At 43.8% G+C, this 71751-nt stretch overlaps 6 protein-coding genes across 6 annotated transcripts; 5 read left to right on the top strand and 1 right to left on the bottom strand.

Annotated features, from left to right (window-relative positions):
• The first annotated feature begins 20404 nt into the window (after window positions 1–20404).
• On the top strand, window positions 20405–20881 carry LOC107275994 (uncharacterized). The gene has a single exon (XM_015755726.1). It carries the CDS (start codon window positions 20405–20407, stop codon window positions 20879–20881), a length of 477 nt encoding a protein of 158 aa, XP_015611212.1.
• A 5522-nt stretch (window positions 20882–26403) lies between these two features.
• Window positions 26404–27709, top strand: LOC4347195 (uncharacterized). Its single transcript, XM_015755412.3, has one exon. The coding sequence runs from the start codon at window positions 26498–26500 to the stop codon at window positions 27452–27454; it is 957 nt and encodes a 318-aa protein (XP_015610898.1). The 5' UTR covers window positions 26404–26497; the 3' UTR covers window positions 27455–27709.
• Window positions 27710–35191: 7482 nt separating this feature from the next.
• Window positions 35192–36798, top strand: LOC4347194 (uncharacterized). The gene has a single exon (XM_015756961.3). The coding sequence runs from the start codon at window positions 35291–35293 to the stop codon at window positions 36236–36238; it is 948 nt and encodes a 315-aa protein (XP_015612447.1). The 5' UTR covers window positions 35192–35290; the 3' UTR covers window positions 36239–36798.
• A 2726-nt stretch (window positions 36799–39524) lies between these two features.
• Window positions 39525–41136, top strand: LOC4347193 (uncharacterized). Its single transcript, XM_015756962.3, has one exon. It carries the CDS (start codon window positions 40125–40127, stop codon window positions 40860–40862), a length of 738 nt encoding a protein of 245 aa, XP_015612448.1. The 5' UTR covers window positions 39525–40124; the 3' UTR covers window positions 40863–41136.
• A 2055-nt stretch (window positions 41137–43191) lies between these two features.
• On the bottom strand, window positions 43192–48515 carry LOC9266134 (protein Brevis radix-like 1). The gene is made up of 5 exons (XM_015756960.3): window positions 48143–48515; window positions 47370–47839; window positions 44446–44581; window positions 43917–44347; window positions 43192–43694 (listed from the first exon to the last, which is right to left on the bottom strand). Exons 1-5 carry the CDS (start codon window positions 48296–48298, stop codon window positions 43616–43618), a joined length of 1272 nt encoding a protein of 423 aa, XP_015612446.1. The 5' UTR covers window positions 48299–48515; the 3' UTR covers window positions 43192–43615.
• A 3034-nt stretch (window positions 48516–51549) lies between these two features.
• LOC4347190 (phospholipid:diacylglycerol acyltransferase 1) lies at window positions 51550–58228 on the top strand. The gene is made up of 6 exons (XM_015757007.3): window positions 51550–52190; window positions 54268–54490; window positions 54609–54892; window positions 56038–56362; window positions 57002–57267; window positions 57528–58228. The coding sequence occupies exons 1-6, from the start codon at window positions 51697–51699 to the stop codon at window positions 58009–58011; spliced, it is 2076 nt and encodes a 691-aa protein (XP_015612493.1). The 5' UTR covers window positions 51550–51696; the 3' UTR covers window positions 58012–58228.
• Window positions 58229–71751: the final 13523 nt, after the last annotated feature.

Here is a 71751-nt window from a genome sequence, read left to right as displayed (position 1 = left end):
ACGAGTCTTTTCCCCGCTGGGGTCGTGAGCTACCTACTTTGGCGCAATTTCTGCCCAAGGGTTGGGAGCAATCCTCAATAAGCACAAGGGAGGCTAAGGAGGTGGACAATTCTACCCCGACTCCAAACATTGCTCCATGCAATGTCATCCTCACCTACAATGACTCTACGAGTACCGGTTCCGATGAAACGTTTACGGGAAGGGAGCGAGAAATATTCCATGCTGAGTTGGATCCAGAGAAGACGAAGGTAGAAGAGGTCAACATAAGCCTGCGAGGGGGGAAGACCTTGCCGGATCCACACAAGTCCAAAGCTCCAAATGTAGACAAGCCTACCAAGGAGGCCTCTCCTCCTGGAGAAGCTCCAGAAGCTCCAAAAACAAAAACTGGAAGCAAAGAGAAGCCTGCTGTCGACTACAACGTTCTTGCGCATCTCAAACGGATCCCAGCACTATTGAGTGTCTATGATGCTCTTATGAATGTGCCTGATCTGCGTGAAGCTCTTATAAAGGCGTTGCAGGCTCCGGAAGTTTACGAAGTTGATATGGCTAAGCATCGACTCTACGACAACCCCTTGTTTGTGAATGAGATTACCTTCGCTGATGAAGATAACATCATCGAAGGGGGCGATCACAATCGTCCCCTCTACATTGAAGGAAACATTGGTTCTGCTCATCTTCGATGGATTCTCATTGACCCAGGATCTGCTGTGAACATTCTACCTGTTCGAAGTCTAACTCGAGTAGGTTTCACAACAAAAGACTTGGAGCCAACAGACGTGGTGATCTGTGGCTTTGACAACCAGGGCAAGCCAACATTAGGCGCCATTACTATCAAGATCCAAATGTCTACATTCAGCTTCAAGGTGCGGTTCTTTGTTATTGAAGCCAACACATCATACTCTGCTCTCTTGGGACGACCGTGGATTCACAAGTACCGTGTCGTGCCGTCTACTCTCCATCAATGCCTAAAATTCCTTGACGGCAATGGAGTGCAACAGCGCATCATTGGCAACTTCTCACCATACACTATTCAAGAATCATATCATGCCGACGCCAAGTATTACTTCCCTGTTGAAGAAAACAAGCAACAACTTGGGCGAACAGCACCGGCAGCCGACATCATTATTGAACCCGGCACCGAGACAACCCCTGAGGTGAGACGCCTCATTATGCCGTGCTCCCCAATCATTAGCGAATCTTCGTCAAGGAATCGCAAGAATAGTAGGCGGGGAAATTCTTCTTCAGCAACCAACCTCAGCACCAAGCTTCCATCTCCCGCTGAAACCAGCACGTCTGCCCCATCTATTACACCAATATTGCTCAAAGTAAGACGCTCTACCTCAACACCGATCACCTTGGGGGCAACCTCTCGAGGAAGCGAGAAACCGCCCAAAAGCAACGGCGATGTGCCAACTACCATCACCTTACAGGCAAGATGGATTCCAAGCAAGGAAGCCGCGCTTGCACAACAGGGAGTGGTCAAGAAGAGAGTTGCAGAGATAGAGGAGGTAAAAGCGGGTGCTCAGTGCATGCAGCCCCCAGCCCTCTACACTTCAGTTTCTACCCCGTTAGAGGAATGGGCAATTCCAGATCCATCTTCTTCTACATCCCGGACCATTCTCTACAAGGTCCCACAGGTACAAGAGTGTGATTCTATAATCGAATTCCCTAAGCCTCATTCTGATACAGAAGAAGCGTGCACGACCATGAAGGCTGAGCCTAGAATGGCTCGCCTATTGGAGAAGGCGGGCATCAACCTACAGCGAAACAACAGGTTGCCACCACCTCCAGCAGTATGTGAGGACTGGTGGGCATAAGCGGAAGAGTTTATCAAGAGGAGATGTAAAGAACAACCAAAGTACGGTCTCGGCTATATCAACGTGGATGAACCCGATGATGAAGATGAAGTATTTGAAGACGATATATTTCATTGCTGCACCATAAGTACCACTACAATAGGTGATGCTTTACTCCAACAACACCCCTTTGAGGTTGCAGCTGTTGGGGTAGAAGAGGAGCTTGATGTTGCAGGGGCTCTTAAACAACTTGACGACGGTGGCCAACCAACCATTGACGAGTTGGTGGAGATGAATTTAGGAACTAAGGATGATCCACACCCTATTTTCGTTAGTGGCATGCTGACGAAAGAAGAGCGAGAAGACTATCGAAGCTTCTTGATGGAATTCCGAGATTGCTTCGCTTGGACATACAAGGAGATGCCAGGACTTGACCCTCGTGTCGCCACCCATAAGCTGGCGATTGATCCCCAATTTCGGCCAGTGAAGCAACCACCAAGGCGCTTAAGGCCAGAGTTCCAAGACCAAGTCATCGCCGAAGTCGATCGACTCATCAACGTGGGTTTTATCAAGGAGATACAATATCCTCGGTGGTTAGCCAACATCGTCCCTGTGGAAAAGAAGAATGGACAAGTTCGAGTCTGGGGTAGACTTTCGCGACTTGAATCGTGCTTGTCCTAAAGACGACTTTCCCCTACCAATCACGGAGATGGTGGTCGATTCAACAACGGGTTATGGCGCACTGTCCTTCATGGACGGCTCATCAGGTTATAACCAGATCAAGATGGATCCCCTTGATGCCTTCGACACGGCGTTTAGAACCCCTAAAGGGAACTTCTACTACACTGTCATGCTGTTCGGGTTGAAGAACGCCGGTGCCACATACCAGCGTGCCATGCAGTTCGTCCTCGACGATTTAATCCATCATTCAGTGGAATGTTATGTCGATGACATGGTAGTCAAGACCAAAGATCGCGAACATCATCAAAAAGACCTTCGCATTGTCTTTGACCGACTACGTCGACACCAACTTAAGATGAACCCTCTCAAGTGCGCCTTTGCCGTCCAATCCGTTGTCTTCCTCGGCTTCATCATCCGTCATCGAGGGATCGAGATCGAGCCAAAGAAGATCAAGGCGATACTTAACATGCCGCCCCCTCGAGAACTCAAGGATCTGAGGAAACTACAAGGGAAGCTGGCGTACATCCGACGCTTCATTTCCAACCTCTCGGGCCGGATCCAACCCTTCTCAAAGCTCATGAAGAAGGGCACACCCTTTGTGTGGGATGAAGAATGCCAAAATGGCTTCGATAATATCAAGAGCTACTTGCTTAATCCTCCAGTACTGGCAGCTCCTGTTAAAGGGCGCCCCCTTATTCTCTACATTGCAACGCAGCCTGCCTCGATAAGCGCTCTCCTCGCTCAACATAATGATGAAGGGAAGGAGGTGGCTTGCTACTATTTAAGTCGCACCATGGTCGGTGCTGAACAAAACTACTCCCCAATTGAGAAGTTATGTTTAGCCCTCATATTTGCATTGAAGAAACTAAGGAACTACATGTTGGCGCACCAGATCCAGCTCATTGCAAGGGCGGACTCTATAAGGTATGTGCTAAGTCAGCCTGTGCTCACTGGGCGACTAGGTAAATGGGCCCTACTCATGATGGAATATGATATCACTTTTGTGCCGCAGAAAGCAATTAAGGGCCAAGCCTTGGCAGAATTTCTTGCTGTACATCCAGTGCCAGATGACTCCCCACTCATCACCAATCTAACGGATGAAGAGATTTTCACCGCAGAGCTTCAGGAACAGTGGGAGCTTTACTTTGACGGAGCCTCACGTAAGGACGTCAACCCCGACGGCACCCCTCGACGGAGAGCTGGGGCGGGATTGGTGTTCAAAACTCCACAAAGAGGTGTGATCTACCACTCGTTCTCTCTTCTCAAGGAGGAGTGTTCTAACAACGAGGCGGAATATGAGGCTCTCATCTTTGGTCTTCTCTTGGCGCTCTCTATGGAGGTACGTTCCTTAAGAACCCATGGGGATTCTCAGCTCATTATTAGACAAATCAACAATATTTATGAGGTTCGTAAACCAGAACTGGTGCCATATTACACAGTGGCCCGGAGGCTTATGGACAAGTTTGAACACATCGAGGTCATCCATGTGCCACGAAGCAAAAATGCGCCAGCTAACGCTCTGGCAAAACTGGCTGCAGCGTTGGTCTTTCAAGGAGACAATCCTGCGCAAGTTGTTGTTGAAGAAAGGTGGCTCCTTCCAGCTGTCCTAGAGCTCATCCCCGAAGAAGTCAACATCATCACGACTAATTCTGCTAAAGAGGAAGACTGGCGTCAACCCTTCCTCGATTACTTCAAGCACGGCTCTCTACCTGAAGATCCTGTCGAGAGACGCCAACTACAGTGATGACTTCCCTCATACATCTACAAGGCCGGTGTCCTCTACAAGCGGTCTTACGGGCAAGAGGTCTTACTTCGGTGCGTTGATCGGAATGAAGCCAATCAAGTTCTCCAAGAAGTCCACCATGGAGTATGCGGTGGGCATCAAAGCGGACCAAAAATGTACCATAGCATCCGACTGGCAGGGTACTATTGGCCAGGCATTATGGCGGATTGCCTGAAGACAGCTAAAACCTGTCATGGCTGCCAGATCCATGACAATTTCAAGCACCAACCGCCGGCTCTGCTTCACCCGACGGTCCCTTCTTGGCCGTTCGATGCCTGGGGAATCGACGTCATCGGCCTCATCGATCCACCTTCTTCAAGGGGGCATCGCTTCATCCTCGCTGCAACAGACTACTTCTCCAAGTGGGCGGAAGCTGTGCCTCTGCGTGAAGTGAAGAGCAGTGACGTCATCAACTTCCTCGAACGACACAACATCTACCGCTTCGGGGTACCACATCGCATTACCTCCGACAACGCCAAAGCCTTTAAGTCCCAGAAGATCTATAGGTTTATGGAGAAATACAAGATCAAATGGAACTACTCCACCGGTTATTACCCTCAAGCAAATGGGATGGCCGAAGCCTTCAACAAGACCCTCGGCAAGATCTTAAAGAAGACGGTAGACAAGCATCGAAGGGATTGGCATGATCGTCTTTATGAAGCACTATGGGCGTACCGAGTCACAGTTCGTACCCCGACACAAGCCACCCCATACTCTCTCGTCTATGGGAGTGAAGCTGTGTTGCCATTGGAGATTCAGCTACCATCTCTACGAGTAGCAATCCACGATGAACTTACTAAAGACGAACATATTCGCCTCCGATTTCAGGAGCTTGATGCCGTGGAGGAAGAGCGCCTAGGCACCCTTCAAAATTTGGAGTTGTATCGCCAAAACATGGTGAGAGCCTATGATAAGCTCGTCAAGCAACGAGTCTTCAAGAAGGGCGAGCTCGTACTCGTTCTGCGACATCCCATCGTCGTTACACACAAGACGAAGGGAAAGTTCGAGCCAAAATGGGAGGGGCCATACGTCATTGAGCAAGCATATGACGGAGGTGCTTACCAGCTGATTGATCATCAAGGATCACGACCAATGCCGCCAATCAACGGGAGGTTCTTAAAAAAATATTTTGTATAAAACCCTGCGCCTCTTGTTTTCTTGTTTTCTTTAAAAAAAACACTGTGAGCTTGCCAACATGCATTGACCATTGCATTGTCTGGTGCTCCACGTTTTGTTTTACAAAATGGATGCCACATCCCACAAAAAAAAATTAAAATGGCTTTCCACATATCACACTGAGCTGGTAGAAGAAGACAAGGCAACCTTAGAACACCTCTACAGGATTCAATGGATGACCATGACAGACTGTGCTTACAACTAAACATCCTTCACGCCAACACACAAGTACTACGGGTGCATATTTCCGAGGAATAGCAAAAAGACTTGATTGGGTTACTTCCTAGTAACAAGGTCCCCACGCCTTCATGTCCTTCGGTGTGCTTCAGACCTATGGAGATACCAAGCCCCAGGGAAGACTATAGGAGAAGAGTAAGAAAGGGCTACCTACCTCAACACAAGTTGTGGTTCAGTGTGCAGCCACTTGCCATCCCTGTGAGGCATGTCAACAAGGGACTTTACAAAAGAAATGGGCCTGCGAGGATTACATGGCCCACAAAGGGGAATGGTTGTCCTCCAAGTTCTAAGGATGCCAAGATCCCAGATCAATCTCAACAAAGTCGTGATGATCTTAACTCAAGAAAACAATCCAATATCAATCTCAATGAAGCCGTGGTGTCATGAAGCCGCGAAGCAAAAAAAAAAAGAAGAAACAAAAAGATCCAAGCAATCAGTGATCTCCACTGCATTCTGTCAGAAATAGGAGGATAGCCATTCATCATCCTCGGCAAAAGGAAAAGGCCACTCTCACAGCCGTTCCCCTATAACCCTATCTTAATTCAGCCATACCTAATTCTCTCGGTTCGATGAAGCACAATACCAGGGGCATGGGACTCGTGGTGGTACCTAGTGAACTGAAAGGCTAGAGCATGGATTTTCGCTGCCTTCTGAAAGTATCACCATGTATGCTACTCCTATACACAAGCACACTAGGAAGTTAGGTTGACAGGGAGCAATCGTCATGGTCATTCGGTGATTCCCGCGACACGTTCTTCGGCAATCTTATCTGACGCTACCACATAGCCAGTGTTCAGTGGGAAAGCCAATATTTTAAAAGAAAAATCAACAAAATCATTTTCTTGCTGGGTTTCTTTCTATCAACTCACCTGGTTTGCTCGACTCTAGCAACCATACTCTAGTTTTTTTTTCTCTTTTCCTCTCTCGTTTTCCTTTTCGTGATGCAGGGTTTTCGCTTCACGTCATTTGGAGGCAACATAACACTCTGAAGTCGCCATCGGGCTATACACCTTTCAACCTGACGGGTCGGCATCACAACAGTCAAGTGGTCGCGTCCGGATTGATAAGATATTTCTTTCTTGGGAGCGGGGCGGCGTACCAACGCGTCAGCGCCAAGCCGTGAAACCCTTCATGCTGATGAGGCAGGCACCGTGATATATCAACGGTTTCAATCGGTCTGATAAAATGTCTTCAATTGTGGCATGGGTCTTTTTCGCTGCGAGTAGGAGACGATTTCAAGTTATTTTGTTGGCTGGCACCTATACTTGGTCCCGACAAAATTCCTTTAATTATTATTTGAAGGCATGGATCTTCGCCTCGAGACCTCAGGAGGACAGCTTATACCTGAAGTCATTTTTATTCTTCACCTATTCTCAAAGCGCCAGACTTTCTGAACGGTGCTACTACCCCACATGGGTTGATCTATTATATGAAGCAACTTGTACAGAAGGCAAACCAGGAATTGATGGAAGAGATCATGCATGCAGCTGCATGAGTACAGAATTTGTGTATGGCACTGTAGCATGGTGATGATGCGTCGTCCTCTGATTGCTCGGCCACATTGCCACAGGATGGGTTTGTTAAAAAGGAATTATCTTAACAATGCAAACTGCTGGCTGGCCTTGGCTCAATATGTTGCCGCCGTGATAATCAACAGAAGTTCATATGTATTCATGCACTTATAAATTACAGCCATATATTCCCATATATCAGCTCTCGGGTCCCGGCAGGATCTTCAGCGGGTTCTATATGCGACGGTGGCCGCATGCGAGCAGTGCCAAGTATTCGGATACAGAAGGGATAATACATATTAGCAAGTTAAAAAAAACGAAGAGGACAAAACACAAGCACTCCATATATATCGATGAAGACAATAAGACAGACTCAAATAATAAAACAAGTACTCCTAATTAATGGGTGCATGATAATGCCCCAACTTTATTCAAAGATTAAAAACTAGCTAGCTGATCATCTAAATTAAGAGCGCTTCTAATGTGCTTTACATGACTCGAAAATAAAATCCTAATTAAGGTAAACCAAGGAGAAGCATATGGAGGCTATTCTGATTCTTCGACGTACTACCCCAAGGCGCCGATTCTCTACGATATGATAGAATGGCGGCCACCTCTGGCGGCGCGGCCACTGCAAGGCGTTTCCTCTCTTCAGCAAGATGCCCCAAATAGACCTTCGCCTCGTCACGACGCTTTATCAGTTGCATGACGCCGTCGATGGTACTATCATAAACTTGCCGGTTCTTGGCGGCTGCCTCCTCTGATTCCAAACACTGGTGCTCCTTCTCCCTCGCATCTTTGGCTTTCAGCTCGTGTTCCTCCGCCTCTTTCTTCCAGGTAGCCCTTGCTTGCTTGGACTTCTGAAGATCCGCGGCCACGTCTTCACGGCCACTCTTGAGGAGGTCAAGGTCTAGTAGCACGTCTGAACACGCACTCTCTAACTTTGCTAAGGAAGAGCGCGCCTCGCCTTCATGAGCAGCTAAAGTTCTCCCTTCAAAGGTTACTGGGAGCTCTCCCTTAAGATGTTGCACAAGTGCCCCCAAGTAAGACATCAACTTCTCCAAGTCTGCGGGGCGTCCAAGCTCGTAACTATTTTCCCATGCAGCGGTGGCAGCACCAATGTACTCTATGGTGCCCTCCTTGTTCAGGGGTTTCTCCATCAAACAATCTTGGATGCTTAATAGATCCTCCTCCACCATGCGGGCATTGCGACGTTCAATGGGCGTGGACTTTGGAAGCTCCAGCGTCGGCAATTCGTCAGTCGCCGAACTCACAGAGTTAAGTTGGAGATAGCGACCGCCCGTCCCGAACTCAGCAAGGTAACGGGACGTCTTCTCCATCAACTCGTTCATCTGGCAAGCTGTGTCGGATGGATTGCCTGAAGTTTCTACAATGGGTATAGTACACTTTTCTCAGAAAAAGCAAAGAAAGAAGAAAATACATCAAGAGAAAGCAGAGGAGAATATGACCTCTATTAGGAGTCTAATCATCCTTACCTTCCTGATGCTTTTGAGTCGAGGGTCCCGGAGTTGAAGCGGCATCAGCCGTCGGCATCACCCGAGAAGAGCGGACAGGAGCATTAGCAGCCAGCACAACTGAAGGTACATCGTCAATAGGTACCGGAGCAACATCGGAAGAGGCAGTAGCTTTAAGTCCACCCAAAGCAGTTGCCTGCTCTATCGTATCCTGAGTTGCAAGTATGTTCTAAGAGACAGGTTATCAAACCAGTATGACATAGAATTTTAAGAGAAAAAAAAAGAATAGGGGAAACACGGATACCTTGCCAGTGCCATCAGAAGAAGAAGAAGAGGAGGAGGAGTCGCTCAACTGGACAGCATCAAGCTCCATGTCGGGCACCACAGAGCGGCGGCGGCGGCGACGATCATCGCTTGAAGACTCCGTGGATGACACCCTCTCGTAAACTACGGGGTTTTTTCCTCGCTTCTCACGCATGGTGCGGTCCAGCTCGGGGTGTGGAGAATCTTCAATACGCAGACCCTTTTTAGAAGATTTCGGCAATGGAAGTCTGTCAGGACGAGCAGTTCTCTCCTTCTTATGACGCCAGTCACGCAGGAATTCGATTGACTCGCCGTGGCGTTTGTATCCTCCTCGATCATCTCTACGGACCGGGATCTTCGCGATATGCTGGGAAGGGTTGTCACCCTTGGTCTCCTTCTGTTGCTTGCCACCGGATCCTCCCGGGCGCTTATCTTCGACAGTGTGTCTATCTCCTGCCGAGCGCCTATCCCATGTTACTCGCCTGTCCCCCGTTCTCCGCCCGTCTCGCGGGACACGCTCTCCGCTGCCCCGGTCGCTGGCGCCACGCTCGCCTGCACCCCTGGATGCTCCGTCTTCCCTGGCCATCTCAAGATGGTTGCCTGATGAAAAAGTACAGGATGATCAAGAAGCGTCCTAATTCCGACGGCTAAAGAATCGACAATGGATATATACCTGTGATGGAGTTAAACACCTGAGGCGCCGTATTGCATAATCAATGCACAGGCATGACCAGCAATATATAGGCTTCATCCAAATTACTCGTAACTGCAAAGGATTTGGAGTCTTAGCCGATGACGGTCTAGCTTTGTTTTTCTTTCGCCGCACGGCCGGAGATAAGCTTCAGCATGGGAGTCCTTTCGTCGCATGACTAAACTCTACCGGACATGTATCGCATGAGCCAACACGACACCAAGTTAATTTCGCTCGCTCCACGATCAAAATTTACTTGGTGGGGGCATCTGTTTGATGGTATTTTGGTGATTATATGTGTACACAAGACTTACTCATGATGGACAAAGCAAACAAGCAGTTTGTAAGTTGGCTAGCTTATCATTTCTACGCAATGCTCGGCCATGTATATACACGCAAATACATGCATGCACAGGCAGCTGGGAATATATATACTGGGAATATATATACTTGGATTAGTATATGTGCATGTATAATTAACCAATAACTAGCCGTGTGAAGATTGGCTGGTGAGGCAATCACGCGCATGCATGCATGTACTACAGTAGACGGTCGTATGTGTGTGCACGCCTGGGTGATTAAGCAACCTATGCATATCCGAGTGATTAATCATAGGCTCGACCCATGGCCAAAGACGGTAGCTGCCTACGCGCCAAGATTTCAGAAGTTAATATGCGGAAGAGATAAAACCAGATGAATTAAGAGATAACCAACAAACCAATTGATTTTATCTCTATAACAAACTTGATCTAGTTAGTTACTTCGCGCGAGCGCTGGCGAGGCGCTTATCACCGGACTGTGGCCCAGCAGCAGAGAAACAAAGCGAATTACAAATCAGATATTTGACGCCAGGAGAAGCTAAGAGATAAAATCAAATAAGGATATGAACAAATAACAAACTGATCGATCAAACCTTATCTGCAACGAACTTGACGCGGAGGAAACGACGCGCGGACGCGGTGAGCACCGACCCCAGACCCCTATATAAGGCGTCGACCCCTCGGCAGCCAGGGGCATTCACGAACTCATCCACACATTCATTCACCAATGCATCTAGCATCCACAAGCCACCTATCATCAATGCATCTACCCATCCAGCATCAACACATCCATCCATCAACTCTCATCGGCGATCCATCCATCAACTCTCATCGGCGATCCATCCATCGACGACACGCACCGGCGGCGGCGAGCTACTTCGGCCGGAGTCCCGGCGTCCGGCAGGAGAGGGCGCGCACGGTGATCCGATCATCAGCAAGCGCAGGAGAGGAGCTTGATGGCTAGTCCAGGTAAAAGCTAGCAAGATTGTTTTGTTTTCTTTCATATACAGCACGCACACATCCATGCATAGGGATCCATCTGCACGTATCGTCGTCGCCGGGGAAGTCGCGGTGGCCGATTCATCTACGCATCACAGAAGCCTCATCGATGCCGGTGTCTGTTCAAGCCGACGTAGTGCTACTTGTCCCTGGACTCGACGCTGCTAATTCAAGCCGCTGGTGATGCATCTACCCGAAGCTGCGACCTGGCCGAGATACCAGACATCCTTGATTTGCAAGCTTCACCGCACTGGAGCGGGCTAACCATGGAGGAGGTCGTCGGGAAGCCGCCCTGCCGGAGCGCGCCGAGGATCGCCGGAGCTGCTGCCGACTGCCAAGACTTCTATCAGTTCTCATGCCGGAGGTCAAGCATCACGCATGGCGTCGAAACCAGCGGATGACGATGGAGGCAAGTATGGCTGCAGTACAGAGGAAGGACGACGGGAGGACGGCGAGCCAGTGCTGTTGGATGGCAACAAGCTAGCTAATGCATGTTGATTAAGTTAATTATTGTGGCAACGTGGCCAACCAATCGGAGGATGACATGTCATCGCTGCTACAGTTCCATGCACAAACCAATGCGTGGGCTAAAGAAGTCCTGTTGGTTTTTCTTATTTGTCCCAAATGAGATGCCGAGCTTTGATTAAATCCGGCCGCCATCTACATCAACCATCTTCAATAATTCCTCCCTAATTCTTCTCTAATCGAATCTCGATGCAACTGCTGTGACGTCAAGTCGTTCAAGCTACGTAACTCCATGCATGTCTTCACCAACAATCTACATCGACACGTTATTCAAGACCGACGAGGCTAGACGACGGAGGGTGGGCGACCAACACCGGCGCACGGACCGACGAGGCCATGGATCGCTGTCGGCGCTCACACACACACACACATCTACATCATCATCACAACCATGCATGGAGAACGCGAAGCGAAGACGACGAGACGACCACAAGCAGCTTAATCGGAGGTTCTCTTGCAGGCCTAGACCTGCGGAGGTAATTAACTGGGAGCTTCTTGAGGCCCCAGGAACCAGAAGACCACATCGCACAAGTCAGATCTGTCCAATGTCAGATTATGGAGCGCGCATACATATATATTACATTGGGAATTTGTATTTATGATCTTTTAAGATTAATAAAGAGCATGTTCCCTATGTTTTGTTTACACTGTGTATTTAGGTACACTGGCACGCCCGCATATATATGTATCTCTAAACAAACGAGATCTCAGATGTTATTTTCCACCCTAAACATAAACTTTAACAAGATAAATTAATATATGATAGACTACTTTACAAATATACAAGATCAAATTTCTACAAGCTGTAACGAAAAAAAAATTAACCATGAATATACGTTAACTATATATATTTAAATTTGTTTTTTTATAACTTGTAGAAGTTGAATTTTAACTTGCATATTTGTAGAGTGATATATTACATATTAATATATTAATATATGTTCTTAAGTTTTTAAAATTTCTTTAGCTAGCTCAGTTTGTTTGTATCGATGGGCTTAGTAATTAGCCGGATATTGCTCCTGCGAGATGGGGCAAAGTATCGACCTGGGATCCGCCCAAAGTGGGTGCACGCCGCCGTCAGCGGGTCCAAGTCGATCGGGTCGGCGTCGAGGAGGCCAACTCGTGGGGTGTCTTCGCCATCGCAGTGGATACCGGCGATCCTGGCCGAAGTTGACGGCACTGCACGGCACCACGCCCAGGCGCTCACTCATCGATCGGCAGGTAACTGTCAAAAACTCCAACCTGCAGCTTCTCCTGCTGCTTACTGATCGATGCATGGGCCGATGTGTAAGAGTACGCGCCACATCGAGATAGCTAGCTAACTAGAGCTTGGGCCCTGAATTTTCAGGTGGTTGAATGAATCGGTTGGCGAAGACGACGATGGCATCAAAGGCAGAACTACCTCTGTCTTGAAAAGTATATGTTCCCGGTTTAGATATGGTACTTCATCTGTCCCAATATAAATGCATCTAGGAGAGGAGGTGGTATATTTTATAACTACGAATCTAGACTGGATAAGCAGCTATCTAGCTAAATTTGTAGTTCTTGGATATGTTACATCTATACTTTGACGGAAGGAATAGTAACTACTACACCGGCCGGCCAGCCGCAGGAGAAGATCGACCTCGTCGCTGCAGAATCCTCCTGAGATTCTGATGGAATAATTTCGTACACAGTTCAAGATTGTTCATATATACAGTACGTGCAAACGGTTCAAGCTAGCTGCTGCCTTTGATGGAAGTGAACATACAAATGTGGTTGGTCGTTGGTAATTAAGCTGTTGCCTTCTTCTACTACTACTCCAGCTGCCGTCAGTCTCACTCAGTCCTGTACATTCATCTGGCGGGCAGCACAGGCTGTAACAACATAAATAGTCAAGCACGGAAGTAATTGAACCGGCGAAAATATTGCGACCGATGTTGAAAGATTGTGTCCATTAACAAACCGGCTAAGTACATACTATACCGTATGAGATAATGAAAGTCCTGACCTATTTGTAGTAGGAAAGTAACATGAGCTGCAAGCTTTGAAGGGAAGTGGGAGTACACATACCTTAAACTTCTTCTTTTATTATCCTACAGTATAAAACACTGCACAAAGCCGACCAGAGTGCTAGCTTTTGCATATTGCAGGTAGTACGAACCAATGGTTTTCAGATGAAAACAACCACTCAATATACATCTCTACAGTGTTTTGCAGCGTTTGCCACATCTCAATCGCTTTGATTGGGACACCACTCCAACTGGCCTGTAGGCATAGTAGCATACACCTGAAAGTTTTACATTTTAACCCTCTTTAAAAACATAATTTTGTTATAAACCTCAATTAAGGATACAGACCCCTCTGGAGGCTCATCTGTGCCGAGGTTAAATGTCTTTGCGCCAAATAAGTTGGTGCCAAAATCCAGCCCTCGAAGCTAGTGGGTTTAGGTCACCTGCGAAACAACTTTCCTTTCTCTTCCCATCTCTCTTTGAATTGTTTGCTGTCCAATTTTGAGAAAACTGACAAATCAATGTGTCCTATTCATTTTTGCTATTTTTTTTATAATTACACAGTATAACGCAGATACTCACAATACACGCACACTCATCCCTCTGAATGCACGCACGCAAACCCTACCCCTATGAGTATCTTCGAAAACTGGACTGGCAAATCCATCTTGGAGATCAGGTACGTCGCCTACCATTGAAAGCACAAGGCCGTTCAATTCTAGAAAATTTGCTTCTATGGGAGTCGAATCTAGTACCTAAGGTGCTACCGAGGCTCTTGTAACCACTAGGCTGTATGCTCTTTCGCCTAGTTTGATTTTATTGATAGAAAACTTAATCTAAGAGGAGGATGTGGTTCCCTCCCTCCTCCACGCCCTTGTTCCAATTATCCGCGGCTAAATTTTGAAAAAGAGTTGACAAATCAATGTATTATAATTCATTTATGATAATTTATTTTTATTTATAGGGGTAAGACTTGAATTTGGGATAATATAGTAAGAAGTCAGTGAAAGAGGCTGGCACCATGGAACTGGTGCCAAGGCTCAATCCCAGAGACTGAGAGTTTTGCATTGAGATGTCTAACATCAGCGACAATCGCCGAGAGTTAGGTCCATTTCTGTAATAAGTTTTTTAATACGTCTGCATATGAAATATGTTTTTGAAAAAAAAGTCCAGTATAGAGCACAGCAACAAAGAATCAAATGTGTACTACTACTCTATACCGTCATATCGTACTACTCCCTCCGTCCCAAAATAAGCGCAGCCATGAGTTTCCGTGTCTAACTTTGATCGTCTGTCTTATTTGAATTTTTTTTATAATTAGTATTTTATTGTTATTAGATTATAAAATATAAATAGTACTTTATGTGACCGATGCTTTTTAGATTTCTCAAAAGAAAATTAAATAAGACGAACGGTTAAGTTGGACACGGAAACTCATGGCTGCGTTTATTTTGGGACGGAGGGAGTACTTGAGATTCAGTGGCACTGTTTCCTCTCCTTTTTGCGACACAGCCATTCATATCCTTGGCGTGAACGAGCAAAGCATGGCTTCTGAATTTGTCAGTAGTTTATAGTGCAACAACGTCGTCCTTCATCTGGATCTGATCCCTGAACCCATCAATCATACTCTCACGCCCCCGTAGTACATGCCACCACTGTGGTCTAGGAGTACTGTTCATCCTTTACTACTCCAGCTTATAATTATCATGCAGTTCATGATCAGTTCATAGACAGGACGTGTGTACAGGTACAGCAACAGTGGCGAGATTTTAGCCGGAGAAAAGCTCTATATCGAGAGAGGCAAACTGTGGCCATCGACCATGGATGGATCGTCGACGTGACGACAGTAACGAGAGAACACACACACGAGCTGCTGCTGCTGCTAGGATCGATCGAATGGTAGGGATCGGGCACTAACTGAGGTAGGTGAATCAGGTTTAAGGATTCACATGAGCGTTGCTGCCGCCATAACTGTCCATTCTCCTTTGTAGATGCACGGTCCCGTTCGTCGTCCTGTGGCCGTCAGCGACACCGGCATGGCGCATTCAAGGCCTAAAGCATGGCGCTAGCTGAGGGAGCTAGCTACCACAGCTAGAATTCGATCGCATAAATGTTCAGGAAATGATCCAGTGGTTGGGGACAAAAGCATGCATATACTAGCCGCTGCATTTGTCTAGCTCTACCTGCCCTCATCTTAGTTTCGTTCCCATTAGTTAATTATTAGATTCGTTTATCAATATTCAGATTAGTTCGGGTAGCAATGGGCCCTGGTGTTTTTCTGGGACCATATATATTCCAAACCCCAATCAACTGAATGCTGAAACTGGCTTAATGGCGCCAAGCCGATTCTAATTTGTGAACACAGTAGTATGCACATATCACATGCTAAAATTTTGGCATGCAATTGGGTAAATTAGCCTTCAAACATAGCAGTGCTAACTGGGATGGATTTTACATTCAAGAGGGTGTTCTCTCGTTTTTTTTACATGTCATTTAAATAGTTATATATATATTTTAAAAAAGACAAATAGATTAATATGTAATATATCACTTGATAAACATGTAATTTAAAATTTCACATCTGCAAGTTGCAATAAATAAACAAATTAAACTATTGCAACTTGTAGAAGTTAAATTTGACTTTTTTTTTTGTGAAGTGATCGGTCACTATTAATCTATTTCATCGATTTTTTTTATAACTATTTTAATGATATGTAAACAATGAGGGACTGGTTGCTTGAAAGTTTAAAATAGTTTCTCCTATGCTAGCTCATCCAAGGTGGTTGGAGAATGTTTTGTCTTTCTTGTCTTAAAAAAATATTAGGTAGTTGAATTCAACGTGGATCCTATTTAGCACAGCTGTGTCTTCGGCACACACTTTGTTTATGAAAAAAAAACCTTTTATTGAAAAGTTAATTTTCATCTGAAAATTTCCATCTTAGACTTTAATTTGGCATGGGTTTTATAGGCCAAAAGTGTAGTATGCAGCGAGGCACGACTGTGATAATTAGCCATCTAAAATTGATTGTTCTAGTCAAATTCTGCATACCCATGATTGCAATTCCTATACATCAACGAATACCAGAAGTAGTAGTTCCAAGAAAGACAATCTGAGATCTACTAGCTAAGCTCGATCACGTGCAGCGGTTGCCCAAAAAGCCTAGCAGTTGAGACAGCCACAACTGCAAGGACCTTATCGTCCTAGCTACTGCATATGCAAAGCTGATGGCTACGTAAGCGCGACCTGCATATACGTTGGCGCCTGCCTCATCATCATCAGCAATTAATCAGCTCGCCTATTTGTGGCAAGCTCGGATGGTCAGAGATCGGTCGAGTGGTACAAGCGCGCACGCGGCACGCATGTACGAACGGCCCCTCCTTGCCTTCAAAGCGATGGCTCCATGGCACCCGTCCACGACACGAGCTCGATCAGCTCGCCCCCATGCAGGTCGCGGATGGCGACCTTGATATCACCTGTGCTCGGAATTAATCGTTCAACATCCCGCTATAATGTTACTACCATTACCATTACTTATATGTGATCAATCCCACCATTCTAATTCTAACATGTATATATAATAGTAGTATTATGGTAGAGGATATGAACCCCTCTCCTGTGACCCTGCCTCCGGTTGCCTCCTCCATCTATCTCTCCCTTCATGCACGCACGGCACGATCGATCGATGAACTCGAGATCTTAAGATCTCACTGGTGAAATGCCTGGTCCCGGCGAAGAAAAATCTCGAGCTTTTGAGATTGTGTTAATCTCCCTCGATCGCACTGTATCCTCTCATCGGATCTCTGAGCAGCCAATCGGAAGCGTGGGGGCATCGGGACGCATATATATATATATATATAGACGAATAATATGATCGATGTACCGGCACTCTTTGAATTGAATTTTGGCTCTGCTAATTTAACTGAAGTCGTAGATTCGAGGGATATATATATGCACATACACGTACGAATATACGATCGAGCGTGCATGTGATCGTAATTGTAACCTGGTCCTCCCGTTTTTATGGCAATGGCCAGGTTTGCATTTTTTGTGCCATTCATTGCGCTGGTGGCTGCCATCGATCGATCGGATCGAACGAATGCGAGTTCATCATGTGTACGGTTGAGCTTTTGCTTCCCCTCTGTCCGGTCTCTCTCTAGCGATTTTTTTTTCGCGAAAATACAAAATAATTGCACGTTAATATATTAGAAGAAAATTAAAAAATTTTGTTGCATGACGCAATCAACCAGATTAGCCTATGCTAAGAAAAGAGAAAAAAAAAACACAACCAAGAAAAATGGAAGAGACTACTACAATGACTAAACGCAACTCCAATCAGCTAGGAGGGGGGCAGAGCCACGCTACGCTCCCAAGAAATCCAAAAAAAGCTTCTCTCTCGCGATGGTTCAGCCCCGACCGCGCCATTCAAATCAACGGATCGATGCGCGTACGGACGTGTCCGTCCATCCATCGGTTGGTCAGGGCAGGAGCACGTCCTCGTCTCGTCGTCGGATCAACGGCGATCGATCGATCGATCGAGCGCCCGGGCGAGGGAGGAATGGCGGAGGATGTGGTGAGCCAGGTGGACTTAATTCGGTTTTTTGCTGTATAGCTAGCGTTAATGGAAGACGTGTGACCTGTAACTCTAACTCGCGGTGTATTTGGTTGATTGATGGGATTGAAAGCTAGCTAGCTAGCGAAGCGATCGATCGATTGCAATGTTGCTCGCTAGGTAACCAGACAAATATGGGGCCTGCTTTGTTAGCTTGTCCGGTTTACAGTCGTACGGTGTACACGACGATTTTAATAGTGTTTCGATCAACAATATTATACTAGTACTATCTCCGTCCCATATTACTTATCTTTTTGAGTTTTTGTTTGTCAATGTTTGATCATTCGTCTTATTCAAAAAAAATCTAGAATTATTATTTATTTTGTTTATCATTTGCTTTATTATCAAAAGTACTTTACATATGACTTATCTTTTTTTATATTTGCACTAATTTTTCAAATAAAACGAATGGTCAAACGTTGCAAATAAAAAGTCAAAAACGTCACCTATTATGAGACGGAGGGAGTAGCTAGCAACCCCGTATTGAACACATACTAGTGCTATGACCTTAGATACATGATATGCATGTTCAGATTCGTAGTACTAGTATGTGTCTTATATTTTGGGATGGATGAATAATTAAATTACTTGCTTTTGTATTTAAATATATGATGCTGTTAGCTTTATTCAGTCAAATTTGTCGAACTTTAATTTTGCACTTAGAACCATCAATAATTCTAACAATAATTGGTCTGAAAATATAATCCAAGTAAATTTACAGTAATTTTATTATTTATTACCGTTGTTCTAAACTTCTAATCGAAAAATGATGATCAGAGAATCAGAGTTACACAACAAAGAACGAATAAAGGTAACCGTGCCATCTCGTTCCTAGTAGTAATAATGCACAGTAATTAAATCCATCATGCCACAGGCCTAGCAGCCTAGCTATATGATCGATCAGATTAAGGATCACTGGTGTCTCTTGTGTTAAAGTTACTGTTTTATCTCTGGGGGGAGCTAGGTATAGGGAGATAATATCGCTAGTTAGATCGAGGACCACGTACGAGTATACGTAAATAGACTGCATGCATCGATCATTCAAAGATGGGCACGAATGCATGCCAATGGCGTGGTGCGCGGCTTCTGAAATCTGAATACATAGTAAGTCTGAGCTCTGACCAAGACATGCGCAAGAGTCAGCGTGCTCAGCGCGGGGGGGGGGGGGGGGGGGGGGGGGACTGCTCATCTCTGCCTGCAGCTGTGCAGCCTGCCTGGTTGCATGCATGCATCCGGCCCCTGACTATATTATTACGTCCGCATACTTGGCATGCTGCGCTGGCTGCGCTGAGCTGAGCTGAGCCATTCGGCCGGCATGATGCAGCAGCAGCAGAAGGCAGAGCAGGAGAGAAGCCCATCTAGCAGCAGACGTGGGGATGGATGGATGGATGGATGGATGGACGCAGCTGGCAGCTGTGTGGCTAGCTTGATCTGATCACGGAGCCTGGCCGTGCAGCGCAGTGCAGTGTGCGTGCCCGGGCGGCTGCTGCTGCGAGTGACTGAGCTGAGCTAGCCAGCTAATTCCGCCGGGACGGACGGAGACGGCGCGGGACCATGCGGCGTGCGTGCGTACGCGTTGGACCGCGTGGTGTGCGCGCGTGCTGCGTCCGTCGATGGATGCAAACCATGGCTGACTCCACCGCCGGTATCGTTGGTTAGTTGCAGTTCAGCAGCTGGGCGCTTTTTACATGGCACACATGCGCACGCGTGCCCTGCGACGACGCTACACGGGCCGTGTAACACGGCACCCACGCACGCACGCACGCAGCAGGCCAGGGCACGGCCTCGTCGGGCCCGGGCGTCAGCTAGCGGTTGGGTGGGCTGAAATCCAGCGCGTCCACGCATATGGATTTCATATGGGCTTCGGTGTTAGCGGGTTGGTTTTCCCCCCGGAGGCCGTGAAGTGTGTTGACTGACTTGAACTTGAGAGGGGAAAATGTACACCGAAGGTCCCTCAACTTGTCATTGGGATAAAAAACGTCCTCAAACCGCAAAACCATATACGCGAGGCCCCTTAACTATACAAAACCGATCACCCGATGTCCTTAGGTGGTTTCGACCCCGGTTTTGTCCTACGTGACTGCTGAGTCAGTGCGGGACTCACGTGGGCCCCACCTGTCAGCCTGTCCAGGTCAGCCACTCTCTCTTCTCTCCCATTTCTCTCTCTCTCTCTCTCACTTCTCTCCTCTTGGGCAAGCCAGGGCAGGTGGGGAGGAGGTCGCCGGGGCGCAGCGGCGGGAGCACAAGGCGACGCGGCGGCGGGCTGAGGCGGCTCGTCGGCGGCGGCAGAGGAGGAGGAGGCAACAATGGGGAAGACGAAGGGGAAGCAGCGACAGGATAAGTTCTACCACCTCGCCAAGAAGCAGAGCTACCAGAGTCGCGCGGCCTTCAAGCTGCTCCAGCTCGACGCGTGGTTCCGCTTCCTGCCGACGGCGCGCACGGTGCTCGACCTCTGCGCGGCGCCCGGGGGATGGGTCCAGGTGGCCGTCAACCACGTGCCTGTGGGGGCCTTCGTCGTCGGCGTCGACCTCGTCCCCATCCGCGGCGCGCACTCTCTGACGGAGGACATCACCACCACCAAGTGTCGCGCCGCAGTGCGGAGGCTCATGGACTCCAACGGCGTCGTCGTGTTCGACGTCGTGCTCCACGACGGGTCACCCAACGTTGGTGGCGCGTGGGTGCAGGAGGCCACCGTGCAATCGTCGCTCATCCACAACAGCCTACCGCCGTGTCGCCTCGTGCTCCCGCCGTCGCATCGGTGCAGCCCACCTCCGCAGCGCTAGGGGGCTGCCACCTCCACGTCGCTAGCCTCTGCCACCACCACGTACTGTTCGCCGCGCGCTCGCCAAGCCTGCCGCCACCGCCGCTCCCATCCGCTAGAGGGAGAGATGAACAGAGAAAGAGAAAGGGGAAAGAGATAGGGTGAGGTGGACACCCGACATGTGGGGCCTATGTGGCTCCCATGCTGACTCAGCCGCCACGTAGACCAAAACCGGGTCAAAACCACCGAAGGACCTCGGGTGACCGGTTTTGTATAGTCAAGGGACCTCGTATGTCTGGTATTGTAGTTCGAGGATGTTTTTTATCCCGATGACAAGTTAAGGGACCTTCGGCGTACTTTTTCCAACTTGAGGGCCTCTGTTACTACAAGTGGAGCAGTTGATTTGGAGTAGTTTTGACTGAATATTACTCCCTCCATCTACTTTTGATAGTCATATTTCATCTTGACATACATACCAAGAATAAGTGATTCTACTTATCATCTATTTAAATATGCTACTAGTCATTTCTCGTAAACAAGCGATTAATTAATATTTACATTTCTCAATGCCCATGTAGCCAATCTTGTATAAAAGAATGGAGAGACGTGCATTAAATCTAAGAAAGTCATTAAGATGATAAGTTGTTGGATTGAAATATGCTTATCAAAAATAAATTTTTTAGATCTAGAAATATAACTATCAAAAGTAGATGGAGGGAGTAGTAAATAAAAGTCCTTAGTTGAACTGAAATTTCAATCCGGATACATGTAAAAAAATCAAAAAATGTTTAATAGGCCTATAATTACCAGATTATTGAGCGGATTTTTTTTTTCAGATTATATACATGATATAAACAAACCTTAAAAGTAACTCGAAACAAATGGTCTAAGCAAATATAATAATAAGAAAAATTGAGAAAAAATATTTTTATTGTGTGAAGCAAATAATCCATTACAACGGTACGATAGATAATCTGAAAATAACCGGATCACTGGTTTCTCCTGTGTGCCCTCTGCATGCAGAGTCAAATTGAATTGTTCTCGTTGAGTATTTAAATTAATTAATTTAGTTAGTATCCAGGCGAGCCAATTAAGCTAAGCTATCAGCAAAAAATTAATTAAACGAGACACACACATGATGAGTCCATGCATGACGCACAAGCTACCTTAGCCGCTGCGTACTAGCTCCCTCCTACTAATCGTCAACATTTCTAGAACAAAATAAACCCCGGACGCAATCCTGAATTGACACGACTCATGAAGACTCCCAGCCTCTCACGTGTGACGATCAGAGAATGATACATAAGGGCATAAGGCGATGCGACACATCTAGGCCAACCAGCTCTGGCTAAGCACAAAGCTGATTCCCGGCCGTTTCAACGACGAAGTTTACAGGCTGACCGCGAAAATCCGTCTGAATTCACCGAATTGCAGTGGAAATTTCCACGGCGGGTTCACGGGAAGGCGGAAGACTACTGTGCGTGTTTTAATTCTGGATTCTGGAAGCCCCTGTTCTGGATATATTGTAGCAGTACCGTGTATCCGTGTCTCCATGACTCGATTTTACATTGGTACATGAATTGATTTGGCTAGCCGATCACTTGATTTGTGCGACATGTCTCTTTTAGGTTTGAGAAAGTGAAGCGTCTATTCAGGTGCATTCAGTTGTTTGTATACTATTACTATCGGCAAAAAAAAAATACCCCTACATATCATATCAGATATATATTTAAAGTATTAAATTTAGTCTAATAATAAAATAAATTACAGATTCCGCCAGGAAACTACAAGACGGATTTATTAAGCATAATTAATCCATCATTAGCAAATATTTATTGTAGCACCACATTGTTAAATTATGGCGTAATTAGGCTTAAAAGATTCGTCTCGCAATTTCCTGACGAACTATATAATTGGTTTTTTTATCTAAATTTAATAATCCATTCATATATCCAAATATTCGATGTGATAGCGTGAAAAATTTTGTTTAGGAATTAAACAGGCCCTAATACTAGTGTATGTGTCATGTATATGATAGGAAGATGTTCTGACTGCTCTGCTATTATAGCTTTAAGATGCAATAGTCTATCTTAGGGCGGTTTACATTGCACCCAAAATAAATCTTACCAAATTATAACAATGCCAAAATTTTGGTAAGGTTGTAATATTACCAAAATTTTTACCAAATTATGACAATGCCAAAATTTTGGTAATATTATTTTGGTAAGTTTATAATATTATCAAAATTTTGGCAGGATTTCTTATGTATTTATCAAAGTTTGACAATAAATATAGACACTTTTTAGCAACTTTGATAAAAAATGATATGGTTGAAAATGACATCAATCTGAATAGCCTCTTATTGAAAAGGTAGTCTTGCAACGTTGATATCACAGGGATACTGTTCTTGTTGGGAATTTTTCAAACATTTACCAGTGTAAACGCCTCCATAAAGAGGCATTTCTCGACGTTTCTATCTCGATCAGCAAGAACAAAGCAAAAGCAAAAAAAAAAAAAAAAGTCGATTCGAGAATAGACCACGGAAAGAACGAACAGTTGGGGAAAAAAGAAACCGTGGTCTTTTGTATCTCAGCTTTTGCAGAGCCTGGACGCACAGGAGCGAGCTAGCTACGCAGCCGCCCTCTGGGAGCAGCAGGTACAATATCATACTATTATCTAACAATAAATATAGTTTAATGAGATAAAAGATACGAGAGAAAAGCAGCGGCCTACAGCAGCACAGATTCCAAGACGCAGTATGTTTATGACATGTGGGATCATATACTAATAGTGTAGTAAGCAACTATTGTATGAATTAGCTATTAGATTGGCTATAGGTGAATTGGAGTTAGTAGTGGGCTATACTATTGAACTTGCTCTGAGATTAATTAACACCCAGTGATGACGAGTGATGCTTGCTTTATCTACCGGCCGCTGTCGCTAAGGGCACCCGCAATAGTTATCTATAGGCTCTCTATAAGATATCCATGTCAGCATATTTTACTACTTGAAAGAGATTAAATGAAGAGAGAGAGTAAAGCTATCTACTAACCCGTAGATAGTCTATAGAGAAAAGCGAGGCAATGGATGAGAGAGTTATAGATACCCATGTAGACATACTATTAATGTGGTTTACTATTAATCTAGTCTATTGCTGAGATGTATATGTTTTATAGAGAACATCTTACTTTACCATTGCGGGTGCTCTTAAGTGCGCTGTCACCAACTTCACCTGGCCTTTTCTAGATCGAGTTGTACAGGCCAGGCCAGTTTCGATCGCTGTATATGCCCCAGTCTCGTCGATTTCCTGTCACTGTTTCCCCGACCAAATTAACGACCGGTTTAGTCCCTTCTTTTATTCTTTCCCGGCGGCTTGAGAAAACCGTGAATAATCTAGCTAGGGTGCATGCATGCATGCGCTAAATTACCTCGCTGAGGTGTGGCTATGCGTGAGCCTCTTATTGTCAGTTCTAGTACCTCCGGTTTAGTCAGAGCAAAGTAATCTAAACTGATTGATTAGCTGGGAGATGATGCCACTTAACATATATTCCTCCATCGTGCTGACTTCTGACCGATCGGCTGAGTTGCCTGTCGTTGCAAGTTAACTAGCATTCTTGCATAACAAGGAAGTAAAATTAACTCGCGTTTCATCTTATCAGCTCCATCCTTAGCTCCATATAAGATGGGCAAAATTATTCTTGTTCTTTTTTTCTAAAATAGTATATTAATTGGCAGATTACGTTCCGGAAGCTCTGGCAGGGGCTGGGCAGTGGCGGCCACAAGGTCAGCGCTAAGCTTCGCCACCTCAGCACCAGTTTATTTGGCGCTGACCTTGAAACACCTTCTCCGCGAGAGCCTAAGTCCACGATCTTAGCGCCAAATCACCTAGCGCTTAGGCCGAGCATGTCAGTGCCAGTACGGTCATTATCGAACCTTGCCACGCGTGCCGATGGTTGGAGACGACTGTCAAGGCCTCGGCGGTCGGCGCTAAGGTGTTCAATCTTAGCGCCATCGGGTGTGGCACTGAGCACAGGTCCATTTTATAAGATAGTTTTTAGTAAGAAACTAATTTGAAATAAGTTTTGAAAAAGGACAAAAAAAAATGTGAAATTTTCGCCGATATCGATGGCCCCTCCTAGAAACATGTGTCAAATGTCAATATATCCACTGTACAACTTCCGTTATATACCCGTCAATCCCCGACCACAGGCACACCCGCCAGTTTGCGGGTCAGAATATATTCGGAAATGTCCCGGCCTGGCGGCGCGGAACGACCAGACAGGTCACAGGTCAGAATTGAGAAGCCACGGCGCGGGCCGCGGGACCAAAGGAACGTGATGTGATCCGGTGAACTCCGCGAACCGCGATGATGATGGTGCACGATGATATGTTGTGCCATCTCACTCAGCAGCTTTCGTAGCCGCCGCCCGCCCGGCTGCGCGCGCGTGCGTGCGTGCGCGGTTGCTGCGACACCGCAGGAGGGGAGGAGGAAAGCTAAGCGATCGAGAGAAAAACCACGGGCGCGGGCGCAGTGTGGTGTGGTGCGGAGCGCGCGGTTTGATTGAATCGTCCGTGCTCTCTCTCGCCGGAGTACGTCTACCGCTGCTCGATCGACCACCTGGCTAGCGTTGGATGTAGGCGGCACCGGCAAAATCATCCGTGCAGCCGTGCTCCGCAAGACGGGCCGGGGTGGGGGTAAGCTGAGGCTTCCAGGAGTTCAAGTTGTTCAAAGTCGTAACGGGAACTAAAGTGGGGAGGCGAATATGCCTTTCCTACTGCCTACACTACACAAGCCATGCATGCCACGGTCTCTCGTCATTTTTTTTTTCTCTCTCTAAGGAAAAGATAAACACTTTGACAAAACCAAAACCGCTGAGTGTAGCCGGAGAAAATGGAACTGATTCCGAGGAAACTTCTATAGATCACTGCCTTCTAAACGAAGCCGTGTAAACTTCAATCTAATTATTCGGACGACAATGACATCCACACCGTTTGCTCTTCAGCTTAATTATCGCAGCCAGTATTTAAATTTTATATCCTAATTTTAAAATTGATTTTGATGGTTTTTTTATTCTATCTATTTTATTTTTCGCCAAGAACACAATATAAAAAATACACATAAATTATTATCTAATCGCGAATGAGGGTTACGGAATCAGTTGTAGACAAAACGATAGGACCGAAAATAATCTTATTAAGAGGGTATTATCCTGATGTATACTTGTAGACGCATGAAACAACCATGAAAATGTCCAATTCAGTCATTCAGAAAACAAGCGAATTAGTACGAGCTAACCATGTTCAACGGCGAGAGAAAACATCAAGTAAACAAAACAAAATGAGAAACAAACTACACCCCGAAACTGAGCTTTCAGCAGCAACGTACACACACATCACTGCTGATGAATCAACCCAACCTCGTCCGATCATTTACATTGTGTACAACACAATACGGAAACTTTTCAAACCTTCCAAACCTCAGAACCCTCTAGACTCTCCCCCCCTCCAAACCTTCTTAAAACCCCTCATTCCCATCACCTCAGCACGTACGAACGAGAGTGATCGATCGCTAGCTCGCCGAGATCACCAGCCTCCTCGTCTTCTTCTTCTTCTTCCTCTCGATCTCGAGGAGGGTGCCATGGGTACCATGGTTGGCCATGTCGCGCCGGGCGCCGGCTTCATCCTCATCGGCATGTGGCAGCTGTTCAACCACATCCGGCTGTTCGCGCTGCGGCCGAGCTCGTACGCGGCGCCGGTGTGGTTCCCGGTGCGCGGGGTGCGCCACCTGGAGCTCATACTGGTGATCGTCGGCGCGGCTATCTCCATCCTGATGGAGCTCGTGATCGGGCCGGCGAGGCACCAGCCGTTCGACGACGACGGGACCATCCCCTCCAACCACCTCCACAACTTCGAGCACGCGTCCATCTCGCTCGCGCTGCTGGTCTACGCCGCGGTGACTATCCACATGGACAGGGCCAGGGCGCCCATGCGCGACGCCGTGTCGCAGCTGGTCGCCGCCGCGGCGTTCGCGCAGCAGCTGCTCATCTTCCACCTCCACTCCGCGGACCACATGGGCGTGGAGGGGCAGTTCCACTGGCTGCTGCAGACGGTGATCGCCGTCACGCTCGCCACCACGGTGCTCGGGATCCCCTGCCCCAGGAGCTTCGCCGTCAGCCTCGTCCGGTCGGCGAGCCTCGTGTTCCAGGGCGTCTGGTTCGTCGTCATGGGCGTCATGCTCTGGACCCCGGCGCTCATCCCCAAGGGCTGCTTCCTCAACCTCGAGGAAGGCCACGACGTCGTCCGGTGCCGCACCGATGAGGCGCTCCACCGCGCCAAGTCGCTCGTCAACCTCCAGTTCAGCTGGTACCTCACCGCCACCGTGGTGTTCGTCGTCGTGTTCTACCTCCACCTGACGAAGCTGTACCCGGAGGAGCCGAGGTACTTGCCGCTGGTCAAGGGCGGCGGCGGCGGCGGCGACGGTGACAGCGACGGCGGCAGGTTCAGCATCGGAGACGACGAGGACGACCTCGAGGCCGCGAAAGGTGGCTTCGGACACGTGGCGGGTGGCGGGAACGCCGTTGAAATCGAGCGGTAATTTACTCCGCGATTCCGTGTCAGAGGAAGAAACAAATGTCAGGATGGCTATGTGATTAGATTGAAAAACGAGGGCCTATGTGTAAATAATAGTATTTCTTTTTAAAAAATATTTTTAGTAGTACTATAGGGAATTAGTGATTTGTGTGTGAGTGAACAAGCTGATCGACCCATAAATTTGGGTAAATCTCATGCTTGGATCGCTTCAATTTGTTTAGTCAAGAGTGTCTGATATCACAAGGGTTAAATTGATCCATGGATGTCGCATTTGGTTGGTTATGTCTGTACTCTAGCCATATGAGTGGAGATTTTGCACACAACGGAAAACCTTTTCATCCTCTGAATCTCTTCTGTTCCGTGCAAAGACGATGAACCAATATGCCTTCAGAGTTCAGAGACGTGCCAAGCCAATCAAGACTGCATTTCAGGTCATTTTCTGAATGGGACCGCGACTGCTGTGTTGCAGTCAATTCAGATAGCTTGACCAGCTTGCCTTCTTCCAAACATTTTTGTAAAAAAAGATGGATTGGTTCGAAATACTTAATTAATTATCAGGTGATTACGGGAGATCGATCGCCTGCTAAGCGTAAGCAAATGAATGGACCAAGCCAACAGCAGGATTGGCATGTACTAAACAGGGCGTATCATCTGCTAATGTCAGCCATATCTTAGGGGGGGGGGGGGGGGGCGAAGATGTCAGACAATTCTGATAATCTGCAGAGGAGAAGAACATACTTGTCTCTCGTTTTGATGTTGACGGTAATTAAATTTGGTACGACAGGACGGCAGCAAAAGGCTTGCACGTTGGTTTTTGCTGGGATCTAGTAGAGCTGTTGTGCTCAAAGAAGTTTCTGCGTGTCTTTGTTTCAACTCATATGATGGATTATGGCTAGTAGCTCATTCACTTTCAGGAAATTCTCATGGAAATGAAACCCGATTTCAAGCATTACCCTTTCTAAACATTTAAAGCCCTGTTTTTCGCCAGGCCGGTGGGAGGACGCTAGCCAAATTTATTATGATTCGAAGGAGAACGTTCACTAAAAAAAAATTCAGCCAGCAAGGATTTGTTTCTGCATGCGGGCAGTATGAAAATCCGTTTGTATAAATGACGAGAGGTTTTGTGGTCTAAAATCACATGTTAAAATAACCATATTTTCACGGGACAACCGCTTCTAAAAATCAATTTTTACATATAATTGTGAAATTGCATGTAAAAATTAACAATTTTCACGTACCTTTTGATAGAGGTGGTTGCCCAAAACATATTTATAAATCGATGTTAGGTAGCCTCATGTTAAAACCGCTTCGTAGTAGTGATTGCAGTAACGAACAACAAGGTTGTTGAGCTGAGGAGTGTGGATGTACCCTCATTTCCTTTTCTTTTTTTTACAAGGAGACGTACCCTCATTTCAAATATTCTACTATGTCCTTTTCGAATCATTTGGTTTTACAATTTATGCAAGTGAATATAATGGTGAAATCCATCTTCTTAGCCTCAAAACGCAAATCGAGAACGGGGCACAACGCCCTTGCCCACAACAATTGGATTAGGGACATCGATCTGCTGCGCATCACTGGAGCGGACCACCCGCGCCAATACATCCATCTTTGGACGTTGATCCATCTGGTCAGCCCGCTTTCCGATCAGAGGGACTCCAACATTTGGAAACTGATGGCTAATGGATTCTACTTTACTAGTTCGGCGTACAGACTATAATTCGTTGGTGCGGCTAGAACAATCTACAACTAGACCATTTGGAAATGTTGGGCTCCACCTAAATGCAAAATCTTCTCCTAGATCATCATTCAAAACAGAGTTTGGACGACGGATAGACTACAAAAGTGAGGGTGGGCCAATCAACGCCTCTGTCCACTATGTTGTGCCGTGCCGGAGTCGGCGCTACTTCTACTTGCAGGACAGGGATAGATCTCCAGCTGCAAGAGTGGGGGGATTGTGAAACGATCGAAGTCTGGTGGTACAAAATATGGCGCACGGCGAATCGCTCAAGAAAAGCCCTAAAATCAATTATCATCCTGATTGCCTGGGAACCATGGGGTGAGTGAAATGCTAGAATTTTCAGACAAGTAGCTTCCACGCCCGCCACCATCATCACCAAGATCAAGGAGGAGGCGCGAACTTAGATCACAGCGGGAGCGGAAAAACTAACTGAGATTATACCGGCGGGAGAGTAGACATTTTTGTTTGCAATGGGCACAATGTTCTCGGGCCCTGTAAATAACTTTTTTTACTCCTTCTCTATTAATATAGAGGTGGCAAAGCTTTTGTCCTTCCTTAAGAAAAATACGGGTGAAATTTGTACTGTACTATCTCCATTCAATGATTCAATCATAATAGATTTGGGCCGACGATCAGCCTGGCGAACAAATCTACTGGTGAAATTTAATCGTGACGGTCAATGACCATAAGAGAATTGGAAATGTAGGTACGTGTACATTTCAGTTAGATTTCTCTCATATTTGGAACTCATAATTAAAAAAAAAACAATTCTAGGGATGAATCAAATTGAGTTCATTCACTCGTTCCAAAACAGGCCCATATCACACGTTATGGGCTCCCAATTTCTTCAGTTGCCCAACTGTACTCCATACAGACTTCAATGTGATCGTGCTTACAGACTTCAATGTGATCGTGCTTACGAGAAATGCCAGGTACAGTCCGCCGACGAGTCAATTGACAGCAACCAATTGAAGCGTGCACGTTTCAGCGATCAAATCAAAGGAGAGAACGTTGCGATTGTCCATGTCCATGCCGTTCGTACGTTAATCGTTATAGGCGATTGTGCCCCAATTCTGGGACAGGAATTAATTTTGATCAGTCTGAATTTTGGCGGGGTGCCATCATCAGTCCACACCATCTGCAGGCACTGTAGTGTAGTCTGTAGCTCATTTAGTCAAGTCTATACTGCATTGTAATACAGTATGGTGCAGCACTGCAACATATGTTGATCTGGAGGCAGACGCTACATTTAAGATATTTGTCACATGCCTTGCTTGGCTGCACTTTGCACTGCAAACGAATCGCAGTGGCAGTGTCTGATATTTGTACAGTTCATTCAAGGAGAGATTAAAATTGTTCTGGCCCAGGTTCACGAATAAAATAGGGATAGACGAGGAAATATTCTTTCCTCCGCCTATTTTGGAGGTGAGGTGAAGTTAAAATCTGTTAATGATGGGCTCTTACCGTCAAGCGTCACTGTATCAGTAAAAATGTTGCAGGATCAATATATTTAGATGACTTCAGGGGTCACTAACGCCAGCTTATAGAAGTAGTTGGAGTGATCCCGACATCTATAAGAATACTCTTACCGGGTACCGTAGCTATATCAAGTTTCTTCTTTATCGTTCGTGTACCACTCGTTTTTCTAATGCAAGCTCAAACACTACTTGTCCAATCACATATTTCGTCTAGGACATCTCGATCGATTTCCCCTCAGTAACATGCTGGAAAACCCGAGAAGTATTGATCTTTAGTGAAAACATGATTGTTGAAAGCTCGAAGCTGTGTCGTGGCTGAATAGAAGATGCGGCGCCTGATCCCTGCTATAATAGAAGTCCTGAAATAGAGGGTTGATCGATCTGGCGAAGTAATTCGAGGGGACAAAATGAATTACAATGATACATATACAGCCACATATACACATGTTGTTACTTTTGTATAATTAAATGCCATTTTAGGGGTGATTGACTTTGTGCCGGAGTCTCGGTGCCTGTTTGGATAACTACATCGGATGTTACGGCACTAATTAGAAGTATTAAACACATATTAATAACAAAACTCATTCCATAACTCTAGACTAATTCGTGAGACTAATCTATTAAGTCTAATCAATCCATGATTAGCTCATGTGATCTTACAATAAATATGTGCTAATTATGTATTAATTAGGCTTAGAAAATTTGTCAAACGAATTAGCACTCATTTATGCAAGTAGTTTTGTAAGTGGTCTATATTTAATACTTTAAATTAGTATTCAAATATCCAATGTGATAAGTACTAAAGTTAGTCCGTGGATCCAAATACTCCCTCATAGTCCAATCAGTATAAGCTAGTATAAAGGAGTTAAAGAGATGGATCAAGGAAGCCCACTGAAACGAGCAGAAGACAAGGGCGGGGAATAGTTTGTGTCCAAGTCAGGTCAGCCTGATCAGTCCGGCCCAAAGGCCCAGCAAATGTGCCGCTATGGGTAAAACATTTCAAAATGGCATAGGAACCACATTATATTTCACAGCGATTTTGGTGATTATATTAAGATTAGGGTACTCTAAAGTCTAAACCAAACATTATATATATAGATAGATTGGCTTTGACACATATAGACAAAAATATTCTGCTGAAAAATTTGTACATATTTTTATTTTATAAAATTTAAATTGCTGGGCAAAGTCCTGGCAATAATTTCAGTCAAAAAAATATTCTGCTGAAAAAGCAACTCGAAAAGAAATAGATGTTTCACTCTGCCTTTTTATTCCCCATCTGAATGGCTAGGCTGAATTTATGTTTTTATTTTTATAACTGATAGCATCATAGTATATGATTTTTAGAGTTCTTATGTAACTATTTGCATTTGCACCCAATAGAGATGTCAAACTGCCATTTCTTGCCATCTAAAGCAGACTAGCAAATTAACTAGAAGGTTTGGAGTGGAGTAGCTGGCAGTGAACATGGAAGCTAGGATCTAGCTACTAAGAGCAAGTTTAATAGTATAGCCAACTACTGGTATCAAATCATCTATAGTCAATCTAATAGTCAATTTATACAATAGTTAACTATAAATATATATTACATCACTAATAATTGGTCCCGCATGTCATACACACACAATGTTTTGGAGTTCGTGCTGCAGGTGGCTACAAATCTGTAACCCGCTTGTCTTCTCTCTCCTCTCTTATCTCCTCCACGTAAGCTTGTAGCCGACTTATAGTCTATTATTATATATGCTCTAATATAGGCAACCACGTGCCAAAGTAGGTCGTGAACAAGTGGTGTGTAATTAATTGCCACCACCTATGTTTTTTTATTTATGATATCATTGATTTTCGCATAACGGTTAACCATTCACCTTAACTAAAAATTTAATATAAATATAAGTTGAGATTATAGTTTTCCAATGATAAAACAAGTAAAAATAGATATTTATATTTTAATTAATATGAATGGTTATATGTGACGTCAAGACTCAATTACGTTATACATTAAAAAATTAAAAAATAGAGGGAATACTTATTTTGTTTCGTATTATAAGATGTTTCGGATTTTAAACATATTCATGTATGAATCCATGTATATATGTGTTTCATATATAAATATATGCATAATCATACAGATGTTAATGAGTTAGACTATAAATCAAGAGACCAAAACGTTTATAACGTAAGACATGGGAGTAGTATATTAATGTATTATCAAGAGATCGAATGAATGTTGAGTACTGAGTACAGACTACATGCACAAACAAATTCAGCACGCATGCAACGTTGGAAAATAAAAATATCCCAGATCGAACAATAGAGGAAGAAGGCAAGCAAGCGTATGATCCTGCTTAGCTCAAAAGGATGCGATGAACAGTGCGACAGCGGCTATCAGCAGTAAGCACGCATCAGCAAACGGTCATCTCGCCCCTAGCAAGTTGCAGTTGCCGTAGTGCATTGACTACACAGTGGAGATGTTTTTTTTTTTAGTAAAGACCATCACCGGTCTCTAAACTTGTACCGCTGTATCATCGCGGTCCCTAAACTCGTAAATCGACCGTTCAGGTCCTCAAACTTGTTCAACTGTGTCATCCCGGTCCCTCAAATTGCATATCACTCGTTTAGATTCTCCAACTTGTTCAGTTGTGTCACCTCGGTACCTAAACTTAGATTTGAATATCATCTGGGTCAAATAGGACGGTCTAAAGACTTTATATTTAAAAATAATTCATAACTTTTTCATGTGAACTCTAATAAAAACAAACTTTATATCAAACTTATAGCCTTGACGCGATCTACAACTTTATAGTTGATTTTTTTTATTTTAAGTCATTTTTTGTCCCAAAATGTAATTTTAAAATTAAAATTTCAAAATCTATAAACATACAAGTTGGAGGACCTAAACGAGTGATCTGCAAGTTTAGGGACCGGGATGACACAGTTGAACAAGTTTGAGGACCTGAACGGTCGATTTGTGAGTTTAGGGACCGGGATGACACAGCGGTACAAGTTTAGGGACCGGTGATGGACTTTACTCTTTTTTTTTTTCTCTTGAAAAATTGTCCCTTGTTCGTTACATATCACCTAATTAAATAGAATTTCTTTATAAAAATTCAGCAAAGTAAATCAATTATATCACTTCACAAATATATATAGATTTAAATTCGACGTATACATGTTAAAAAACACTCTCACTAGTATGTGAACTATTCATAGCCATGCGTGTTTGTACGTTTTTTTTCTAATTTGTATTATTTGGACTTGTCTGTTTTATTGAGTTATGGAGTATGTCACATTTATCTATGGCTGTGTTTAGTTCCCTTCAAACTTCTAATTTTTTCATCACATCAAATATGTTTGGACACATACATGGAGCATTAAATGTGGACGAAAAAAATCAATTGCACAGTTTGCATATAAATTGTGAGACGAATCTTTTGAGCCTAATTACAACATGATTTAACAATGTCATGCTACAGTAAATATTTACTAATGACAGATTAATTTGGCTTAATAGATTCGTTTCGCAGTTTACATACAGAATCTGTAATTTATTTTATTATTAGTATATGTTTAATATTTTAAATGTGTGTTTGTGTACGTCAAATTTTTATTGCCACATCAACTAAACACGGTCTGTGTCAACTTATCAATTTTTGGACATAGAAAAACAAAGTGACAACGGAGAAAAATGAAAAACTCTTCCTACGCACTGAACAGTGTGGCAGAGAGATGGAAGAGGTTGTTGATCAAGCAACCGCCGTAGCTTGATGTGAACACGAAGCAATATTGTCAGTTGGCGAGGGATGCACTGATGACTATGCTAGTGCCTACTAGTAACCAGTATACTCAATGATACTTGTGTTATAAAATCCCTAATGCTAAAATTCATTCGAGCACAAATCTTAAAGCAAATCGAATGCTGAAAATTTATATAGTGAAAAAGAAAATGAAATAATAGTTGTAAGTTAGGATTAATCTCACACAAAATCTATATATCGTGCACTGTCGTACAAGCAATTCCACTGCACCTCTTGTGTTAGTAAAACCCCTAATGCTACACTTGTGTTATAAAACCCTGATGCTAGAATTAATTTGTCCGATCACAAATCTTGAAGCAAATCGAATTTTAAAAGTTTATAAACTGGAAAAGGAAATGAAATAATAGTTGTAAGTTAGGATTAATCTCACGCAAAGGGTCTCATCTTTTCGCTTATTCTTATACTTATCAGCTAAAATTTAAATTTTCAACCTTAAATTTGGAGCTAATTTAAGGTTTTTTTCATCGAAGTTTATTTTTTAGTCTTTGCTTTTTTATTGCTAAGTACACGTATATAAAAGTTTTATTTACAAATTACTTTTTTTACAAATATACCGTTTAATGGCTCCGGAAAAATATATATCGTGCACTATCGTACAAGCAACTCCTCTGCACCTCTTTTCTTTAAAAAAAAAAAACAAAACATCATCTGCGTGTTTACTCAACGTGCCCTCGCGCCATCAACACAACCAACGTCCCATTGCCACCTTTTATACTTCTACCTTCTTCAGTAGTTCATCAATGTCGCGAGCACCCCAAGAAACGTAGGATCATCCAAGCAAACCCGCCACCACCTGCCGGCCGGCCATGGGCGGCGGCGGCGGCGGCACGCCGCGCAGCAGCATCGGCCACATCCTTCCCGGCGCCGGCTTCGTCGCCGTCGGCGTGTGGCACCTGTTCAACCACGTCAAGCTCTTCTCCCAGCGCCCGGACACCTACGTCGCGCCGGCGTGGTTCCCCGTGCCGGGCGCGCGCTACCTGGAGCTCGCCCTCATCATCGCCGGCAGCGGCGTGGAGTTCGCCATGGAGATGTTCGTCGGCCACTCGACGCTCCTCCCCTTCGCCGCCGACGGGTCCATCCCTTCCGACCGCCTCCACAACCACGAGCACGCCATCATCTGCCTCTCCCTCGCCGTCTACGCGGCCGCCGCGCTCCACCTCGACCGCGCCCGCGCCCCGGCCCGCGGCACGCTCGGCCTCCTCCTCGTGGCGGCGGTGTTCGCGCAGGAGCTCCTCGTCTTCCACTTCCACTCCACCGACCACGCCGGCGTCGAGGGCCAGTTCCACTGGCTCCTGCAGGTGGTCGTCGCCGCGTGCCTCGCCACGTCGCTGCTCGGCGTCGGCTACCCGCGGAGCTTCGCCGTCGGCCTCGCCAGGTCGGCGTGCGTCGCCTTCCACGGGCTGTGGCTCGCCGTCATAGGCGCCATGGTGTGGGTGCCCAGCCTCGTGCCCAGGGGCTGCGAGCTGGTGCGCGAGGACGGCCGCGACACCGTGCGCTGCCGCAGCAAGGAGAGCCTCCACCGCGCCAAAGCGCTCGCCAACCTGCAGTTCGGGTGGTACCTCTCGTTCATGACGGTGTTCGTCGTCGCACTCTACCTGTACGTGAGCAACAGGTACCCCGCCGCAGAGGAGGCGGCGTACGCGCCACTGCAGAAAGCCGGCGCCGGAGACGGTGACGACGACGGCGATGACGACGCGCACAAGGGTGGCGGCGCCGGCGTGCATGGGTTCGCTGCGTTGGAGATAGAGGTTTGATTGGCAAAATTGTAGGACAGAGGTTTCTGTGTGAAGAGGATTTTGATCGCTCGGGGGATATCCCTTCGTTTTTTACATGTCACTTAAATGGTTATGAAAAAAATTTAAAAAAATTGAGAAGATGTATTAACATGTGATATATCACTCTATAAATATTCAAGTAAAAATTCTTCTACATCTCGCAACGAAAAAAAAAATAAATTTGACTCTGAATATACGTTAAGTAGCTCCGGTTTAATTTGTTTTCTTCGTTACAAGATGTAGAAGTTAAATTTTTACTTGCATGTTTGTGGAGTGTTATATTACATGTTAATACACATTCTCAATTTTTTTTCAAATATTTCATAACCATTTAAGTAACATATAAAGAACGAGGGGATATCCCCTCGAGGGATTAAAATAGTTTCCCGTTTCTGTGTACAGTTGCTTGTATTGATCGATCAAAGTGCAATGAATTTCGTTTGAAGAATGGTGAAGCTCCTATAAAAATTCATGATTGGTTTGGAATTTGGAAACATATTGTACATATATATGAATGTGTTTGTGTCGTGCTGAGATCATGATTTTTGTTTTTTGGCGAAAGAGAGATAATGAATTATTTGTACGGAGTATGTGATTTGCTATCCATCATCATGACGTGTGCCCTTAGAAATGTGAAGGTGTACGTCCTTGCTCCGAAGCCAAGTCATATGATGAACCATCGATCTAAGACCATATTAGTTCCACTGGGCACTACTAATGCTTAATAACGAGGAAATAAGCAATATATTTGTTAGCCCTCTGAATTTCTGAAATAAGCAAAAATGCATCTTATACAGTAATTTTTTTAATTACTGGATTTTACATGGATTTTTCTTCTAATGTAAAATGTCATAAAAGTTTGTTTTTTATTGCTAGTAATTAGTGGATGACTCGATTATTTTTCTAGATTAGCATACTGCTGTTTTAGCACCAATCTTGATGTCAATTCAATGCACCACAAACCGACGTATTTTTAAGGAAAAAACTGTCGCCACTATTTTAGCGTTTCCGTTTGAGAATAGGGTTAGCGAAATATGTTAAACCAATAGGACGCGTGGGAGAGCTCAGCCCTACAATTAATTTTACAATTAATTTATCGAATATCTCATATCCCTGCCGTAGAAAATAGCAATGCCTCAGAGTCACTTGTGCTATATACTCACTCCAGTTTCATATTTTTTTTTGATGTTTTGGATAAGATTAAGATCAAAATTTTCTAACTTTGAGTATCAATAACTTCAAAAATATATTTAATTTAAAGGCACTAGAATAACATATTTGTCTTATAAACTACTACAATAAAATTAAAATTATATTTATTTATTGTACATAATATAATAAAAAATAGTTAAAGATATTTATTTTAGAGACTGTGTTATTATTTAAAACGTTAAGAATTATGAAACTGAAGGTAATATGGCCATGCTAACACTAAACACATTGCAAATTACAATAGGCTTGCATGGCCAAGGAACCTTTAGCTAATAGCTTTCTGAATGGCCAAGGAACCTTTAGACGAGTAGGTTCGCTCCTACATGAATTCCACAACACCCTCCATTCCTCCAATAACTAGTAGCTTTTGGCGGCATACTGGCATGATGATATCCATCGTTGATCATGATGTGTATTCTTTATTGACTCCCCACTTGTAGTCATTCATATGTGTTATTCTTCATTTCTTTCCATAAGGCCTGTTTAGTTCACACCAAATTCCCCTCCAACTCTCAACTTTCCATCACATCACATCACATTTAAAACTTTCCTACACACATAAACTCCTAATTTTTTTTCCAAACTACCAATTTTTCTCAAATTTCTCCCCAATTTTAGAAACTAAATACACCCTAAGAGTATTTGTAACACTACATCATAGACTATAGCCATGCATGTAGCGTCCCCTTAGAGTTGAGGGATGCAGGGCCCACAGCCCTTCTGGGCACATGTCAGCCTCCAGTACTATACATACAATACTAGGGATCTTAATTCAGAGTTGAGCCTTGTTGGTAGAGGACAACACACACAAAGAGCAAGGGGGTGTCATGTCTCGTGTGGTCTTAGAGGGAATCAGCATGCCTTGCAGAGGAGACGAATGCTTTAATTTAGTGAGATTAGGTGGAGAGATCGAGCATGGCTGAGCATACCATCACAAAATGAGAAATGTTGTGTAGAACACATATTTAATCATGATATGTGTCACAGATGCAATGAAAGAAGAAACCGAAGGCAAGCCAAGTTAAAAGAAGAACAAATTAAATCGAACGCAAAGACATGAAAAATCAAAGACAAGTAGGAGCTCATAGGCCAAATCTAGTAAGGACATGGTTAGATGCAGTACTACAACGCCGATTGCGAGAAGTGATGGATGAGAAAAGTTCACGGTAAATCATGATGGGTGATGGAACTTGTAAAGGGACGTTCTCACCTAAACTAGCGGTTAACGGTGTAGCCATTTAGGGGGCGTGGAGAAAAAACAATGACAACACGTTGAAGCTAGATTGCTTTACTACTACTACTCCATCTATTTTATATTATAAGATATTTAATTTTTTCTTAGCCAAACTTCTTTGAATTTAACTAAGTTTGTAGAAAAAATATATTAATATTTTTAATACAAAACAATATATTAATAAAATATAGTTAATATTAAATTTAATGTACTAATTTAGTATGACAGATATTACTATTTTTTTTATAAATTTGATTAAATAAGTTTGACAAAAAAAAAAAGAAACGGAGGGAGTACTTCACAATGCCAACTAGAGCCGTGTTTAGTTCACCCCCAACTATCCTCAACTTTCAACTTTCCATCCCATCACATCGCATCTAAAACTTTCCTACACATAAACTTTCAACTTTTTTTTCTAAAATTTTAACTTTTTTCAAAAACTAAACACAACCTAGCTGTACAGCAAAGGTTAGCTTGAAAGGCAAAATAATGTGTCGTTTTTTAGGCGGGGAATGTGTCGTGCCCAGAAACGTCTTTCATACTGCTGTCTCACATGTGATCTGTACTCCAACCGTGTCCATCCTGAATTTTGTTGCTACTAAAACTCGTAAACTCGGCAGCACCGGAATGGCCAAGCAGGACACGCATGACGCAGCACGCCCACGCTGAGAGTCGTGCAGTGCGCCCAAGCACGAATCTCGAGGGTGGTGCATAGAAGCTCCCCGCCCAATCACCGCCCGCCACGTCGCATCCCCGTTCCACACCCTTCCCTTCCCTTCCCTTCCCTTCGCCACCGCTTTGCTTCCTCCTCTCCTCCTCCTCGCTTCTGCTTTTATCCCACTCCCACTCTTCCTCGCCCCCACCCCAAAAACCCTAGCCGCCGCCACCGCCGCCGCCGCCGCCGTTTGCTCGAGCATGTACTACTACTCGCTGCGAGGTGGCGCGTGCGTCTACCTTGTGGCGGCGTGATACGATACGACGCGTGCGGGGGGAAGGGAAGCCGAGGTTTGACTTGAGTGGTGAGCCGGGCATGGAGGAGAGGCCATAGATCGAAGGGAGGCGCCTCCGCCGCCGAAGGAAGCGGCGGCGGAGAAGGTGGATGGCTCCCCGCAACCCCAGCCCCAGGCGGAGCTGCGGCTGCGGCTCCCGGCGGAGATCGACTGGGACCGGCTCGACAAGTGGAGGTTCTTCGTCCTCGGCGCCGGCCTCTTCTCCGCCGTCTCCACCGCGCTCTACCCCGCCGTCGTCCTCAAGACGCGCCTCCAGGTCGCCCCCTCGCCCGCGCACGCCGCGGCGTCGTCGCTCCCGCCCTCCGCCGCCGCCGCGGCCACCGCCATCCTGCGGAGCGAGGGGCCCCTCGCCTTCTACCGCGGCTTCGCCACCTCCCTCGCGGGCACCGTCCCGGCGCGCGCGCTCTACATGGGCGCGCTCGAGGCCACGCGCTCGGCCGTGGGCCCGACAGCGCTCGCCCTCGGCGCGCCAGAGCCCGTGGCTTCCGCGGCCGCGGGCGCCGCGGCGGGGCTCGCCGCCGCCGTGGCGGCGCAGGTGGTGTGGACGCCCGTCGACGTCATCAGCCAGCGCCTCATGGTGCAGGGGAACCCGTGCCCGGCCTCCCGCTACCGCGGCGGCCTCGACGCCTTCCGCAAGATCGTGGCCGCCGACGGCCTCCGCGGCCTGTACCGCGGCTTCGGCATGTCCATCCTAACCTATGCACCCTCCAATGCCGTGTGGTGGGCGACCTACTCGCTGTCGCAGAAGACGATTTGGAGCGGAATTGGTTGCTACCTGTGCGAGTACGGTGTTGGTGTCCAAGAAATCGATGCCGGGGAAGGGGATTCCTCCCTGCAGCCGGGTTACAAGACTGTCATGGTGGTGCAGGGAGTGAGCGCGGCGATGGCCGGTGGCGCTTCCGCCCTTGTGACCATGCCATTGGACACCATCAAGACCAGGATGCAGGTCATGGATGGGGAAGGCGGCGAGCCGATTACGGTGGGGAGGACGGTGAGGAGGCTGATCAAGGAGGGTGGATGGGGAGCGTGTTACAGGGGGCTCGGCCCGAGGTGGGCGTCAATGTCGCTGTCTGCCACCACCATGATCACCACGTACGAGTTCCTCAAGCGGCTCTCCGCCAAGGGGCATGAGAGCAGCCTCCCCTGACGAGACGAATAGATGATGCAAATAGGTGACCTTGCTTTGTTACTTTCATTCCTTTCCAATGCTTGTTTCATCTTTTAGGTGTTGCAAAGAGTTGTTTGTAGATAGTCTTTGTTTGCTCCTCTAATTAAGCTAAGCAAATCAATGCAATCCACTCTTTCAGAATGTTTTCTGTGCTATCAATAGGTTTTGCCTTTTAGCTTCTGAATCTTCACAACGGAGTAATTCATGTATACTGAAAAATTCCTGTCCATCTATATAAACGGCTGGTTCTCCATGCTGCAATGTTTTACTATAAGAAATTAAGAATCATGCTCATTGTATTATAGCTACAACCTAAACAAGCGAGGTGATTTGGAAATTGTGATGGCACTGATGTGGCCACTAACAGTGTTGCACGTTAAATCCTTAACTCTGTTGAATAACAGTATTGCATTAGCGAGTTTCTTTAGGATGACAAATTGAATTATTCAATCAAATGATTTGCAAAGACGCTGCTTTGTTACTGAATGGTAGAGTAAACATGTTTAATGTTGCCATCCAAAGCTGGAGCTGATTCTGGTATAGTGGCATGGGCTATTGTTGCCTATTCGCTGCTCTGCAAATCCAACTTGTCATGCAGGCACCTGTTCCATAGTCCATACCACTCTTGGATGGACAAAAGCTCATTTCATTCTCTTTTCTCTGTCCCTATTCTGAAGCCACACCAGGAATCTGAATACGTTGAGTGGCACACATACAGACTAGGATACAGTACTAACTTACACAGATGCTTTTGTGCAGTAAGTTGCAAGTGATCTCTATTCCACACATAGCAATGAACAATAGGCACAAGGTATGCATGGATTGGATTGGTAGAGGTGTTCTCATACGCCCTAGTGCATTGCTGCTCCTGGAAACATGGAAGATCTGCTCATCCTTTTTCAATGTTCTCCCATTTGATGTTTTATGCCTTTTCTGATTTGATAAGTATGCTAAAGTTAGTGTGGCTGAGGAAGTCTTTTCTTCGAATTAATAAATACTCGCAGTTGATGCTGTTCCAACTAAATGCATTCTTGCCCGTCCTAGTTTAATGTTGATTAGGAATTAGTACAAGCAAATCTCCCATTTTAATAATTATAAACTTTTGCCCATGATAGTGAGGCGTGTGTTTATCCATTGTTTATGCTATCATTATCTTGATGATGGGTAGGCAGAAAATTAGGTAGCCTTCTTTCCTATTACCCTGTTTCTTAATTGTTGCTTTGATTTGGATGAGTTCCTCTCTTGGTTCCTCCACTTCTACTCAAGTCTACTACTCCACTCCGTACTACATATCAGAGGATACTCTTGGACTTAGATTGGTACCGCTGCCTTATCTTCATCTGCTATCAGGAATAGTAGGATATGCCTTATGTTTCTGTATGTTTTGATTAGTTGATTACCACAGTGCCCCAACTCTGTAATCCTCCAAATGGTGCTTTTGTATATGGTACCGAACCAAAATCTTTTGCTTGACGAAAATGTGTGGTTGTTGGCTAATGAAAACGGCTTTGATAGAGGATAATCCCACTACTACTTTAACCATCCTTGCTGAGTGAGGATTAGCCTACCCAAAGTGATTCGCCTGCTGAGTGCTGACCTAGATTAGGACATGAAATGTCAGTACTTAATTAGTACTACTACTACAACCACTATGAGCCGTTCAATGGATTCCAATGTCCCTTTGTCCACTGTCCGTGCAATTATGGTATAGGCATTTGGCTTACCTATGCTTGATTCTGACAACTGATTAGCGTAAGGTAGAGGTCTTATTAGCACCAGCTAAGCTTGGCTTGTTCATGCACAAGCCCTTTCCTTTTCATATCTTTTCTGGATCAAAGCAAGATGAGTTTAGTTCTGAGCTGACAATACTACAATCACTGGGTTTCAGACCACAGAAAATTTTTTTCAGGAAACATTGTGCTTGCTTCCATCAGTGATCAGTCACCATGATTAGCACCAGGAAGAAGCCGATAATAGGGTCTCCGACTCCAGCTCCAGATGTGCGTGACATGGACGTATTGCTATCTGCTGCTTTGCCTTTTTTTTCTCACTACTTTTTGTTCACTCGCGTAGCCATCAATACATCACGAAGTGGTTGCGAGCCACTGGAGTGCCAACTTGCTTTCTTTATCTGTTGGCCAAGCCACACTGAGCTTGTGCAATTGGTCAGTTTATTAAAGAGAAAATTTGCATATGGCCGATATGATATTTTGTACTATTGTAATACCATTGTCTAGCTACCATCTAAAAACTTGCGTTTGGTGGGCATGACATTTCAATATTCCATATTTCACATAAGCTCGTGAAATGGGACAAAAACCAATTTCAATTTACTGATGAAGAGAAAAAAATACCAAGTACTGGTGTATGGAACTTGGAAGAAACACTTTTGGTTTTGCAAACTACAGGTTCAGGGAATATGGAATTTCTAATTATTATTTTTCTAGGCTAATCACTCTACGATAGTCTTGAGTTCCTCAACAAAAGCTTCCTGTCCAAAGCAAAAGCCAAAACCATGAAAAAGAACATGTGAATTTGCCACAACAAGAGCCTAAGGTTAGTAGTAACAAAGCTTTAAAATTAAGCTCACATGCATGCACAATCAGTATCAACTGAGACGGCTGCTGCTGCCCGCAAAGGGCGTACTGTTAGTGCCAAATGTACAACTCTGGATTCATTGTTCGTTGAAGAACCACTTGTGTGTGTCGCGAGGACAAGTTCTTTTTTTCATCTCAGAGATACTGTTCATGTATCCTCGCTCGGTTTTCTTCCCACCATAGCCTGGCATGCATCTCGCTGAACCTCTCTCGGCTGCAAGCAAGAGAGAATAATTAAGTCTCTTTCCATGATCATCTGCTAGTAGCTAGCAATTCAGTTGCTTCCAAATTCTTCGATCATGGAGATTCAAGCAATTAGCATTAGGCTGTTCTTGAAATCAGATTACTGACCTTTTCTACTTTGTCAATTTACGGATTACCAACAAGACAATCCTATTTACAAAGAAAGACGTTACAAGAAGGATGGGAGACAAACCTGAATCGAACACGCCGGAGTTCTCTGATACCACCAGGCAAAGCCCGGATGGTAATATATACACCAGGCTCGTCTTCCTCGACCCACTCCCGCTCTTGGTCACTTGCATTGCTGATGGACACCGAGAGCTCACCAGATCTGTCGACCTCTTCAGGAGATGAGCTCGTCCTCATTGATGCGTCCATTGACGAGGTTTCTGTCTTGGCTCCACTTATACTTGACAGCTTCGGTGTTGAGACCAGCCCCACTGAATCATAGCACTGGTGTCCATGGTGGTGGTGGCCACCATTACAGTAGTGGTTTGAATGATGCTCAAGAGAATCTGATGAAGATGAACCCACTGCACCACCACCTGACAATGGTCTATGGAACGAACGAGGTAACCGTTCCTTCCCCAGTGGTGGTGTCACCGGGCTGTCCTCCTTTGAGCTCTGTAGGAAAAGAAAAAATAGACATGGAATCATGTCAAAGTCACATTACTAACTGCAATAACTAGAATGGTAACTTGGGGGAGTGCTAGTGTCGTCACCTCGTCTTCAGATTTTGGAGTAGCAGGAAGAGGAACAGCTTGATGGTTAAATCTCTGTACATTGTAAAGCTCCATAACTTTGTCATAATTTTCAGCCCACCATCTTTGTGCTTGCCACTTGTTGAACATCTCACGGCTATAATAAAACAATTTTATTCACCAAACAGAATCAGCAAGGTAATGTTACAGCTACAAACAATTTATATATGATTTTTTTTTCAGATATGATAAGAAAGCATTCATACGCAAATATAGATTGCCTTGCTTACATTTGGATTCACATACTAATTAGTTATACATTATCTCATTTAGACTAGTTTCCTGCAAGCCACGCTATTATACGAAGTAAATAAATGATGATGTATATTGTGAGGACTGATGACATTCTGTGCGCATAATCAAACAATGAGTTAAGAGATAAACAGCATGGCATAACTTAAAACTACTAAAGTACATGATCAGTCAACAAGTAGCTGGAAGGTTAAAATTGTACGAAAATCAAATCAGAGAAATTTATACACAATCAGCCTACAACATACATCAACGAAACAATGATTACCATGACCACTTGCATTAGTTTCACCAAGAACTTATGCAGAGAATAATTTACAAGGAACGAGCTTTGAATGGCCTGAATAGAAAAAGGAAGATGATATTTAAAAATCAATTAGGTGAATCAGATGAATTCATTTTCAATAGTACAGTCCAAAATCGATGACATTCCACGCTTCAGTTTTCTGGCTCATAATCATGATTTAAGCCTGCCTTACAGTTTCCTAAGTTACATCTTGCTCTACAGATTTCTAATTGGTCATGTATAATTTACTTGGTACTGTGGTGACTATGACAGATTCAACTCAGACTAATAGTTGCAACAGAAATCCGCAATCAACTGCACAAGTGGCTATGCCCAAGAGGTAAATTGGTAGTCTAAAAGCACATTAATCAACTGACCAAACGTCTATGACAACATTAGCAGCCAAACCAATGTTACCAAACCCAACCATGGATCCACTCATTAACAAATTTTAAAATGTCCCTACTTGCCTTAGATCTAGAACTAATAATAAAGTAAATAACAAGAACACTGCACTCATCTTAAGATCCAGCTTGTGTTCCATCAATAAAGTAGTATTCTATATCTAATACCAGTGGGGGCTGATCAACGTAGCTGGCCATGAGGAACTCCCTCCAAGAATATTATTTTAACAGTATACCCTGCTTATAGACAAATCTTAAAACAACCATTCTAAACTCAATCTGAACACTACAAATTTATAATGGGCATATTTTCACATGCACAATTTTCTTTTATAGTGTCCAGATTAAGTCTGCAGTGGTAGTTTTTAAGATCTCATTACAAGTGCAGCAGCATAAGAACCAAAAGTCCATCCATTAGGAAAGCTGCTGCTAATCAGAGGTCCAGGTTGGATGGTTCCCCTGATAAGCCGGTGTGGAGGGACCCTATTACATATTAATAAGACCAGAAGCCTCCAACCATTTCTCAATAACAAACGGCCAAAGAAGAGAGAGCAGAAGAAGTTACGCTTCTTTGTGCCATTGCTCTCTTTCCATATAGCTTCTTTATTGACTACCTAGATGAGATGTGGCTTGTGGGCCTTTGCTGTCTCTATCCCATGCTAATACTACCTCTTCCTGGAGCAGAAGCAGCCCCTAAAGCAAATGAATGATATAGATAAAGTACAAATGTGTGAGCTGGACTTGCCCCCACATAGTACTGGTAAATTTAAAGTTTCATAGAGCCTGTTGTTTACTAGATCTTCTAGCCCTATAAACCCTCCAGGGTGAACAACTGACATGATCCCCTAACTTTAATAATGTATGGCTTAAAATTCTGAGTCTACTAACTGGACATAACATGCATGCTGACACATCAGGATTTCGACCTGGCTGCAGCACATCAGGGGTTAAATCTTAAATGAGGTCCATTGTCATAGAGTTGACAATCAAGGTATCACTTTCTAATGTAATCTCCATTAACCCTACACCAGATTGTTCCCATTATGAGCATAACCAGCCGTAAAATCTAAAATAATAAGGGATTTACTATTTAGCGAATACGTAACGGCTATGAGGTTGCATAGGAGTGAGGGAAAAAGTGAAGTTAATATACAGGGTAGCATATCCAATGGTACGGGTGTGCTTTTTATCCACCCTCGAGTAAAAATAGGATTCCAGTTAAGTAAGAAATTGGGGTGTACAAGAATTTTAAAACTCACACCCCTCCATCCAGTGTTTAAAATTGACTTACGGCAATCAGTATAAGCTACCTCTTAATGAAATTTTCCTTTTCAATAGATAAAACAAATAATACAAATAGAATGCCACAAAGTGTGACCAGTAGTAAACTAGACCACGAAAAATTATTGCAAAAGGTAAAGAAGGAATAGCAATGTTGACAGAGCAATCGGAAAAAAAAAACTAAAACATGGCTAGTTGAAGTATGAAGATTTAACAATCTATTGTGCTGTTCTCCATAAATTGCCAGTGCCCCGAGGCAATGATCAATGAAAATTTACTACCTCATCCATAGGGGCTTGGGAGAAATTACTGCCTCATCCATAGGGGCTTGTTTGATTTTAACTGGCTATCAAAAGTCAAAACTACTCGCTTTTGTCCAGTTTGCTTCTTGACTAAAGAAGCAGGTTCAGAACAAAGCTCCTAAGCATGACATTTCGCCCCCATTTACACCGCAAAGTTACTATCTCAATTCAATATACTTTGATCTAATTTATATTTAGCACGACCAGAATTCAATCATTCATACGAGCGCAAACTAAACTTTCAATCATATATGCTAAGGACTAATGCAAATAAGTAGAATTTTCAGTCTTTCACTGATCAAAGAACCGAGTTATGCACTGGAAATGCAGAATTTAGCTCGAGCATGCTCAAGAACACACCTGAACCGGATGCGTTTGAGGTCGTTGCCGCCCTGTGGCAGCGAGACGAAGGTTATCAGCACGCCGGGCTCCACCTGCGCCACCCACTCCTTCGCGTCCTCCTCCTTGCCGCCGCCGCCGCCGCCGGTTGACACCATCTCGTCGTCGTCGTCTTCCTCCTCATCCTCCTCGTCGCCGATGGGGAAGTCGGAGCGGGCGCTCATGGACGGCGTAGCGTCCCCGCTCGACAGCGCGCCGCCGCCGCCGCCGCCGCGGAAGCGCGGCGTCGAGGCCGCCGAGCTCGTGGCGCGGCGGTACGCGTAGTGGAACCGGTCGGAGCCCGAGGCCGCGTCGGGGTCGCCGAAGCCGCCGCCGCCGCCGCGGTGGTGGTACGGGTGGTGCCGGCGCGAGGCCCCCGCCGCCGACGACGAGCCGGCGCAGGGCTTGCAGTGCCGGTACGCGCCCGACGCCTTCAACGCAATGTCCTTGATCTGAAACGAAACCCCAAAACAAAAACCTCCCGTCAAAATCAAGCCCGATCTGGTTGATTACGACCTACCCGAACCAAAGATTCAAACATTCAAAGAGCTTGAACATCCCAAAAAAAAATTATATACCACGATCAAAACGAAGCAAAATCTGAACAGAAAAGCAGGAACCCTTCAGAACCAAAACCATCATCTTCTCTTTTCTTTTCTTTTTCATTGAATTAATCAACAGGATAAGAAAAGAAGAGCTTCAAGCACACACAGTGACAGTCTCGACTCTCGAGAGTGAAGTACCGAGAACCCCACCTGCGCAGTGAGCGCCTTGATGGCCAGCCGCGTGCTGGGCGTCGCCCCGCCGCCGCCGCCGCCGCCATCGACGGCGTCCTCGTCCTCCGGCGGCTCGTGCAGCGGCTCCCCGCCGCCGCCGCCGGGCTGCTTCGAGCACGCGATGCACGTGAGCATCCCCTCCGCCTCTCCGGTGACAGCAACAGCAAGGTCACAGGTGGCAGAGCCGCCCGGGCGAGCGCCGCGCGTGAGCTTATAATGGCAGGGGAGGGAGGCGGCGGAGCCGTACTACTCCTACGCCTCTTCTTCCTCCTCTGATATCGAGCTTGGAGTTAAGGGCATTAATGGCGGATTAGGATCTGGTGCTTAATGGCAGGAAGAGGCGGAGGAGCACAAGTGGGGGGGGGGGGGGGGGGGGTTTATTTATGAGCGGCGCAGCGGCTGCTCACAGACGTTACTGCTGCCTCCATTAAACAGCGGTCGATCGATCCATCGATGCAGAGTTCTCTGACACATCTCATCTCGGATGCGTGGTGGGGCTCACGTGCGCGCCCGTGTGGACTGTCAAACAGGAAGTTGTGTGCGGGTTGTGACAGTAAGAAACCTTTTTGTGTTTGCAGGTCTCTTGCACGTTAGTGAAAAAGGAAAGAGGAAGGGAGAGAAATTGGTGGTGGTACTAGATTTTGGTTTATATGGATTGAGTCACTGTAACAATATTTATCTCCTTTTGGAGAAGTAGATCCTCTAATGTGATCATAGACATGTGGTTATGTGGATGATAGGGTTCACGTGTTAACGATCACGTCTCTCCGATATGAGAATGTCACTGCATCCCCATCCATTTCATGTTTGGCCTAATAACGTGAAAGAAAATAGAGATAACGATGAAGAGGATGATTCTAGCAAAGGCAAAACTTGAAGATAGCATCTTCGTTGCTGCACACATCTCTAACATCTTTGCTGCTAAGCACGTAATAATCGCACGGTTTATCATGGTTTTTAAAAACCGCACGTAATAATCGCACGGTTCCGATGGAATAGTTAATATGGAGTAGAAGCATCAGCCGCCCCGTAAACTTCAGAAATACTACTCCAGTCCGGAGACGGCCTACCGGGCGGCTGGCCACCGCAACTCTGACGTCTCGACCAACAGGATTCCTTCGGCAACGTCCCTAACTCCCAAGCGGCCAAGCCCTCAATCTTACGACCTTTTTTCTTTTATCTCGTATCCCGTGTGCCCGCCGCCCGCGCGTGGGTGGTCGTCCTCCATGCTCATCCCATCATCAGCCCCGTGCGCCCGCGCGCCCGCCGTCCGCGCACGCACCGTGTCGCCGCCGACTCACACTACCCGTCGCCGCGGCAGCGCGGCAGCCAGCCGTCACGCACGCTACCGGCCATCGGCCCCCTCGAAAACCGACCGAAATAACGCGCGTCGCGTGGTCGCAGCCCACAGCTAAGCGCGCGCGGCTCCGCCGCGCGGCCCCATCGCCTCGTCTCGCCCACACGCGGCTGACACCGTAATCCTGGCCCTTTTTCCTGGCCGCGCGCGCGCACGCACGCACACGGTGGGAGGCGAATGATCGACGGCGGGCACATGCGCGCGGGCCGGGAGGCGGCTCGTGCCAACAGCAGGGTGGGCTCGGTCTGTCTCCCCTCCCCAGCTTGCGCTTGATCAGGAGCAGCGGCTGCCGCTGCTCTAGTGGTGACAAACTGATGCTCCAAGCGATCATCGCTAATGATAGCGCTCCAAAGCTACACGCTGTGAGTTGTTAACGGGTTCTTTTCCGGGTGGGGTTAGGTCGCTGATTGAAGGCTAATGCAGCTCTAACAACTATGCTCATTGCTCGCTGCCTTTCTCGTCTTATTTGGAAATTATTTTTTCGCTCATCTTGTCTGCGGCTAGGCGTGCACGCAGACTTCTTAACTAAAAGAGTGATACTGCGACACTGCGCGTGTTTGAATTATTGATTGGAACGAAGGTCATCGATCGATTGATCCAACGAAAAGGAGAGTTTGGTCCGTTCTGGAGTAGTAGTTTTTAGCTGGGCATGTACCGTGTGCAGGCAACTTTGGAGTTGTGGAGGATTCGGCCCATCATCGCATGAGCACAGCCGCCGAAAGGCCGAAACAAACATCGCTAGTCTTTGGGCTGAATTTCTCTCCTGTCTGGATTAGCCATGATGGCAGCGCTCTCTCAGTCTCTCGTTCTCTCTCTCGATCTCGACATGCTACGATTAATCTACCAGTTAATTAATGAAACTATACGATTAATCTACTAGAAGAAAATGCTCTAGTTTGATTTTTTTTCCTTTCTGGAAAGAAGACATAATGCCCTGAAAGACTTTTCTTTTTTCATAAAAACTCTTTCATGTAACCATATTCGAGTAACTAGTATATTCTAGTCAAAATGTCGGGGAGATCATCCATTCCAAACTTCTAGTACTAGAAGAAAAGCTAAACATTATAGGCAAAATAAAATATGACTTAGCAATTAGTAATCCTCAAGCAAATAGAATAATAGATAACATGTCTAACACAAACTATTTACATATATTCATTTAGACAGCAACCTGATCACGCCAAACCACACATTTCCAGAAGGTTGCTTACCCATACCACACATTTTTAGCGAGGATGAAATATCCAGGAAACTATCAGAAATGTGACCAAATACTGCGTCATAAAAAAGAATCTGCAGGCAGATAAATGGAAACGAAAAAAAACTTCCATCAGCTCAATTGTAAAAAGAACTTATTCCAGACAGTGGTGTCAGTGTTCCCCTAAAATAACCTAATCATGTTGGAACTAGGATCAATGCTACAAGGCCGGCCCACTGCCGACGCCTTTGTAAATGCAGACATGCTAACACTTAACACCTTTCCCGTGTGGAACAGGCAACAACTTAAAAAAAAAAAGAAAGGTCTTTTTCACGTCGCAACCATGGCTTCAAATTTTGCTCCCTAGAAAACGATTTGTGTACAGTGCATGACAGGGACAGCCAAGATATGAGCATTAAAATGTGGAATCGACTGGCTCACAAATCGTGTTTATGCTCTGAAACTGTCAATAAAATCACGAAAATTTTCAGGCTAATAATGTAACGTCAGTGCTTAGGAGAAAAAACTACTGTACTTTTCGGGTCAGATTCTTTCGCTGACGGAATCGCCATTATTATTTCCCCCAAGCCAACCAACGCTGCCCCCACCGCCTCTGACTGACAACCTGGCCCCACGACCCCAGTCACCCCATCCGATCCCAGGTCCCCCCTGTCCCCTGCACCGAGTCTTTCTGCACCGCCCCCTCACTTTCCACCTCCGGGCCCACACGACAGTAACCCAGGGGACCCACGTGCACCGGGTTCACGGGCCCCGGTCGAGACCCCCGGTGCGCCGGTGGCATTCGAGGAGGCTAGCCTCTCTCTCCTCCCCGACCTCACAAGCGCGAACCCCGCGGAGCCGCCACCTCTCTCGCCTCCCCGCCTCCGCCGCGCCGCCTAGGGTTTCCACCGCCCCCGGGATGCGCGCGCCCCCTCGCCGGTAGCCTCCCCCCCGGTTCCCGCCGCCTCCGCCGCCGCCATGTCGCTGCTGCGGCGCCGGAAGCAGCCGCAGCCGCCGCCGGAGCAGCCGAACGAGGACAGCAGCAACGGCTCCGACCTCGACGAGAAGGGGAAGAAGAAGCCGGGATCGTCGTCCTCCTCGGCGGCGCCTCCTCCGGAGGCGGCGGCGGCGGCGGCGAAGGAGGCGACGAAGCGGACGAGGGCCAGGTGGTCGTGCGTGGACAGCTGCTGCTGGCTGGTGGGGTGCGTGTGCTCGGCGTGGTGGCTGCTGCTCTTCCTGTACAACGCGATGCCGGCGTCGTTCCCGCAGTACGTCACGGAGGCGATCACGGGGCCGCTCCCGGACCCTCCCGGGGTCAAGCTGCAGAAGGAGGGGCTGCGGGCGAAGCACCCCGTCGTGTTCGTCCCGGGCATCGTCACCGGCGGCCTCGAGCTCTGGGAGGGGCACCAGTGCGCCGAGGGGCTCTTCCGCAAGCGCCTCTGGGGCGGCACGTTCGGCGACGTGTACAAGAGGTTGCCTTCCCTCTCCTCCGCCTCTTCTCTCTCTCTCTCTCTCCCCCTCAATCTGTCTCTCTTGAATTACCACGATCATTTAGTGCCCGTAAAAATTAATTTATGCAAGTAACGTTGGAGGTTTTTTATCCGAGTTATGGAGCATTGATCTTTAGTTAGTTTGTCATTGGTTGTGTCTATATCGGTTTAGATGTTGCTTTCATCATTCGTGCTCTACTTTCTGCTTTTGTTTGTTCGTCAGTGTTAGTTTTAGAAATTTAATGCTGTGATGCTTTAATTTGAGAAGTGTCTGTTACTTTTTTGGGTGCCTTTGTTGTGTGACTTGTGATTTACGATTTCGGGAATGAGATTAGCTTATTTCAATCATTCTTGGTTGCAAAATACTACACTTTCTAAGTGTTACTTTTAAGTGTTGTATTTCGTAATATCTTTGAGCTGAGGAATAAGTATTTGTCCCAATTTTGTTGAAATATGACTATGTTGAATGAGTTGGGTGCTAAATACAAAGAATGAGTATTCATCTTCCTGGTCAGCTTTGTACTAATTGCTTGAGATATCTCAAATTTTCTCGACCAAGAAAAAAATTGAAATGTTGGCGTAGCTGTTTCTTTCATAGTTTCATTTGTCTTCAAATGTTGTAAATAATCAGTATCAGGAAAGTAGGATGGTGAATAGGCAAGAGGTAAACTTGTGAAACTGGATCATATTCTTGCTTTTCTTTCACCATTTGATTTCACTGTTTACTATTACCAGCAAACTCAAAGTGGTGATGATTTGACCAGATATAGAAACAGAATTGATCAAGAGAAACAATATGCTTCTATATTGCGTGCTTTCAGGGTTTTTAGAAGAGAACTGCAATTTGCATGAAAAAAAGAACTTTTGGTATGGTTTCTTACAGGCACGCCTTATAGGTTTCAACTGAGGGAATCTGACTGTTCCGTTATTTAATTATTCTTTTCTTGAAAGACCCATGTTGCCTACTGTCTGTTGAACAACTTGGGATTTCTGAACAATTTTCCTCCTAGTCCTTGCTTCTAAGCCTTGTGTTGTTGAGCTAGAGCTGTCCATGTATATATATTGACAGTTAGTGAAGTTGATAATTTACATATTAAAAACAAGACCTAAATGTTTATACTTTACGGCGTAGCTTCGGCCTAAAAGAATCCATACAAAGAATAGACAATATAGGACAACACACTGCAATATTTAGCGTAATAACACGACTTGACTCCTTCATGTGGTATTACTTTTGTAATTATTTTTTATTGTCATAACAGCAATTTTCGTTGCTTTGATGTTTTTGTTGATGGTTACAAAACTACAATGATATATGGGTAAGTGATTATGCATCATGGTGTGTTTACCTTGTTTGATACAGTATTACAGTCACCAGTACAGCCTGTTAATTCTGAAGATTGTTTCTTTTAGATTTTTAGTTTGTCTTTCCGCAGCCCGTTTCTCAAGAAAACCTCTAGCTAGGAATGGCATGTCTCATTGTTAGGCTTGCATGCTAGGCCTAATTGAAGTGTCCCTTGGCCAAAGTGGTGTGATTATGCCATCGTGATAGTCGCACCACAAGGACGAGGAGAGAAGGGAGAAATAAGTACTTTTGTTTATTTCTTGCTTGCCGGTAATGATCACAGTAGACTCATAGTGGGCCTTTTTTCCTAATATATATAGATATCGATTTGGTTAATACCCTGTCTAGCTAAGAGATAATATACCAAATAACCAGATAGACATATTCCTAAGTAATAAATATGTCCCTAATCCTTGCATGGTGATCACTTAAACATGGTACATTAACACCAACCTTAGGAAGGCATGATTACTATTCTATTGCTCCATCACATGGGCCTTAATAGGTTGCACACGGCATTGATTAGTTCACTGTTGCTCTTTATGTTTCATCCTTTAGTCATTGAACCATTGTTCTTTAGTCTAGAAGTTGGGATGCCATAATGACCTATTCTTCTTTTGTTAGTGTAATGCACTTTTGCTACGTGTGCTGCACACTAATACTTGGGCTGCGTATACTCCCACTTTCTCATTAGTTCTCTTGAAATATTTTCAGGCCTTTATGCTGGGTTGAACATATGTCACTGGACAATGAAACTGGATTAGATAAACCAGGAATAAGAGTTCGGCCAGTCACAGGCCTAGTGGCAGCAGACTATTTTGTTCCTGGGTATTTTGTTTGGGCTGTTTTGATTGCAAATTTAGCTCGTATTGGATATGAAGAAAAGACCATGTACATGGCTGCATATGATTGGAGGTTATCTTTCCAGAACACTGAGGTAGCCATATTTAATGCACTTAGATACATGGATTTCCTTTGATGCTTGGCTATGTTCTCCTCAGAGGTTTAGACTGAGTTAAATGATGCTTGTCTGTAATGTAAATTACCACCTGCAGGTTCGTGATCAAACTTTGAGCAGGATAAAAAGTAACATTGAACTCCTGGTAGCAACTAATGGTGGAAATAGGGTGGTGGTGATCCCACATTCTATGGGGGTTCTCTATTTTCTGCATTTTATGAAGTGGGTTGAGGCTCCTCCTCCCATGGGTGGTGGTGGTGGTCCAAATTGGTGTGCAAAGCACATCAAATCTGTAATGAATATTGGCGGACCTTTCTTAGGAGTTCCTAAGGCTGTTGCAGGACTTTTCTCATCTGAAGCCAAAGATGTTGCTGTTGCTAGGTAATTGAAATCAAAAGTCTGCAATTCTACTGTACAATTGTTAGTATTATTTGAGGTTTTACTATGTTGAAACCAAATTAGTTCATAATGCAGTTGTTTATAGGATTACGTACTTGTCAATTCAATTTATAACTGTTATGTGTAACAACATCCTCTAGCTTGAATATAAGTTTGATTAATGCTCTGAGGACTATCAGTTCACAACAGGATTTGGCACCTCTGCTTGTGGCAATCCAGTTACCTAACCAATGGAGTATTTTTTTTCTCAAACCTTAGTCACATATATAATTTGCTTGGTATCATCGGAAAATCTCAGAGTTGGAAAATACCATTATACGTGTCACTGACATGTGGGTCCCACATGTCATTGTCACATACTCCATCCGTACCATAAGAAACCAACCTAGTACCGGATGTGACATATCCTATTACTACGAATTTGGACATATATATGTCCAGATTCATAGTCATAGAATGTGTCACATCCTATCCTAGATTCATTTTTTATGGGACAGAGGGAGTACGATGGTATTTTGCAACTCATGTATCTCCACGATGGTATCTTTTAAATTTTCTCCATATAATTATTATATAACTGTGCTAATAAAAGAATTTTAGTCAGTACTGAAGTTGTCAATACTGTATACACTACTCTAGGTACTGTACGATTTGATTATAGGTCAATACCTATGATCTGTGATAAAGTTTGTGGGAACCATTGAATTACTTGATTTAGCTTAAAAATGCCATTGCATAAATCCTTTCGGTAATTGTGTAACTATCTTCTTGATACTTTATTGAAGGTGAAATATAAAGAAAACATGATACCGTTTTCAATATATCAATGAAATGATAGATGATAGAACTAGGCACCTTCTTAATGCTAATAATTATGCTTGAGATTGAGAAATAAGTAACTGTCGAAAATGCTAATATAGAGATGTAACACTATTACAATGTGCCATCTGAAATATTGTCCTTAGTTCAAGATTAGAGTTGTAAAACCATTACTTGTAGTAATATTTACTTCTCTGGTTTCACTTGAACTATAAATTTTCTGCTGTGTATGGTATATTTAATTTACTTCTCTTTTATGTGGTCAAAAGATTAGTACCCCTATCTAAAATTATGGTATTCACATACAGAGCCATTGCACCAGAAGTCCTAGACTCTGACTTCCTTGGACTTCAGACCTTACGCCATTTGATGCGTATGACCCGCACATGGGATTCAACAATGTCAATGATTCCTAAGGGCGGTGACACCATTTGGGGAGATTTGGATTGGTCTCCAGAAGATGGTTTTGAGTGTAAAGCTAAGAATCAGAAAATCAATGATTCTGAGGTTTCTAAGGATGCTAACGGGAAGAATGAGGTTCATCCAGAACCTGTTAAGTATGGAAGAATTGTCTCTTTCGGTAAAGATGTAGCAGAGGCTCCATCTTCAGAAATTGAGCAGATAGAATTTCGTGTGAGTATCCAAAAGTATATTAGCATTTTCTTTACTTACTGACCATCATTTTTTTGCTTATCACTATTTTGCTAGATGTGTAGTATTTTCTCGTGCTACTTATCAATGCATCTGGCAGTTTGCTCTAGCTCTTTCAGCAGTCTTGTATGCGATATGTACTATTCATTTATGTAACTTCCCCCCTCATTTAGTGATAATTGCTTTTATCATTATGGTTGGTACTCTTTTCCCGTGTAGCTGGTGCAGCTATTTCACATCTATTTGCAGGTAAAATTAACTAATATCAGGGCCACTCTTTTGCCTACATATTATTTGAAAACGAGTCCAAAGAAAATTGTTCCCGTCATTCTGTATTTGAGCTGCACTGCATGCCTGCACATGTGTTAGGATTTTCTAGCTTTTACTTGTTTATGTAATTATGTGCCTTTGTTCTCTTGGTTTTATGCACTTATGCAGCCCCATTTTGATTGTTTCAATTCACCGTTCAATAATTTTAGGTTCAATTATGCTACATAATGCTCTATGTAGAATGGTTTCTTTTCTTTAATATGTTATGTATGGTTTGGACATTAATTTTCTGAGGATGGGGTTGTAAGCGTTTATGATTATAGCAAAACCTTAACGCTATGCTTGTTTCAGGATGCTGTCAAAGGCAATAATATTGCCCACTCAAATACATCATGCCGGGATATATGGACAGAGTATCATGAATTAGGATGGGGCGGAATAAAGGCAGTTGCAGACTACAAGGTTTACACTGCTGGCTCCATTATAGATCTTCTTCGTTTTGTTGCTCCAAGGATGATGCAGCGTGGAAGTGTTCACTTTTCGTATGGGATTGCTGACAACTTGGATGATCCAAAGTACGGCCACTACAAATACTGGTCAAATCCCTTGGAAACAAAGTAAGAGTCTTTTGCCAACATTCTCATCTCATTCTAGTATGTTCTGTTTCTTGTGAAACATGTGATTTAGGTTTATGTGGAACATGTAGTTTTGGAATGTAAAGTATATAATTTCTGGCCTCTGCACCAAGTGAGATGCACACATCCATTACACCACCAAGCTAAATGACAAACGTGTTTATTGTGAATCAAGTACATTTTTTTCTATCTGATATTCTGTTCAACTTTTTTCATACGCCTTATAATCCTTTCATTTGCAGATTACCAAATGCACCTGAAATGGAAATATTTTCAATGTATGGAGTTGGCATTCCGACGGAGAGAGCATATGTCTATAAATTAGCCCCACAAGCAGAGTGCTATATACCTTTTCAGATAGACGCTTCAGCTGAGGGTGGGGATGAGAATAGCTGTCTGAAAGGCGGCGTTTACCTGTCTAATGGTGATGAGACCGTACCAGTTCTTAGTGCAGGATATATGTGCGCAAAAGGCTGGCGAGGAAAAACACGCTTCAACCCTTCTGGCAGCAAGACCTACGTCAGAGAATACAGCCATTCTCCACCCTCAAATCTCCTCGAAGGCAGGGGCACCCAGAGTGGTGCGCACGTTGATATCATGGGGAATTTTGCTTTAATCGAGGATATTATCAGGATTGCTGCTGGGGCAACTGGTGAAGAGCTTGGCGGTGACCAGGTTTATTCCGATATATTCAAATGGTCTGATAAGATTAAATTGAAACTATAAAACTTTAAAAAAGCATGGTAGTTTTGTAGGAGAATTATTTGTTTCCTGGCCAAAATTTTATGAGTTTTGATTCGATATTGTAATATGATTTTTTTTACCTTTCCCTTAAGCTCTTAATTCAGTAGAGGCTGACTTGATTTGTATTATTTTGTGATTTGAGCGGCATTGTATATTAAAATGTACAGATGTATTCATGGGAATTGTGTTACGATTTGAAGTTGAGTACTCCCCACATTACAAAATATCAGGCATATTTGCTCTTTACACGGTATTAAGTACTATGTTAACCACTCCTTCCGTTCTAAAATGTTGTAACCTAAGTAAAGATAAAATTAGATTCATTCAGTACAATGAATGTTCAAATTCATTGTAATAGGGTGCGTTATATTAGGTTGTAACATTTTGAGACGGAGGAAGTAACCTTTTTTTACTATCAACTACTCACTCTCAAAATAGTATATTTTGTCTCTTAATATAGCAACCTTAGTATAGGACATGACACTATTATAAATTTGGATAAGCCTCTTATTTAGATTTATAGTATTACAATGTTTCATGTCTCGTATTGGATTGTTATATTATGGGACAGGAGAGTAACATATGGTGGCGCGCACACCTTTAAAATACAAATTGAGCGGCAATTCTAGAATACAGATGGAGACATCTAATAAGGGGCTAAACTGTACTCGCTGGCTCATGGCACTGGCGTGCCGGTGCACCGCACAAACATCGAGCAAGTTAACACCTAAGATTAACAAATGAACAATGTCAGAGTCAAATATGCGAGGGAGTGAGCTTAGTTATGAAGATGAGACAACAATGGATGCTAGCTTCAGCCTTCATGTGTAGAATTAGGGATAAAAATGGTTGAACACAAAATCATTTATTTAAAAAAAATACAGGCATTTGGGAATTTTCATATTTAAAGAAATCCACTTTACTTGACTGGACTATTCCATTGGATTAACTCTAAAATATTTTTTTCTTATTTCATCCCTAAACTAAAAATGGTTCGTTTTACTACTTAACAACATTTGTCTTCTTTATTTTTCTCTATACGAATCGTATTATAAGTAGAATTTTTTTAAGCCATAAATGACATCATTATCAAATTTCAAAACATTTTTAAATTAGTGCTTCCAACCTATATAAGCACTGATATTTTTTCAAATAAAATGTTAAGAGGTAGGTTATAATGGATCTACCAATCAAAAAAAATCAGTGCAAATACAAATTATATGGAGAGATAAAAAAATAAGCAATATTGCTAGGGAATAAGGTGAACCACTTTAAATAGCTCGGCTGCTCGGGGGTGCAAAATGAGCCCAAAAAAAATTAGAGTGTTATGTGCTCTGCCCAACTAATTCAAGGGAGTAAAATGAACTTTATTTATATGAAAAAATTTGCTGCAAGACACCCAAAGTTTATGCTATTTACTGAAGGATACAGCAAGAACACACTTTTGTTAGAGAGCTCCGCAAAAAAGTGGTATTTGGATGTTGGACACCCGTAATATTGTTTTATTATATCTAGAAGAAATGGAGAGAGAAACATCCGCGAAAGTACGGATATACCCTCTCTCCATCTGTTAACGATCACAGTTAATTCACATCTCTACATAATCCACACCACAGTTAATCCACATCTGAATCTATATCACGGTTAATCCACAGCCATTCATCAGTCGAGTTGAAAGCAGTTGGCCCATAGAGAAACTTGTCTTTAATGAATATTTCTTTATCCATTTCTTTTGGATATAATAAATAATACCGTAGGTGTTTCATAAGCCAATTACCATTTTTTTAAGGTGCCCTTCAATAGAAATGTATTTTCCGGTGTCCTCTAGCAAAGAGCGTAAACTTTGGGTGTCCTATCACCAAATTTACCTTTTTATATTTATAATTAACCAATTCAACTATTCAGTGTATACTATAATATGGTGCTAAAGGCATAGCAAAAGGTCAAACTTAATGTTCGGTCAAAATGGCACCATTATATAGAACTAATATTTATTTGGTCACGAATTTCCAGAAATGTTTCCATAAGTAGATCTGATGGTTTGATAGTAGGCTGATGGCAAATGTACTCGATATAGGACTAGGAATAAGGTCTGGGGGTGTGAGAGTCTGACCCTCACAACATACGGACTTATCTTCCAAAATATAGCAACCTGGTATGGTGCTAGGTTGCAATATTTTGTGGCGGAGGGAATAACAAATAAACATCATCATATGAAAATATTTTCAAACACTAAATAATGTTAGTACATACATGACACCAAACACATATTTTTAAGTTTAATAATCAGTTGAAGTTTTCAAATGTTAACTTTGTGGAAGGCAAGGAGACCTTACATTTTAAAACAGATGGAGTTTCTTTTTAAGAAATTAGATGCGTGGAAAACAATTTTGTAAGAAATTGGCGATGGAATTTAAATTCGTATAATTATTGTAATGTTGGTAACAGGTTTCACATAAATTTGTAGTATAAATGTATGTAATAGATAGATATTCATAATGAATATGTGGTTCCGATTACAATAAATTAAGTAGATAAGTACATAGAATGCCCATTTATGAGTACTTTGCTATGCATGCTTTATTATAACTAGGTAAATACATACATAGCCTATGCATGAGTTTTTTTTCCATACATGTTTAGCCGCCGTCAATGTTTTCCTTGTTACCCTCCATCTCTTCATCATCGTCTTTCTCATCAGCTCAAAGGCTTTAGTAAACCCTTGAATTTTCTTTGCCAAGGTTTCAAATTTTTGTGGAACACATTGTGGCAAATTTCCACCCAGGGACAAGGGAGCAATGGTAGGAAGGGGACTGGAGGGAAGGAGGCCAAGGGGAGGAATGGAAAGGGAGGTGAAGGGAGGAGTGGATGGGCTTGGAGGGGAGGAGCGCCATGGCCGCCATGGATGGAGCTCTCACAGGCCCCGTGCGTTTGGGAGTTTAGGTGGAGGTGGTGGTCCAAAAATTTTATGAGTTTTGAATCGATATTGTTGTGTACTTTTTTCACTTCCCCTCATCTCTTAATTCAGTAGAAGTTGACGTGATTTGTATTATTTTACAACTTGAGCGCACTACAACAACACCCTCATGTAGAGGCACTTTTGTAGAGGTGTTTTGTAAATTTCCTCTAAAATTAGGAGCTTTATAGTGTATAGACACTTTTTAGAGGCATTTTAAAAATTGCCTAGAAAACTTTTACTCTAGAGACACTTTAGAGACATTTTCAACATATTTTATTAAATTTTATCTTGTAGATGCATTCTTTCGGTATTTTCTGAATGTGCCTGGTTTGCAAAGGCATTTTCTTGAGGCATTATTTACTCTATAGAGACTTGTTAGAATGCAATGTATTACTAATTAAGGGACTAAATATAAGTAACACAAGTCACAAACCTACAAGGAATCGCATGTGGTTGAGTTGATTAGTGCATTGAAGATACAAATGATTTGCCCAATAGATCTTAAGTTCAAGGATTGGCAATATCAAGGGAAAATATTTTATTATATTTTTTTCCCGTTTCATATGTTCGTGGTACAATTTAATGTCTCTAGGAAATACCTCTACTGTCTTCATTGGGGGTAAATTAAAAGTGACTGCGCTCCTCCCACAGCGATTTAGCCAATTTCAGGGCAGCGTATTCGACTCCGCCGCTATCCACGTCGCCCGCGCTCCCTCCCGCACGCGATGTGGGGTCTGCTGTGGGCCCGCGTGCGCGCTTCCCGCGCGTTGCCTCCGCGTTTTCCCGCGATCGTGCGCTCTTCTTGTGGCTGCTTGCGTGGGCTGCCCAGCGAGCAAGGCGCGCTGGCGTTCATCTGATTTTCACGCTCACAGAGCAAGCAAGCGAGGCCCAATCAACGACGACGCTGTGGCAGACAAGTCATATCACCTCTCGCTTGTTTTATACAATGTCTTTTGTTTGTAGAGAAAATTCATTTGGAAAGTGCCTCTATAGTGTCCAAGACACTTATTAGATATTTTTTTTCATTTGGAAAGTGCCTCTATAGTGTCCAAGACACTTTTTTTTTACTGTAATGTCCAAGACACTTATTAGGCATTTTTGAAAATGCCTCTACAGACATTTGAAAAGTGTCTATACTATTAGAAAAATGTTTGTACAAAACATTTTCTTAGTGACGGCAGTATATATTAAAATGGACTTGAAATTGGCATTGTCGCATAAATCATGTAATGTTAAATAAAGGATATCATGTTTCTAACTATAATCTAAAATCATAGCACAATTGCATATAATAGATTCCTGTAGTATTCAAATGAACAGATATGGTGGTTCTAATTACAAATAAGCAATAAGAAATAGATAGCCCATGATAAGTATTTCCCCAACACGCTTAGGATTACAAATTAAGTAGATAGATAGCTCCTCCACGATTTCCCTTGCGTGTTTAGTTCTCATCACTGTTCTCATCATCGTTATCCTCCATCACCTCATCGTTGTCTTCGTCGTCTTCAATGTCGATGCCATCGTCCGCTTCCGGTAGGCTATGCACAATCTCGTCTATGCCTTGCAATTGCTCCAGCATACTTGACATTATTTTTTTTGGTAAAATTGTTCCTTTTCCTTGCGGAGCTTGAAAGCTTTAGTAACTCCCTGAACTTTGCCAAGATTCCACTCAGTGATCCGTTTCTTCAAATTGTTGTTGAACTTGTTCTCCAATCTAGCGATCTGAAGACATAAGCAAAAATGTTATAAGCTTTTGAACTAGCATGTGGTTCGAACCTTACAAGAAATGCAATTGTATATAAATTGAAAAATATGTAGAATTCAAATGCATATGCATCATATAACCTATCTATATGGCCATATATTCAAGTCATTAGCCTTGCAGAGGTTTTGCAGAGCAGTTGTGCCAACACTCAGACCAATATGAGCAGCACTTTTTTGTTTTATGTGAAAGTAGGATTCCAAGTCCTTCTTCGTCAATGTCTTAACTCGTTTGCGCTGTTAAACTAAAACATGTTAGCACAAGAAAAAAAACTGAAGGAAACCATGCATGATCTGTACTATATTTTCCCTGGCTAACACAGTAGACCTGATCAGGGAAAGTAAACATCTTCCTCTTGTCAGTAGCTGCTGTTTGGTCAGTTTGCACAAGAGAAGTGGCTCATTTACCAAGGAAGAATTACTTTCCACTGTAGGAGCTTTGCCATGTTGATTTTTCTTGGGAGCAGGTGGTAAAATGGCCAAAGATCTAGGCACATCTCCCCCAGGATGTCCTTTGGGCACACCATATATGACTACTCACAAATGAAAGTATCATTGCATGTATACATGTGATTAGTTTGATAAACAAATGTTAATATCCATAGAAAATATAAACGAAAATACCCATATAATTTTATGGAGAAAGAGAGAAAGAGAGATCGATCAATTAATCGATACCATTTTGGCCGGAGTCATAGAAGACTCCTCGCCATTGGAAGTTCTCCTTTAATAGAATGACCAGCTTAACATATCTCTTTATTAATTGGAAATGAATGGGCAGCAACATAGAACCCATCCCAAGAACCCTCAAACCAGTATTTACCCCGAAGAACATGGTTCCACAACGTATTTAGTAGCGGATCCACTTTTCCTTATCTATTAATGAGACTATAGCTTTCTTTTGCCTATGAGCTAGCTAAAGATCCATCGTTATCCCTTCCAACAAGGGAGGCGGAATCAATGGTCATGTCAGGTTTCATATTCAAAGAGAGATGTCAAGCAAGCGCCGAATCCGTGTACTCAACTTGCCCGACCCGCTTCTTCCACTAGACCTCGTCTTTCAAAGAGCAGCAGCCCTGCAAGCCTAATAGAACCTTGTTTCCTGGGCCAAGTCAGCCTATAAGTAAGTAAGTAGGGCTGAAGACTATCTGTTTGTTAGTTTTTCAATCTTCTTCCTTCTATGCTTAGAGTAAGTGGAAATGACATCCTTGATCAGCAAGTAAGCAAGCGGTAGTTTAGTCTCCGACAAGTGAGGCCGAACTAGCCCCTAGATCAGTTCTCATAGTGGGGGAATCAGAGTCAAGTTAGGCACAGAAGAGGGGGTTGACATCATTCGTCGTGATTGGATCAATCAAACTACTCCACAAGAAATGCCAAGGGACTCCCTTTCTCATCGCCCATTTCTTCCTCATCTGTTGCTGCCTTGAGTGCATAAAGTAGGCTCAACTTCTTTGGTTTCTAAAGATCTTGTAGTAGCCGAAGGCAAACCAGTCTGCTTGTTAGATTGAATTGAATTTTATATAACCTATGCAGCTAAAGAAAAAAAAATCATAATGGTCTAAGTGGACCTCTCAAAGGTATAAATAATTAACTAAATAAGTATACATTAGTCTTACTAGTTCGGTCTTTTTCTTTTTCTTTTTGTTATGATGCCCACATTTCATACTTCTCAATTCTTATTTAGTAGGTATACATGTGATTAGTTTGATAGATAAACGTTAATAACCATAGATAATATAAAGGAAAATACCCATATGATTTTATGGAGAAAGAGATATCGATCGATTAATTGATACCATTCTGGTCGGAGTCGTAGAGGACTCCTGTTGTATCCATTCGGAACGAAGTGTACCAGTCATTAAGCATTTCAGCTTGCAACTCTGGGGTTTCTCCTGACACACTGCATGCATTGATGCATGCGTACGTGCATATGTTCAGAAGAGGGAGGAACATGAGTTAGCTATCGATCTCAGCTGAACATTTGTTTGTAAAAATGAGTGCTGAGAGGGAAGTTGGTGTACGTACTTGATGCGGTAGGTTGATTGCACGGAAGCCTCGGCATCGGGCGAGTTGTTCTGCACCAGGATGTGATCCAACTTCCCGTCCTCGCCGGCGTGCAGGACGACGACCATCTTCCGGTGATCTGGCCAATCAACAGCGACCAAGGATTAATCAAGAAACATGGCGAGCGAGAGATGGATTACCACTTCGCACATCTACCGTACGTTAACATGGATCAGTTAGAAGCAAAAGGTAAAGCAAGACCAGGACCAAGGACCAGGGTTTTCAATTTCGAAATTGGATTTTATGCGCGGGGGGGGGGGGGGGGGGGATTTCGGAAAATTCTAGCCAAATTTATTTGAAAATTTGACTGAATTTGAATAAAATTTGACCAAATTCACAAGAAAATGCAAAAAAGGGGAAATTTTGGGCGAGGTTTGAGTATGCTGGGGGGGGGGATTTTCGGAATTTTCGAACCAAAATTTCAAACCCTGCCAAGGATCGATTCAAAAAGAATGGCGAGCAGAGATGTATATATCACTTTGCACGTACACCATGACATGGATTAGAAGCAAAAGGTAAGTAAGAACAAGATCCCAAGGATCGATTCAAGAAACACGGCGAGGGAGAGAGATCGATTTCATCGCGTATAGCTATAGGGATCGATGACGTCGAACGTACCGTTGACATGGATCAGCACGCGTAGCTGCCTGCATCTCTTCCTCAGGCACTCGATGGATCCCAGGGGCACCATCGGGAGCTTCCCGGATCCGGCGCCACCGCCGGCGGTAACACCATCGCTCGGGACGTTCGATGATGTACTACAATGATGCGCCAGTTGCCATCGATCTCGCAACGTGGTGAGGGGAGAGAACGAACAAAGGGAAATGATCTAAGAGAGCGCGAACGGACTGTGCTTATGTGTGTGGCGGCGGCTGTGGAGGAATTGGGGAGGATAGAGACACCGACGGGCTTAAATAGGTGGGGATTAAGTGGGTGGCAGCGCCGTGTGAGCGCGTCCGCTCAGGCAGCCTTCCGCTCGCTCTGCACGTGTGTTGGCGCGTTGCGGGTTTTCCCAAATTTTCATCGAGCACGCGACGACACACGTTCGAACGATTAGTGCATTGAAGACACAAGTAATGACATGAGGTTGAGTTGATTAGTGCATTGAAGACACATATGATTTGCCCAAGAGATCTTGAGTTCAAGGATTGGCAATACCAAGGGAAAATATTTTATTCTATTTTTCACATTGGTTTCATATGTTTGTGGTATAATTTAATGTCTCTAGAAAAATATCTCTACCGTCTTATAGATATTTGATAAAATGTATCTTTGTTTGTAGAGACAATTCATTTGAAAAGTGTCTCTATAGTGTCCAAGACACTTATTAGCCATTTTTTTCATTTGGAAGTGCCTCTATAGTGTCCAAGACACTTATTAGGTATTTTTGAAAATGCCTCTACAGACATTTGAAAAGTGTCTCTATACTATTAGAAAAATGTCTCTAAAAAAATAGTGGTGGCAATATATATTAAAATGGACTTGAAATTGGCGTTGTCGCATAAATCATGTAATGTTAAATAAATGATATCATGTTTCTAACTAGAATCTGAATTCGTAGCACAACTGCATATAATAGATTCTTGTAGTATTGGTTCTGATTACAAATAATAAATAAGAAATAGATAAATATTTTCCCAACATTCTTAGGATTACAAATTTAGTAGTACATAGATCTCCACAATTTCCCTAGCATGTTTAGTACTAGTTCTCATCACTGTTGTCATCATCGTTATCCTCGATCACATCATCATTGTCTTCATCGTCTTCAATGTCGATGTCATCGTCTGCTTCTGGTAGGCTATTCACAATCTCGTCTATACTTTGCAATTGCTCCGGCATACTTGACATTATTTTTTGGTAAAATTCTTCCTTTTCCTTGCGGAGCTTGAAAGCTTTAGTAACACCCTGAACCGCTTTGCCAAGATTCCACCCAGTGATCTGTTTCTTCAAATTGTTGTTGAACTTGTTGTCCAAACTAGCGATCTGAAGACATGAGGAAAATGTTAAAAACTTTTGAACTACCATGTGGTTTGAACCTTACAAGAAATGCAATTGTATATAAATTGAGAAATATGTAGAATTCACATGCATATGCATCATATAACCTGTCTATATGGCCATCTGGGCAAGTCATTAGCCCTGCAGAGGTTTTTGAGTGCAGTTGTGCCAATACTTAGACCAATATGAGCAGCACTTTTTTGTGTGATGTGGAAGTAGGATTCCAAGTCCTTCTTTGTCATTGTCTTAACTCGTTTGCGCTGTTAAATTAAAACATGTTAGCATAAGAAAAGACTAAAGGAAACCATGATATGTACAATATTTTTCCTTGCTAACACAGTATACCTGATCAGGGAAAGTAAACTTCTTTCTCTTGCCAATAGCTGCTGGTTGGTCAGTTTGCACAAGGAGAAGTGGCTCTTCTACCAAGGAAGAATTACTTTCCGTTGCAGGAGCTTTGCCATGTTGATTTTTCTTGGGAGCAGGTGGTAAAATGGCCAGAGATCTTGGCACATCTCCCCCAGGATGTCCTCTCGGCACACCATATATGACTACACACAAATGAAAGCATCATCATATGTTACATGCGATTAGTTTGATAGACAAACGTTAATAGCCATAGATAATATTTCTAAAGCTGGCAGTTTACTGCAAGCTTATTGGTCCCTAATTAGTTCCCCTCTAATTGTTTGACACATATCCCTAAACCATTGGTGAGTAAAAAAATCTAAAAAAGTCCAGCCAACTAATACCATTAGGTGCACCATGTTCACAATAAATATCATTTTTTTCTCGGTGATTTTTACTTTTGAGAGGGCCGTGGTGATTTCTAGATGAAACGTAATACGTGAGTATACAGTACTACTTGTAGGTTGCAGATGTAGTTGATGGAGTTCACCAGCATGGCCCACAGAAAAGTAGAAGGCAACAAAAATATATGGCCTGGTCTAAAATATAAACAATATAGTGTGGGTTAGAAATATATGAGCACTAATGATAGATTTGTGATTTATATTACCTTTGGGGTATTTTTCTGCAAGTGTTAAAAATCATGTATTATATAATTCAATTCAGTAGACAATTCAATTATAGTTTTACACAAACAAAGGAGCCTTAAACAGTTTGGATGTGGAAAATAGTGGAAAACAGTTTGGATGTGGAAACTAGTATATTATGTCACGCTTTCGCGCGACTATGACCTATCACTTAATTTATTAAATATATTAAATGTATTTACATACCGTTTACATATATAGTAATTAGATAAAAAATATAATAAAAATTAACAATGTAAACATGGAACATGGCTAAGGAAAGACGGAAAGTCAAGAAAATAAATTTAGCAGGAAGTATAGTTAGAATGAAAATTTTATTCTCTTTATTATTACATGAAAAACACGTGTGAGCACATATCACTACACTACACACCCTTAAGATAAACTTAAAGAGATGGTTTCAATTCAAAATGTACTCGTATCCGCATATGTGTAGTATTCATGGTACCAAGATTTGAATCCTGGTAGTAACTAGAGTCATGCATCCCACCGCCACACTACCGGTGTTTCTTTATAAATATATTTATTTGATTTTTAAACAATATTATTATGACAAAGAAAACATTTAAGGTAATTTCATGCAAACTTTTCATTTACATTTTAAAGTAAAATAAAAATCAATTAAATTTATATAGTTGCTAAATATTTGTCAAGGGAAAGTGGGGGAGGGATAAAATTTGCCATGCGCGCATGGGAATCGAACCCCCAACGTCCCATTCACATGCCATCCTCGCTAATCACATGTGCCCTCATGTGTTTTTTATAATTATTTGAAATTTTTGTATAAGTTATTTCATTACAATTGCACTCAAGTTTTGGATGGATTTTCCATCAAAAGTTGTATAGCTGGTCCCTTAGTTTTATTATTATTTTTCATCGTTTTCATCACTGCCTTCACACCATACTCTCCACTGCATGACCCACTTATCCTCCATTTATATTCCTTTGGCGCTCCCATTATATAGGACGTGCATGTACATTTTGCATGTAAAATTTAAGCTGATAATTAAGTTTACCATCACCAAAGAAATAAAAGGATGAATTAGGGTCAATCAAATTCAGCTTAGGATAACTCATTAAAATAATTTGTCATGTAGGTGTTCGTAGTTAATTGCCAGATGCAAAACTAATTGCATTAAATGAAAAAACAATCCTAAACTGTGCATATTTGAGGAATGCACCTTGACCCCTTTCTACAATAAAATAATTTTAACTGTTTTTAAATTTATTTTTTCATGTTTATTTACAATAATACAGATCAATTACAATGTGCGGCATTGCTGTGTGTAATATTTGTTATATCATACTTTAATTTAGCGCTAAAATGTGTTTTTAGTTGGAAAACGAATATTTAGGCTGGGACTTTCACAACAATGGCCTAGTAAATATCCAAGAGGATATGTGGAAGACTCTTGAAGACTCTTGACTTTTCACCACTCCTTTATAGTTTTACCGGGACTTCTCTAGATCTAACGACAGGTAGTAGCCACGTACTATATGTTTTGTTGCATCCTATGATCCATATTTTTCTGATGATGTGGCCTAACGAAGTTGCAATTTAGGTTTCACTTTTCACGTATAGAGATACAAATTATTTCGGGTTTAATTCAAAACTAGATTCTGCAAATTGCGTGGTGCTAAATTTTAAAAGAAATATATTTGATATACAACACTTCAATTCTATTTACATAAATACAATTGTATTTCCTAACCAATAGAGTTTTAAAATATGATTGGATTTCATATACAATTGCTAGCCTTTGTTTCTATAGCTACAATTTTATTTTGTATCTATGCCATTATAATATAGATCCATCACGATCTAGGGCGTCATCGTTTGGCATATTCATATGCTTATCAGCCAAAATTTGAATTTTCAACGTTAAATTTGGAGCTGATTTTGGGGTTTTTTCATCGAAGTTTATTTTTCAGCCTTTGCTTTTAGATCGCTAAGAACATATATATAAAAGTTTTATTCACAAATTGATTTTCGTTTGCAAATATGCCATTTGGCATATTCAGAAAATATGCCAAACGATGAGGCTGCTAATGGTGCAAATATTTTTATTTCTTAGTGACTAATGTGGGAATTTCTTACATCCAAAACAAACATGATAACTTTTTCCGTGCTATCTTAATAATATAATAATATGTTGTAAAACAAATTAACATGCTCCATTTGAAACATGTCTAATTTTTAATTGTGCCCTACAAAATATTTACGGGGCTATGAAGTGAGCGCGCCAACAATCCAACATGCACATCAATTTCCTAGTATGATTTTATGGAGAAAGAGAGATATACCATTCTGGTCGGAGTCGTAGAGGACTCCTGTAGTATCCATTCGGAATGAAGTGTACCAGTCGTTAAGCATTTCAGCTTGCGACTCTGGGGTTTCTCCTGACACACTGCAGAAGAGGCAGGCATATACATGAGTTAGCGATCGATCTCAGCTGAACATATATGTTTGTGAAAATGAGTGCTGAAAGGGGAAGTTGATGTGTACTCGATGCGGTAGGTTGATTGCACGGAAGCCTCGCCTTCGGGAGAGACGTTCTGCACCAGGACGTGATCCGGCTTCCCGTCCTCGCCGGCGTGCAGGACGACGACTGCCTTCCGGTGATCTGCTCAACAGCGACCAAGGTGGATTAGCACTTCGCACGTACAACGTACGTTGATCGAACATGGATAAGAAGCAAAAGGTAAGCAAGACCAGGAACAAGGATCGATTCAACAAACATGCATGGCGAGCGAGATGGATTTATCTCACTTCGCACGTACACCATGAGAAGGATTAGAAGCAAAAGGGCAAGCCGGACCAAGATCCAAAGGATCGATCGATTCAAGAAACATGGCGAGGGAGATAGATCGATTTCGTCGCGTATTGGCTATATAGGGATCGACGACGTCGATCGAACTTACCGTTGACATGGATCAGCACGCGTAGCTGCCTGCATCTCTTCCTCAGGCACTCGATGGATCCCACGGGAACCATCGGGAGCTTGCCGGATCCGGCGCCGCCGCCGGCAGCACCACCGCTCGGGACGTTGGACGACGACGACGATCCGCCGGTTGCCATCGTCGATCTCAGCGTGGTGAGGGCCGGAGAGAGAACGAACAAAGCTAGGGGAATGATCGATCTGAGAGCGCGGACGGACGACTGGCCTTGTGTGTGTGGTGGCTGTGTGGAGGAATTTGGGGAGGATAGACACGCCGGCCGAGGGGCTTAAATAGCTGGGGGGGGGGGGGGGGGGATAAAGCGGGTGGCGGCGGGGTCGTGTGAACGCGTCCCGCTCAGGCAGCCGTCCGCTCGGCCCGCAGGTGTGTCGGCGCGTCCCCAAATTTTTCATCGAGCGCGCGACCGGCACCCGTTCGAACGACGCCGCAACAAAGGCTACGTACGTCGATTGCCCGTTCGTTGGGCCAGAAAATACACCAGGTGCCATGGACTTGTCAGCCCAAAAAGAATTCTCGACTCTTTTGGGTGCTGCGAACAGAAGGCCCTGGGTTACTAATTGGCCCACGCCGAGACACACGGTCTGACATCGATCAGTATCGATCAGTATGCGGCCTAAGGGCTAAGGCCATTTCCGATGGGATTTCATTTTGTAGTTTTCAAAAGTACCCTATAATCTAATAAAGAGATGTTTAGGTTAATGAATAATACAAGTATCTTCAATGCACAATTTTCGTTTCATGGTTTCATATGCTATTAATAGCAATTAATGATTGAATGATGTTATGAATCTAATTTGATCACAGTGGGGTTCCATTTCCGTTGCAAGGGCATATGATGAAATGATAATGGCGACGAAGCTTGGCAACAATAACATCTACAGTTTCTCTCTAGGGACGTGGGTGTTGCCAGTGCAGGTTTTG

The sequence above is a fragment of the Oryza sativa genome, chromosome 9, assembly GCF_034140825.1.
Source record: "Oryza sativa Japonica Group chromosome 9, ASM3414082v1".
Taxonomy (NCBI): Eukaryota; Viridiplantae; Streptophyta; class Magnoliopsida; order Poales; family Poaceae; genus Oryza; species Oryza sativa.
This window is presented reverse-complemented; position numbering and strand designations above follow the sequence as displayed.

What these genes read in the sequence shown, in the direction of transcription:
- LOC4347193 (XM_015756962.3), top strand. Translation starts at nt 40,125, where the DNA reads ATGGGCGCGCTCGAGGCCACGCGCTCGGCCGTGGGCCCGACAGCGCTC.
- LOC107275994 (XM_015755726.1), top strand. Translation starts at nt 20,405, where the DNA reads ATGGGGAAGACGAAGGGGAAGCAGCGACAGGATAAGTTCTACCACCTC.
- LOC9266134 (XM_015756960.3), bottom strand. Translation starts at nt 48,298, where the DNA reads ATGCTCACGTGCATCGCGTGCTCGAAGCAGCCCGGCGGCGGCGGCGGG. An exon ending in CTCAAACGCATCCGGTTCAG is followed by an intron (nt 44,582 to 47,369) that starts GTGTGTTCTTGA and finishes GTTTTATTATAG; the next exon opens with CCGTGAGATGTTCAACAAGT. An exon ending in CTCCAAAATCTGAAGACGAG is followed by an intron (nt 44,348 to 44,445) that starts GTGACGACACTA and finishes CTTTTCCTACAG; the next exon opens with AGCTCAAAGGAGGACAGCCC.
- LOC4347195 (XM_015755412.3), top strand. Translation starts at nt 26,498, where the DNA reads ATGGGTACCATGGTTGGCCATGTCGCGCCGGGCGCCGGCTTCATCCTC.
- LOC4347194 (XM_015756961.3), top strand. Translation starts at nt 35,291, where the DNA reads ATGGGCGGCGGCGGCGGCGGCACGCCGCGCAGCAGCATCGGCCACATC.
- LOC4347190 (XM_015757007.3), top strand. Translation starts at nt 51,697, where the DNA reads ATGTCGCTGCTGCGGCGCCGGAAGCAGCCGCAGCCGCCGCCGGAGCAG. An exon ending in TTGAGCAGATAGAATTTCGT is followed by an intron (nt 56,363 to 57,001) that starts GTGAGTATCCAA and finishes TGCTTGTTTCAG; the next exon opens with GATGCTGTCAAAGGCAATAA. An exon ending in TCAAATCCCTTGGAAACAAA is followed by an intron (nt 57,268 to 57,527) that starts GTAAGAGTCTTT and finishes TTTCATTTGCAG; the next exon opens with ATTACCAAATGCACCTGAAA.